Source organism: Lynx rufus, unplaced genomic scaffold, assembly GCF_022079265.1.
Source record: "Lynx rufus isolate CCGP_SWC_20201006 ecotype Redwood Valley unplaced genomic scaffold, mLynRuf1.p SCAF_16, whole genome shotgun sequence".
NCBI classification, from domain to species: Eukaryota; Metazoa; Chordata; class Mammalia; order Carnivora; family Felidae; genus Lynx; species Lynx rufus.
In genome coordinates, this window is record NW_025814830.1 from 22,917,834 (window position 1) to 22,989,922 (window position 72,089).

Here is a 72,089-nt window from a genome sequence, read left to right on the forward strand (position 1 = left end):
CCCTTTTCTCCTGGGCGACATTTGATAATATCGGGAGACACTTTTCAGTTGTCACACGATGTTGGGAGGGTTGTTACCAACATCTAGTGGTTAGAGACCAAGGATGCTGCTAAACATTCTACGATGTACAGGATAGCACCCTGGTTTTGCCCTTGACAGAGAATTTCTCAGCTTAAAATGTCAGCAGTGCCCAGGTTGAAAAACCCTGCCGTATACAAATGATCTACCTTAATCCTTACAACAACCCTGGTGAGAAAATTGAGGCTCACAGGGATGAACTCGTCTGCCCAAGTTCTCAACTGGTCAGGGGCAGGGCTGGGGTTTGAAGTTGTGTGTATCTAATTCCTAAGCCAGTGTTCTATGCCATACAGATAGATTGCTCCAAAGACATTGGCATACTACATTTCAGGGATGGAGAAGATACTTAGGCTTAGGAAGTCAGATGCTGGAGCACTGTTATCAAGATGTGGATATCACAATGGGTGAGTTGCAACTTGGAGTCTCACATGGGAGAACAATGCTGAGTGTGGGGAACTGTGCTCCTGCTTGACACCAAGGGGAGGGCCCGTCAGCACTAAACACCTTCTGACAGGGGGAGGACAGCCCATAAGGAAGTTGAAATGGATTTGATTGCAAATTCTTTCATTCATTCATCCATCCATCCTGTATTTTTATTGTTTTTTAATTTTTAATGTTTATTTATTTTTGAAAGAGAGATAGAGCATGAGTGGGGAGGAGCAGAGAGAGATGGAGACACAGAATCCAAAGCATGCTCCAGGCTCTGAGCTGTCAGCACAGAGCCTGATATGGGGCTCAGACCTACCAACGGTGAGATCATGACCTGAGATGAAGTCGGACGCTTAACCGACAGAGCCATCTAGGTGCTTCCATTCTGTGTTTTTCAAGCATTGACCCTGTGCTAGTGATATGGCAAAAGAGACAGGACAGTTTCCTGCCCTCATTGCATATATTTTCAAGTGAGGAGATTGACAATATTCTGACCAACAAACATATAGATTCAACAGATAGTAATTAGCACCTTGAAGAAGATACACAGGGTGCTGTGACAGAGGATAACAGGTTGGTGAATATTTTACAAGGGGAGTCAGGGAGGCCTTCCTGAGGTGGGGCCATGTAAACCACATGAAGGCTGGGAAGGAGTCAGGAGAAAATAACAGGCAGTGCAAATAGTGAGGATAGAGATCATATGGTAGGAATAAACCCAAGTATTCTAGCAACACACAAAGGATAATATACAAGGCTATTTAAAGTGCCAGATTGTGACTCTGTGTTGGGATATGGTGTGGTAGGGAGTTATACCAGAGTATGAGGTAATGTACTGCTTCATTCATTGAGAAAGTCTGACTATGAATAAAATGTCAGTAGAATCTAGCAGTATGTTTTAATGATGTAGTTGATTAACATTCTGGCCTAAGCTTCTCATCTCATCACAGACTGTTTACATTTTGTGGATGGTAGCTGGTCTGCAGACCACACACTGAATAGTTCTGAAGTACCAGATACTGGTAGTATTCCAATCAGATCCCCTTAGTCTACCCAGGCAGTCATGGCTTCCTGTGTCTTCCTGTCTAAGAGTAGTCTCCAGTCTTGGGTGAGCACCTGACAGAGAACTGGGAGGTTATGTCCCCAGAATGATACCCAACAGTAAGGGATGGACCATGGTTGATAAACTCTCCACCTTCCTCACTCTGAGCTGGGATGACCCTGAGGCATGTCCATGCAGAGGGCTCCTGGCAGAGCTGAGCCCCAGTTGTTCACAGAGGTAATCGACTCATTAATGTGCCCTATTATACTTTTCTACTCCTTCACCATGCTTCCTGGGATCTTCTCTCAAATTATCTACTTGAAACAGAATGCTTATTTCAAGGACTGCTTTTGGGAAAACCCGAGTAGAGAGCAAGGCTGAACTATAATGCACAAAAGGCAAATGATGGCATTGGAGGTCAGATAGCTGTGCAGGGAAGATCAGGCAGGACTTCGTTGACCATGGTAAGAAACTTGACTTTAGTCTAAGTCCAAGAGGACTTAAGGAGTTACTGAAGAGCTTAAGCAGGGAAGAGATATTACAGGATCCTTTTATAATTCAAAAAGTTCTTCAGGTTGCAAATTGTGTAATGGATCATATAGGAGCAGGTGTAGAAGCAGGGGACCAGTTATAAAGCTGTTTGCAGCATTCCAGGGAGGAGCTGGTGGTAGCTAAGGGGTGGTGGTACAAATGAAGGCACATGGATAGGTATGAGGTCTTAATGGTAGATGGACTATGGGGGGAGCAAAGGAGAATCAAGGGTGACACAGTGATTACTTGATTCCCAGTGTGGATTGAGGGAGCTGGGTTGTTTTGCCACAAAAGGCACTCAGGAAGCCAATGATTAGAAAGAGCTTTCCTGCCTTCATAGTTCCCCAAATTTAACTAAGTCATGCTAGCTGATCCAGGAATCTACAGCATGCGGTAAATAAATATAAAATGTATGTATCTGGGTAGAATCTCTGAGAGAAGATTAAAACCACCATTATAGCCACAAGGAGAAGCTGTTCCCAATACTTCACCAAGCACAGGGGCATTAAACTTAACAGGCTAAAAAATGAAGTGCAAGACCAGCCCAGTGACCGCAACAGCTGCTGACAAGCTCACACTGAGAGAATGCCCTCAAAGTGAAATGGGAGACACAGGTGAGGTAGAGAAGGGACCCGGGACAAGGCCTCAAGCTGAAATCACCAGGGGCTGCCAAACCACCATCCTCAAGGCCTTCTGAAAATGTACATGTATATTTTCCAAGATCTGACTGCAATGGGAGGGAATAGAGACCTGAGACCATACTCTATTCAGAGTGTGACCTCTGCTGAGCAGGACATCTGGAACAAACACAAACCAATGGTACCCTTGTTTCAAAAAACAAACCAAGACTTATGTTCCCCAAATGAGGATTTCTTTAAGAAGCAATCTCCTTGGGAGACCCCAAAATAATAGGTTTTCACAGTCAAGAGATGTCCAGAGTTAGCGTGGGCTGCCCCAAAGTGCAATGAGCATCTGGCCACTGGATGGGATAAGTATTTGGCAGCATTTTTAGAGGAGTTCTGTTGGGAATGTCTGATTACAGTTCTGAAATTCAAACTGCTTTCATATTCCCAGTTGATGAAACTCATGAAACAACCACTTTTCATATATCCCATGACACTTGGATTTCACCACAATTATAGTAACTGGATTTATACCTTGCTTTGTTCACCAGATTCATGTCTGTATATCTACCTATAATCCATCTATCACTAAATATATAACATAGCTTTTGAGTAATGCTTGATTCTTACCAAAAACAAAATCATTTTCATTATAAAACCTGACCATCAATGAACAGTATTCAAAGAAGAGCATAGACATTATGAACTCATGCTCTAGAGTTAGATTAGTGGAGTTCAAATGCCAGTTCTGTTGTATGTAAGCAATGAATCATGGGAATCTACCCCCAAAACCAAGAGCGCACTGTATACACTATATGGTAGCCAACTTGACAATAAGTTGTATTAAAAATAAGTAAATAAACAAAAACAAAAACAAAAACAAACAAACAAACAAACAAATGCCAGCTCTGTTCCTTTCTTGCTGTGCAGTCTCGGGCAAGTAAGTTAGCTACTCTGTATTTTAGTTTTTTCTCAATACTGTCTTTCAAATAATTCTGTAAAGAATAAAATTACAAATGAGTCATTTTTTACGTTTTGAAGACTGCACAGCATTCCTGCTGAGTTTCATGAGACAATTCCCTTAACCATTTCACTATGGATGGATGTTTAAGTTGCTTCTGGGCTTCCCTTTGATAAATAAGGTCTCTTTAATGGGGAGCAGCCTCTATTCAGATCCATCAACTATGTCTGTGCCAGAATGTGGGTTCTGAGTTACCAGATCTGTTTATTTTCAAAAGAATCTAAAACTCCAGATTTTATTTGGTGAAACAGACATTTAAAAATGTTGCCAATTAGTTACAAATTAAAGAAAACCACTGTCCAGGTAAAACAAAATATAGCTGGTGGTGTTTTAGGCCTGTAGCCTCAATTTAAAGACTTTGGGTGAACAGAATGAGCCTTGGAGCCAAGTGAAACTAAGTCCAAATCCCAGCTCCTTTTCTTACCCACTTGTGACATTGGGAAGAGAATCTGAGTTTTCTGATCCTCAATTTCCTCCTTTATTAATGGGGACAACGATAGAACACGCTACACAGGGTTGTAGTAAGGTGTCGTTAGGATATAGTAAACAATAAGTGGTAGATATCATTATCATTGCTGCTGCTGATTACGATTACCTCCTACCTGTCAGCTTGGAGCATGGATCTGTGCATAGAACTGGTCATGTGGAGCTCTGAGACTAGCAGCTGGTGGTTATGATCAAGTTGGTTTGAAAAGCTCTAAAGATTTTGCTGAGAGGATAAATGTCATCTGTTATGGACATCTTTGAGACCAACAGAGAATAAGAGAAGGACACCTGGGCAGGTGAATAAATTGACCTGCCTTATCTGGAAGATCCAGGCAGCTGCTGAACAGATGTTCGGGATATTCATTCATTCATTCATTCATTCAGTATTTCCCAAGTCCCTGCTGGACACCACCTTCTAAGGAATCTGGTGTGGTGCCAAAAGGAGTTTCTGCCCTGAATAGTTCACATATAGGCAAGAAGTAGATGAAGAGAATGGCAGAAAAAGAGATAATGTCAATAAATGGCTGGGCTACTCTTCAGTTGTGTGATGTTGGGCAAGGTACTCAACCATTTTTTATATCACGTTTCCTTATCTGCAGAAAGGGGATCATTGTTGCCGTGGGAATCAATGTGGGCACATTGTGAAGCATTGCTAGGTTAATACATGTAAAAGTGCTTAGAGGGCCAGGGACACTATCACAGAGGTCCTGAGGGTTGAGCTGATGTCTTGGTGGGGTTTTCCAGAAAAGACTCTGAGATGAGGACCTGTGTGCAAGGGATTTACCAAGGAAGTGCACTCAAGAAGAACAGGTAAATGTTGGGGGAGGTGAGTCTGGGTAGGAGAAGCTGCCAACAAGAGTGTGATTGTAGACAAAGTCTTACGATGTGTGGCTTCAGCCTGATCCCACAGGAGAGCCCAGGGTTTTAAGTTATATCTCAAAGTTGTCTTGCCACAGGGGAGTAGGACCCCAGAAACTCACACCTGCATGCCTGAGCACACAAAACGCCTCCAGTAGCCCAAGGACTCACCTTCAAAGAGAAGGTGCAGGTGAGGGCAATTAAAAGCAGAGAGGGGTATGCAGAAATGGCTTGAGGGGATTTGGACAGAGATGCAATACAGTTAGCCTCAGCTGAAGAGCACAAGAATGGCTCGGAAGAGTTTCAGAGTGTTTTCTGGAAGTTAGTCAGCAATCCAGAAAATTTTGTGGGGAGAATACTGACATGGCAGACTTAAGATGTCAGTTTGATCCCAGCACCAGGGCAATAATAATAAGTATTGTTATTGCAGCAACTAAAATTTATTGAGTACATACTGCTATGGACTGAATCGTGCCCTGTCCTTCCCCCTATGTTTATATGTTGAAACTCTAACCCCTGTTGAGACTACATCTGGACATAGGGTCTTTAGGAGGTAATTAAGGTGAACTGAATTCATTAGAGTGGGTCCCTGATCTTTACAGGTTAATATACTTAGAAGAAGAGACATCAGAGCGTTCAATCTCTCTCTCTTCATCAAGTGAGGAAATAGCAAGAAAGCAGTCACCTGCAAGCCAGGAGATGGGCTTTCACTAGGAATTAAACTACTGTAACCTCAATCTTGGACTTCCCAGCCTCGAGAACTGTGAGAAATACATTTCTGTACCAATCTCGGCATTTTGTGATGGTGACTTGAGCTAAGACACCTATCATGCCAGGCACTGTTTAAATCACCCTGTATATTATCTCATTTAAACCTTACAACAAACACCAAGTGGCAGATTCTATTAATACCCCATTTTACATATTAGGAATATAACAAAAGTAGCTACCATGTTTGAGCACTTATCATATTCCTGGCACTTCACTTAACACTTTAAGTTTCTTTTCTTCTATAATTAAAAAGACATTTAGTTTAGAAAGAGAGAGAGAGAGATCACAGGGTGAGTGGCAGAAGGAGAGAGAGAGAGAGAGAGAGAGAGAGAGAGAGAGAGAGAGAACCCCAAGCAGACTCCATGGTCAGTATGGAGTCTGATGCCTGGCTTGATCCCATGACCCTGGGATCATGACCTGAGCCAAAATCAGGAGTCAGATAGATGCTCAGCTCACTGAACCACACAGGTGCCCCTACATTTATTTTCTAACTGAATGCTCTGAACACACCCAAACAGTATTATTTTTTTAATATGAAATTTATTGTCAAATTGGTTTCATACAACACCCAGTGTTCATCCCAACAGGTGCCCTCCTCAATACCCATCACCCACCCTCCCTCCCACCCCCCATCGACCTTCAGATTGTTCTTAGTTTTTAAGAGTTTTTTATGGTTACCCAAACGGTATTATTATCATCATCTCCATTTTACAGATGAGGGCACTGAGGTTTACAGAATAGGGAAATTGTTCAAGGCTACAGAGCTGTAAGTGGTAGAGCCAGGATTCAAATCCAGGATGTTTCAAATCCCTGCTCCACATATTGGCAAGACGGGTCACACAGATAGGAAAGGGTGATTTCAGAGCCATTGCACTAGCATGTCTTTCCAAGACTTCTCACCTATAAAAAGGATGATTTTCCCTCCTTCCTTCCCTCCCAAGGGAATCGTGACAGTGACTCATAATTGAGAAGGGTTACAACCAGTGATTTACAATTGTCTTTCCAAGCCACATGCAGAGCCCTCTAAAACCTCCGTGGGAAGAGCATCATTACATCTGTCCTTCGTGCTTATAGAGTCTCAAGGAGAAAACCTGTTTCCTTATGTGCTCTTCCTTGCTGTGTGTCTCTCTCTCTTTCAAAGAAGAAAAGAATTTCCTCTCCAATAGTCAAACTAGATGAGCATGTTAAGCCCTGAATAGATTATTAACACAGTCCACAGTCAGCCTTCCAGCTCACAATCTAATTAGCTAGAAGAGGCCCCTTAGAGTCTGCATCAGAGAAATCTTCTAAGGCACCAGAATGTCATCTAATGAGAGAAGATGGAACCATAGAAGGAGAGGGAGAAGCTTGTGTTTCTGTGTCTGTGGGAGGGAGGAGAGGCTCCAGCTCCTGTGTATACCTCAATAATCACTTCCATGGGTACCTCCAGCAAGAAAACTAAAAAATGTAATCACACAGCTCTCAGCTAGCACAGCCTGGATGGTTGTCACCCCAGAGCCTGGTATAGAGGACACCCCCTAGGGTTTTCCAGAGAGAAGAAGATTGGTTTTCTTTAGAGCTAGTGCAAACTCCAGGTAGTCAGCCTTTTCTTACCACCATAATAACAGAGAGGAAGAAACTGACTAAAAATAGCCTGTGATTGTGTTAGGGAGGTCTCTCACATTTGGAGAGTCATAAGTGACCTGTGAGAGGGGAAAGGTGGATCAATCAAGTATTCTTTGAGTCACTGCTCTGTGCTCTGAGAACAGCAGGGAGCAGAGCCCTCCCTTGAGGACTTTACAACTATGTTCAGTTTAATCTCTCAACCATTCATTCAGCAATACTGAGTGAGCATCTTCTCTGAGACAGGCACTGTGTTAGGCACTGGGATATGGAATTGAATAAGCCCTTATATACTAGAACTAGGGACAGAAAACATATAAGAAATACTACCGAGATAATTGCAGAACACGGGAAGTGCACCATGTGGGAAAATGAAGCAGGGTTTTGTGGGACAGTGTGGTGGGGTTACTTGTGTGCTATCCAGATCATTCCTTTCAGGGCTAAGCATCTAGCACCTCTGGGCTCTGTGGTTCCCAGGTGGTTGGGGTGGTAGTGCTAACAGAGGGCCCCAGCAAGAGGCACATATACCTAAGCTATGGCACCACCTGGTCACTGCAGGCTCCTGGCAATTGCCTCTGATCATCAGCAGGAAGTAAGCTGCTATTGAACAATGGGAGCAGGGAAGAATATATTTGTCACCCAAATGATCCATAGAGGCATTTCTTGCCCAATTTGTCAGCAAATGGGTAAATGCAGCAGCTGTGGCCCGAGAAAAGCATGGTGACCATAGCTCGGGCCCCTCCTCCGGTAAGCCATGAACCAGCATGCTTATCTTGAGGGGTGGGGAATCCAGAATGGGTAGGAGAGGAGGGTGATCATGAGGGCAGCCCTGGTGGTGGGGGCTGGATTTATTCCACTAATTTTCTTCCTGTAAATTTGCCCAGAAAAAGATCTCAAGAATTCCCAAAGACATTTTCACAGAACTGAGCAAATGAGGAAGAAGGTCTCAGTAGCACAAGGGGCAGAATGTAGCACATGGCATGATGGTCCAGCAAAATATCCCTCTTTAGGATACTGGCACTCATATTTCCCATTACTTGGACTGTTGGTGGCTGACAGCTCTGAAGTAAATCACTCTCTGAAAACTTCACTCAATGAGCAGTTGTCTTTCCAAAGGCAGGGTCCTCTTCACATAAGCAGCCTATACTCAAAGAGTAGTCGGTACAGGGGTATAAGGCCCAGCCCCCTTGGCTCAAACTAGGGCAGATCTAAAGGGCCACCACCACTCAGGGCTCCCAGTGGGATCAATTCAGGTTTTAGTTGTGAACATATGTCAGCTTAACCCTTTCTTCTGCTTACTGTTGCTTCCTTCACCTCCTACTCCCCAAAGTGTGGGTCCTAAGTGCAGACCCTCTAAACTTTCCGCAAACGGGTCTCTTTCCTGGAGAATCCAACTCAAGACAGTAAGTGACTGATGGAAGAATTAATTTATGTAGTGTTGCCAAGAGAAGACCTCTCTAAAAGGGTAATGTTTGAGCTGAGTCCTGAATGAGGGGAGGACCCAGCTGTGAGAATACACTTGGGGAAAGTATCTCAGGACTAGGGGACGATTAACATAAAGTCTGTTGAGGTGGGAACAATCTTGGTGTATTAAAGACCTGTGGGGCTCAAGGGTAGTGATGGGGAAGGAAAGTGGAATAAATGGAGACAGACGATGACAGGGCCAGGCCTTATAGGCCACAGTTATGAGTTTGGGTTTTATTCTAAGGGTAATGAGAAGTCATTGGAGGGGGTCAAGCAGGAGAATTAAAGGATCCAATTTACATTTTAAAAAGATCACTCTGGCTACCGTGAATTCAATTTCATCAGGAAGACAAGACTAACTGACACGGAAAATTAGAGAATAACCTCAAAGCAATATGATTCTGTGCCAATAGAGAGCAGGCATCAGGCTCTTTGACATGAATGTATCTCATGTTCACTGAATACTCATTAACTACTAATAATAGTCAGTAGCACCTATCCTATGCCAGACATTGTACTAGGTTTTGGGACACAGCAAATTGAACAAGATAAATAATAGTCTGGACCTCATGGAGCTTATATTCATATTGGGCAAACTTTAATAAAGAGCCAATTGGTGGGCATTTGGGTGGCTCGGTTAAGTGTCCACCTTTTGATTTTGGCTCAGGTCATGATCTCATGGTTCCTGGGATCAAGCCCCATATGGGGCTCTGTGCTGACAGTGTGAAGTCTGCTTGGGATTCTCTCTCTCCCTCTCTATCTGCCCCTCTCCCACCCTCTCTCTGTCTCTCTCTCTTTCTCAAAATAAATAAATAAACATCAAAAAAGTGAAGTGTTTAATTGGCTGATATGGGTTTTAAGCAAGTCATTGGAAAGTACACAGAAGGGAAAGACTTCATAGAGAAAGTGGGACTTGGATTAGGTGGGGAAATAAGTAGGGAGAACCCATGACAGAGAGAAGAAATTGGAAAATAATATGGCAGTAGTGATGGGCATGGTAACAGTGTCAACAGTTACCATCAATTGAGTACTTACTGCATGCCAGGCATCCTGCTGAGAATTTTGCATTTTTTATGTTTTATAATCTTCAGGGATACCATATAAAATAAGCATTATTTTCCTTTCATTTTATAGGTGATAAAACTGAGGCTCACGGAAGCATCTTGTTCAAGGTCACATATCTTGAAGGAGTGGGATCTGGATTTAATCCCATGTCTGCCTAATTCTAAAACTGAGTCTTATGCATTGAAGAGCATCTTGGTTGGGCAGAAGTGGCCCTCTGGCTGTTTAACCCTGTCCCTCTTTCCCAGCACAAGTTCTCTGGAAAGACTTGCTAGTCTGCTGTTGTGTGGACACAGCTCTAGATTCAGTCTTTACTTGTCTGCCTATGACTCTTTCCTTACTATCTGTCCCATCTCTAATTCAGCAGAGATTGCTAAATGGTCACCAATATCCATTTCTGCTCTTGCACATAGTTTAAAGATTTCTAGCATCTTTTACATGGGCATATGACTGAATTCTAACCAATGTAGCATGAGTGGAAATGGTGTGTGCCACTTCCATGTCTGACCCCCAAATCTCACTCATAGTTTTCACTTATTTCTTTTTTTGAATGTCTTGGGATCCACTGTTGAAAATGTCAGGGACACTCTTAGCTTGTGTCTTTGAATACAAGAGCTCAATCCTTGACCTGAATCTACCTTGGACTGTTATATGGACAGTGATATTTTATTTATCAGAAAAAGAATATAGAGCCTATTTCTTTTATTCAGTAGGAATATAATTCTATTGTGCTGAATCATTACATGATTGAATCTATTTGTTCTTACAGCCAGATCCACAGTAGTTCATATACCTACTTTCTGTCTTGGCTCCTGAAGATCAAAATCTCCTCTCATATGACTTCATTCATATGAGGACTTTAAGAGACAAAACAGATGAACATAAGGGAAGGCGAAGAAAAATAATATAAAAAAAGGGAGGGGGACAAAACAGAACAGACTCATAAGTATGGAGAACAAACTGAGGGTTATGGGAGGGGTTGTGGGAGGGGGGTGGGCTAAATGGGTAAGGGGCACTAAGGAATCTACTCCTGAAATCATTGTTGCACTATATGCTAACTAATTTGGATGTAAATTTAAAAAAATAAAAAAATAAAACAAGTTAAAAAAATCTCCTCTCAAACATTATTCCAGCCTTTGTTCAAGGTTTCTGGCAAAGTCAATGGTATTTTGGACCCGTCTAATAAAAATGAGCTAAGTCAAGGAGTCTATGGATAAAAATCAAGTAGTGAGTGAATGAAAACTTTGTTCTGGTTATAGTAGTAACATGATAGTAGGAGATGGGGCATGAAAGAAGGGGGAAATAAAGACAGGGAAAGAAGACAGCTGGAGGAAGGAAGAAAAGAGGGAGCAAAGGGATGAGGGAGATAATAGGGAAGAAAGGAAAGGAGAGAGGAGAGGATACAGAGAAGAAAAGAGTAAATAAAAAAGCCTAAGGGGGTAAGATTAAAATCACTTTTCTCCTTAAGTTCTGAGAAGATAAGGCTTTCCTGGCGTGAATTCCCCAGGACCTCATTACACTTAACCTTGGTATTAAAAGGTGCTTCTTTTCTGGTCCGAGACTATATATCTGGTCCACTGCCTGTCACCCTCTCACACGGCACATATTCTGAATAGATATGGTATCGTGCTCAGCAACCTTTGGTTCTCTGTCAAACCTGGGATTAGATCCCAATCAAGCTCTTAAGGACACAAAATTTCCTTCTGGCATGTGAAACAGAAGAGGGATAAAGGTTACATCAACAAGAGACAACCTCCCCCTTCAAATTGGCTTTAGATTGCAGTGGCTGGGAGTTAATTAGGCTTGGTGGTTTTTCCACTCTCCATTGCCCCATCTTCTTTCTCTTGACTAATTAGTTTGAAAATGGGTTCTAAAGAAAATCAGAGTGATTCTCAGAACTGGTATATGGGGTAACGGGTGGTTAGGAGAAAAGCCCCCTTGAAGCACTTCTGCTCTCTCTGGGCTTTTGGAAGTCAGAATGTTTGTCAGAACTCTGGGCAGCTCCAGGCCAGCCTTGTGGGAAGGCCAAAGGTGAGGCCATGGAGGTGGCTTTAATAACACAAGGCCTAGAAACTCCTGGATAGCTGGCTCCTACAGCCTGCCACCTTATTTAATTATGCAATGATCAGCAACCTTTACATTTTAATTAGGGAGTCACTGTAATGAAGCCATCCTGCTTCTACTGGGGCAGACCTGTTCATTCTCTCATTGCTCTGGAAGGGTCTTTGGCACGAATTGGCTGTTTGGTAGCTAGATCTTGACAGTGTGAGGTAGGTAGTGATCCCCTTGCTTTCCTTCTAATGCATTCTCTGGTCTTGTTGCCTTCCTCCTCTTTGATTTGCCTAATTAGTGCTAATAATTTAAAAGCTGCATGGCCCTCTTTTGATCCTGCTGTCGACGGCAGACAGAGCCATTCCATTAGCAGGTATTAAATAGTGCTAATATGCGGTGACACACGGTAGGAGTTGGCCTGCATGCAGTTCCAGGCTGGGACCTCAGGGCTGACTTAGACACATGCGTGCGCGCACACACACACACACACACACACACACACATGCACACTCACCTCATCCACTTTATTCCTGGAGAAAAGTCATTCTAGGCAGAAACAGCTTAGAGTGCTGTGTCTTAATAACTGTTTGAGGCCCCCTTTATCGTGGGCTGGCATTGAAAACCACATGATTTATTCCACATTTCAGAATTTTAATGATTAATTCATGAATGTATCTGCAAGAATGCCAAGGTCTCCAAAATAATGAAAGCCTTTTTTTTTTTTCTAAAGTTGTTTGTTTTCATTTCAAATCAAAGCAATCTGTCTTGAGCATTCATTTCTCTCCCCCTTCACTCCCTTCACCCTGAAAAGGAAAAAAAAAAAAGCAGAGCTCATTTCATTGGGGTCTTGATAACATTTTGACAAGGAATAGAATTCATTTACATTTATCAAAATAAACAGATAAGTCTTCCATCTTCTCTCTGTTTAGCTGACACGGACAGGTCTCACCTCCAACAGGCATCAGTGAGCTCGAGGTCATGTGCAGTGATTCAGCCTGTGTGTTCCCAAATATTTGAGAACTTTTGTGGAAATGTTAAGGAGTTCTCATACTGAAGGGTCCCAGATGAGCTGTCAGCAGGACCTTCCACAGGCTCTCAGAAGGCAGATATTGCAGCTCTCAGTCTGGCCTAGGCTCATAAACCATAAACTATCCCTTACTTATTTAAAGGCAGGAGGATTCTATGGTTAAGAATATTGATTCTGGAATTGGATTGATTGGGTTCTGATTCTAGCTTCATCTACTTTCCCACAAGTGGTGTGACTGTAGGCTAGTTACTTAAAATAGTAGCACCTAGATTATAAAGCTGTTAGGAGGGTTAATTGAGATAATATAAGCAAAGTGCTTGACATTGCACCTGGCACACAGTAAGTGCTCCGAAATGTTAGGAATAATTATGTTGCTGATGACAATGACAATGATGATGGTGATTGAATAACATGAGGTTCTTTTATTGAACCTTTATGTTCTAGGCAAGACAAGATGGCAAGTTTATTGCTGTAAAATCCAGATAAACTCTGATGCTCTGGAGCATTGAAGTTAATTTTAATTTAAAAAAATGTGCTATTAGCACTCTCAACAATAGCCAAATTATGGAAAGAGCCTAAATGTCCATCAACTGATGAATGGATAAAGAAATTGTGGTTTATATACACAATGGAATACTACGTGGCAATGAGAAAAAATGAAATATGGCCTTTTGTAGCAACGTGGATGGAACTGGAGAGTGTGATGCTAAGTGAAATAAGCCATACAGAGAAAGACAGATACCATATGGTTTCACTCCTATGTGGATCCTGAGAAACTCAACAGGAACCCATGGGGGAGGGGAAGGGAGAAAAAAAAAAAGACGTTAGAGTGGGAGAGAGCCAAAGCATAAGAGACTGTTAAAAACTGAGAACAAACTGAGGGTTGATGGGGGGTGGGAGGGAGGGGCGGGTGGGTGATGGGTATTGAGGAGGGCACCTTTTGGGATGAGCACTGGGTGTTGTATGGAAACCAATTTGTCAATAAACTTCATAAAAAAAAAAATAAAAAAAATAAAAAAAATAAAAAAAAAAAATAAAAAAAAATGTGCTATTATGACCATTTCTGAGAGACTACCTCATTTTAAGGAGCTGTTATATTTTCCTAACATAGCCCCATTATCTTAATGCTTGTGTTTTATAGACTTAGACATAAGCAAAATGGTCTGGAAGTGTGCTAAATAGTGGGAAAACAGAACAAAAGGCCTGATGCCACATGAGGAACAAGCTCTGCTCAGTCATTGTATCCTGGGCCAAAGTAGATTGGCCCTTTTGGACCTGGGCCTCTGCACAAGGGTCTGGGTAGGTGGGGATCACAGTAAGGAGTGGCATTCAGGACCCCTAGCTACCAAAGCTGTTCTCTTTGTGTCCCTATTAGGTTTTTTAAGTTAACAAACTATTTTTTAGAGCAGTTTCAAATTCACAGCAAAATCAAGTGCAAACTACTAAGAGTTTCCATATACCTCCTATTCCTACAGAGTGGTACCTTGATAGAATTGAACCTGCATTGAGGATACAAAATCAATGTACAGAAATCAGTTGCATTCTTATACACTAACAATGAAGCAACAGAAAGACAAATAAAGAAACTGATCCCATTCACAATTGCACCAAGAAGCATAAAATACCTAGGAATAAATCTAACCAAAGATGTAAAGGATCTGTATGCTGAAAACTATAGAAAGCTTATGAAGATAATTGAAGAAGATTTAAAGAAATGGAAAGACATTCCCTGCTCATGGATTGGAAAAATAAATATTGTCAAAATGTCAATACTACCCAAAGCTATCTACACATTCAATGCAATCCCAATCAAAATTGCACCAGCATTCTTCTCGAACCTAGAACAAGCAATCCTAAAATTCATATGGAACCACAAAAGGCCCCGAATAGCCAAAGGAATTTTGAAGAAGAAGACCAAAGCAGGAGGCATCACAATCCCAGACTTCAGCCTCTACTACAAAGCTGTCATCATCAAGACAGCATGGTATTGGCACAAAAACAGACACACAGACCAATGGAATAGAATAGAAACCCCAGAACTAGACCCACAAACATATGGCCAACTCATCTTTGACAAAGCAGGAAAGAACATCCAATGGAAAAAAGACAGCCTCTTTAACAAATGGTGCTGGGAGAACTGGACAGCAACATGCAGAAGGTTGAAACTAGACCACTTTCTCACACCATTTACAAAAATAAACTCAAAATGGATAAAGGACCTAAATGTGAGACAGGAAACCATCAGAACCTTAGAGGAGAAAGCAGGAAAAGACCTCTCTGACCTCAGCCGTAGCAATCTCTTACTCGACACATCCCCAAAGGCAAGGGAATTAAAAGCAAAAGTGAATTACTGGGACCTTATGAAGATAAAAAGCTTCTGCACAGCAAAGGAAACAACCAACAAAACTAAAAGGCAGCCAACGGAATGGGAAAAGATATTTGCAAATGACATATCGGACAAAGGTCTAGTATCTAAAATCTATAAAGAGCTCACCAAACTCCACACCCGAAAAACAAATAACCCAGTGAAGAAATGGGCAGAAAACATGAATAGGCACTTCTCTAAAGAAGACATCCAGATGGCCAACAGGCACATGAAAAGATGTTCAGCGTCGCTCCTTATCAGGGAAATACAAATCAAAACCACACTCAGGTATCACCTCACGCCAGTCAGAGTGGCCAAAATGAACAAATCAGGAGACTATAGATGCTGGAGAGGATGTGGAGAAACGGGAACCCTCTTGCACTGTTGGTGGGAATGCAAATTGGTGCAGCCGCTCTGGAAAGCAGTGTGGAGGTTCCTCAGAAAATTAAAAATAGACCTACCCTATGACCCAGCAATAGCACTGCTAGGAATCTACCCAAGGGATACAGGAGTACTGATGCATAGGGGCACTTGTACCCCAATGTTCATAGCAGCACTCTCAACAATAGCCAAATTATGGAAAGAGCCTAAATGTCCATCAACTGATGAATGGATAAAGAAATTGTGGTTTATATACACAATGGAATACTACGTGGCAATGAGAAAAAATGAAATATGGCCTTTTGTAGCAACGTGGATGGAACTGGAGAGTGTGATGCTAAGTGAAATAAGCCATACAGAGAAAGACAGATACCATATGTTTTCACTCTTATGTGGATCCTGAGAAACTTAACAGGAACCCATGGGGGAGGGGAAGGAAAAAAAAAAAAAAAAAAAAAAAAAAGGACGTTAGAGTGGGAGAGAGCCAAAGCATAAGAGACTGTTAAAAACTGAGAACAAACTGAGGGTTGATGGGGGGTGGGAGGGAGGGGCGGGTGGGTGATGGGTATTGAGGAGGGCACCTTTTGGGATGAGCACTGGGTGTTGTATGGAAACCAATTTGTCAATAAACTTCATATAAAATAAATAAATAAATAAATAAATAAATAAATAAATAAATAAATAAAAAAAATTGAACCTGCATTGACACATCATTATCACCCCAAGTCTGCAGTTTATGTGAAGTTTCACTTTTGGTGGTGTACATTCTATGGATTTGGAAAAATGTATAATGACATGTGTCCACCATTGTCATATTGTACAAAATAGTTTCCCTGCCCTAAAAAACTTCTCTGCCCTGCCTATTCATTTCTTCCTCTCTCTCCTCAGCCTTTGGCAACTGTCTCCATAGTTTTGCCCTTTCCAGGATATCATGTAGTTGGAATCATACAGCATGTAACATTTTCAGATTGTATTCTTTCACTTAGTAATATGCATTTAAGTGTCTTCCATGTCTTTTCATGGCTTAATAGCTCATTTCTTTTCTAGCACTGAATAATATTCCATTGTCTGGGTGTACTGCAGTTTACTTAGACATTCACCTACTGAAGGACATCTTGGTTGCTTCCAAGTTTGGCAATTATGAATAATGTTGCTATACACTTCCATGTGCAGTTTTTTGTGTGGACATATTTTCAGCATATTTGGGTAAATGCCAAGGAGCATGATTGGTAGGTCTTATGGTAAGAGTATATTTAGTTTTGTAGGAAACTATCAAACTGCCTTCTAGAGTAGCTATATCATCTTGAATTTCCACCAGCAGTGAATGATAGTTCCCATTGCTTCACATCCATCTGGTGTTGCTAGTGTTTTGCATTTTGGTCATTCTAATAAGTGTGTAGTAATATCTCACTATTTTTGAAATTTTCTATTTTCTAATGACATGTGGTGTTGAACATCTCTACATATGCTTAATTTCTATCTGTATATCTTTGGTAAGATGTCTGCTAAGGCCTTTGGCTCATTTTTTTAAATGGGTTGTTCATTTTCTTATTATTGTGTTTTAAAAGATCTTTGTATATTGTGGATAACAGTCCACAATGACAGATGTGTCTTTGCAAATATTTTCTCCCAGACTATAGCTTGTCTTCTCTCATTTTTCTGACATGTCTTTCACAGAAAGTTTTTAATTTTAATGAGGTCTGGCTTTTCAGTTGTTTCTTTCATGGATCTTGCCTTTGGTTTTGTATCTAAAATGTCATTGCCATACTCAAGATCATTTAGGTTTTTTCTTATGTCACCTTTTAGGAGTTTTGGTCTATGTCAATATATTTATATCTATGATCCATTTTCAGTTAATTTTTTGAAGGGTGTAACGTCTGAGTCTGCATTAATTTTTATATATGTGGATACCCAGTTGTTTCAGCACCATTTTTTGGAAAGACTATTTTCTCCCCATTGTATTGCCTTTGCTCTTTTGTCAAAGATCAATTTAGGTGGGTCTACATCTGATATCTCAATTCTGTTCCATTGATCTATTTTTCTATTTTTTTTTTTTTTACCAACACCACAGTGTCTGATTATCATAGCTTTATACTAAGTCATTAAGTCAGATAGTGTCAGTCATTTGACTATGTTCTTCTTCAATAATGAGTTACTTCTCCATATAAACTTTAGAATCAGTTTGTAAATATACACAAAACAAGTTGCTGGAATACTGATTGGGATTGCGTTAAATATGTGGATAAAGGTGGGAATAACCAACATCTTGACAATATTGAGTCTTTCTATGAACATGGACTATTTCTCCATTTATTTAGTTTTTCCTCAATTTCACTCATCAGAGTTTTGTAGTTTTCCTCATATAGATCTTATGCATATTTTGTTAGATTTATACCTAAGTATTTTATTTTTGGGGGTGCTAATGTAAATGTCAATTTGTTTTTTTATTTCAAAGTCCATGTGTTCATTACTGATACATAGGAAAGTAATTGACTTTTCTGTGTTAACTTTGTGTCCTGAAACCTTGTTATAATTACTTGTTAGTTCCAGCAGTGTTTTTTTTTTTTTAATCAGCTCTTTTGGATTTTCTACATAGATGACTTTGTTATCCGCAAACAAAGGCAGTTGTAGTTCTTTCTTCCCATTCTGTATATATTCCATTTTCTTTTCTTGTCTTATTGCATTAGCTAGGAATTCCAGTACAGTGTTGAAAAGTGGTTATGAGAGGGGGACATCTTTGCCTTGTTCCTTATATTAGTGACGAAGTTTCAAATTTGTCACTATTTTTTTTTTAAAGTAAGCTCTATGTCTCACATAGAGCATGAACTCATGACACCAAGATCAAGAGTCATATGCTCTACTGACTAAGCTAGCCAGGGCCCTCAAGTTTCTCACTGTTAAGTATTATGTTAGTTATAGCTTTTTTGGTAAATATTCTTTATCAAGTTGGGGAAGTCCCCTTGTATTCCTAGTTTTATGAGAGTTTTTATGATTTTTTCAGATGAATTTCTATGGCTATTGATATGTTCATGTGATTTTTCTTTTTTAACCTATTGGTGTAATAGATTACATTAATTGACTTTCTGATGTTGAGCCATTCTTACATATCTGGGATAATGCCCACTTGGTTGTGGTATATACTTCTTTTTAAAAAATTTATTTATTTTGAGAAAGAGGGAGTGCGCACAAGTGCACAAGCAGGGGAGGGACAGAGAGAGTGAGGGAGAGAATCCCAAGCAGGCTCCACACTGTTAGTGCAGCACCCTACGTGAGGCTCAATCTCACATAGCATGAAATCATGACCTGAGCCAAGATCAAGAGTCAGATACTTAACTCACTGAGTCATCCAGGCACCTCTATACTGATTTCAATATATCGTTGGATTTAGTTTGCTAATATTTCATTGAGGATTTTTGCATCTATGTTCATGAAAGATATTGGTCTATAGTTTTTTTATGCTACTGTCTGGTTTTGGAATTAGGATAATGCTGGCCTTATGGGATGAGTTAGAAAGTATTCCCTCTGCCTCTATTTTCTGGAAGATAGGTAAAGAATGGTATAATTTCTTCCTAAATGTTTGGTAGAATTCACCAGTGAACCCATCTGGGTCTTGTGCTTCCTGTTTATTAATTAATTTAAGATTATTAATTATTAAAAAAATTTTTTTACATTTATTTATTTTTGATAGATTATTATTTTTGATAGGCAGAGACAGAGCACAAGTGGGGGAGGGGCAGAGAGAGAAGGGGACACAGAATCTGAAGCAGGCTTCAGGCTCCGAGCTGTCGGCACAGAGCCTGACGCGGGGCTTGAACTCACAAACCGTGAGATCATGACCTGAGCCAAAGCCGGAAGCTTAACCCACTGAGCCACCCAGGTGCCCCTTAAGGCTATTAATTATTAATTAAGTTTCTTTAATAGATATAGGTCTATTCAGATTTTCTATTTCTTCTCTCATAAGTTTTATCCAATCATATCTTTCAAGGAATTGGCCCATTTCATCTAGGATATCAAATTTGTGGACATAGAGTTATTAGTAATATTCCTTTATTATCCTTTAATGCCCATAGGATCTGTAGTGACTGATGTTCCCTCATTCATTTCTAATATTAGTAAGTTGTATCCTTTTCTTTTTTAAATTAGTTGGTCTGGTTAGAGGCTTATTGGTTTTACTGATTTTTTTCAAAGAAAACAGCTTTTAGTTTTGTTGATTCTTTCTACCGATTTCCTGTTTCTAATTTCATTGTTTTCTGCTTTAATTTTTATTATTTATTTTCTTCTGCTTATTTTGGATTCAATTTATTCTTTTTCCCTTAGTGTCCTAATGTGGAAGTTTAGATTATTGATTTAAATCTTTCTTCTTTTCTAATGTATGCATTCAATGCTATCAATTTCCCTCTAAGCTCTGCTTTTTCTGCATCTTACATTTTGATAAGTTGTATTTTCATTTTTATTTCGTTCAAACTACTTTTAAATTTCTTTTGAGATTTATCCTTTGATCTATGTGTTATTTAGGAAAGTTCTGTGTAATGTTTTTAAAAAGTTATTTATTTGGAAAAGTAACATGGAAAAAAGATCAAATGGTACAAAAAAGGGGAATATAGTGAAAAGCCAGTTCTTTCCAGTTTTGGTCTACGAGTTTCTCTGTTCTTTCCAGGAGGTGGCCCCTATTATCTGACTCTTATGTATTCTCCCAGAGATATTAAATACAACACAGAATGCAAGAAACAAGCTCTCCCTTTCTTTTTTCCTTCAAAAATGGTGGTATGTTCTTTACTTTGCTACTTGCATTGAACAATAAAGCTTAAGAACATTTCCAAGTCTCTGTGTTCATTTCTACCATTCCTCCATTGGTATACATTTAGGTTGTTTCTCGTATTTTTTCACTATAATGTGGCCTTGAAAAGGACAAAGAAATAGAAGTTCTTTGATTTGTTTTACAGGACACACATAAGTTGATTTGTTTTACAGGACACACAGGAGTGTATAGCAGACCCCTATGCTTGTCTCTACCTCCAGCATTAATTCTTTCTACTCTTTATGAACATAATCCTGATTTTCCTTTGAGTAACTACTCCTTACTTACCTTCTGGTCATTACATTTTTTGGGGACAACTCTACCCTTGATTTCCAGGATGGGCATGTAACAGAAACTCAACCAATCAGAAGCACTAAATCCCTTGGTCTCTGGTGAAGGAAGAGTCAACAGGAATTTATTTCAGAAGAAGAAATAATAGGATTTGGATACATTCTTCGGTGAAGGCAAGTAGAAGTAGGTAGAAAAGGTTGGTTATAACATTGAGCGTCCTAGTGAAAAGAAATGAAGCTACCTGACAGAATGTTGACATTGAGAGATGAAGCTTGTTGGGTGGGTGTAGTGGCTATTAGCCTGTCATTCTGTTAAGCTCTAAGTCACAGAGAGCTACAGTTCCCAGGCTCCTTTGATCTCTAATTCTGATGGAATTAGATACTGATGGAAGATTGGGGAATGAGAGGAGAGTTTTTCTTCTTCTCTGTTTCTAGCAGCATGTCTGGTAGTCTACATCTAACCCCTGATTCCAGCTGAAGTCAGACAGACTCTCTTTTCATGGGCTTAGCTCCAACAGATAGCTCTTTCCTGGAATGCTCTCACTTCTAGGCTCTTGATGACACCACTTCCTCCTACTGTTCCTCTAATTCTAGGTTTGGAAGCATGTTCCTGATGTGGTTAATTTCTGGGTTGTCTCAGTGTTTCATGTTTGACTTCTTGGCTTTTCCATCCCCCAAGTAACCAATTACTCTTATTAAATTCTCTCTGTTTGAAATGTGTAGAATGGTTTCTATTTTGCAAGGTGAATTCTAGCTGGTAGAGTGAAGAAAGAGGGAGACATGTGTGAAACAGGGTTTGATACACAGATGAAAGGGCTACACATAAAAAACACAGGACTTGGACTTAATCATAAGATGGAAGATGCTCAAGGAGATGAAATTTATCTTAATCATAAGATGAAGATCCTCAAGGAGGGGGAAGAGGGCAAGGACAGGATCTATGGACATTTTCAGATAATTGGTAAAGGATAACAAGGCATCAGTCAAGGTGGCTTAGAAATGCTAGCTTCCAGACATATAAGGGAAACACCCAAATGTAGTCTCACTGATCTCAAAAAGAATTTTAAGGAAGAAGAAATCAGAAGGATCAATTGATTGATATGTAGGAGTAAAAAAATCAGTACACTACATGTACTGATTGCAAATTAGCTGACCTAATCATAGTGCTATATCATTCAAAGCAAGAAGTTAAGAAGGGAGAAATTGGAAATTGGTGGCTGATATTGGGGAGATGACTAATATCTTTGTTATGGGATAACTACATTGTAAAAAGTTTTTATTGTATATATTTGGAAGTATGTGACTTGGCTCATGGTATTGCCAAATCTCAACTAGTTATGAGCCATGTCACTGTGGTTTTTACTCTGGTTTTGAAAAAATATGGGAGGTCTTCATGATCTCTGATACAGTGTCTATTATAAAAACCTAACTCTAGAGATTAACCCCAAAGGAAAGTTACCATCAATCATAGACCTATGAACTTCCAAAGTTATAAAGAGTTGTTTACAGAATGTCAAACTGAAGCCCAGAGAGGGTCAAGTGTTTGCTAATGCACTGGCTACACTAAAGAAAGCCATTTTTAACACTTGATACAATGTCAGGTACCCAGTACATCTCTCTTTTTTGCACACATTCTTGATTCCTTAAGAGCTGGGGTTGATTTTACTCATTAGGACAGAGCAAGTCCCAGGATAGGATTCAATAAATGTTGAGCTAACTAATATACAAATGATGAGGAATAGGTGATGAATCAGACAGTTCATGGAATCTAAATTTGGAGTATTCCATGGAAGGACATCTCACAGAGAAAAAAGTGGTACCATTTCCTGAATTAAGACCTTATACACAACTAAGTACAGATTGCCTGGGAAGCCACAGAATGAATGTTAGGAGCAAATAGTGATTGATGGATAGTGAGATTGGATGATGATCCAGAAATATTTTGGGTACAAGAAACAGAAAACCCAATTCTTTTTGTTTTAAAATTATCAAGATGTTTATTGATTTCTAAAACTGGAAGTTCAGGTGCAAGGTGTGCTTCACCATTAACAAAATTCTGTAGTTCTGTATTCATTTTCCTTGGTTCTGTCTGTGGAGTGGCTTTATATTCATGTGGATATGGAGATGCTGCAGCAATTACCCTTAACATCTACTCCTAATGACATCAAAGGACAAGAGAAGGAGCTTTAGGAAGCTCTTCCAGCAGATGGAGGAAGGACTCTTTCAGCTCTTGTCCTGGCTTTCTTTCAGTCTGTTTCCCAAACATCAACCAAAGTGATTCTGTAAATATCTCAAAATCCTCTGCTCAAAATCCTCTGGTGTTTCCCATCTCATTCTGTGTAAGAACCAAAGTCTTACCTAGACCCACAGACCCCAACGGGATCTGTTCCAGCAACACCTCTTTGCCTTCCTCTCCCACTCTTGTCTTCTTTGTCTACTTTACTCCAGTCACATGGGTGTCTTGGTGGCTCCTCAAGCACTCTAAGCCCATTTCCACCTCTGGACCATTTGCCTGCAGTGCTGTCCCTGAAGACATCATTAGGACTAATCTCCTACTTCCTTCAAGTGGGCTTCCCTGAGGACCTTATTTAAAAATGCAGTCCCTGGAGGCATCTGGGTCGCTCAGTTGGTTGAGCGTCTGACTCTTGATTTTGGCTGAGGTCATGATCCCATGGTTGTGGAATTGAGCCCCACATCAGGTTCTGTGCTGAGCCTGGAGTCTGCTTACGATTGTCTCTGTCCCTTCACCCCTCTCCCATTCTCTCTCTTTCTCAAATAAAAAAAAAGAGAGAAAGCCCCTGGACTCTTCCTCTCCTGTTTCCTGCTTTACTTCCCTTGTTTCACTGACCACTCTCAAGTATTCAATATATATCAAGTGTTACATGTATAAAATTCTATATATAATGATTTGTTTTGTTTTTTTGTATTGTCTGTTTCTCCTCACAAAGACAGTTTTTTAAATTGTAAGAGTTCTGTATTCCTGGCACCTGTAGCAATGTACAATAGTAGGTGTACAACAAATATTTGTTGAGTAAATGAACAAAATTATCTTCCAAGCTTCAACTTTCCTTTCATTTACAGTCAAAGTAAGAGAATCACATACAAACCCCAGATTACAAAATCAGAGGTGCTAATGGCAATCCTAAACAGCACTTTTCTTGAATGACATTCTAATTTTCCCATTATAGCAGAGACCGGATGAAACATAGGATGTCCTCTTCTATGTACTAAGGTTTGTGAGTGAGAAAGATGTGAGATGACCATTTCTACCTGGAAGCTGCCCAAGGTGCTCCTTGAAGATCCCCCTATGTGAAGCCCTGAGCCTGCCTCAGGGACCACCATCTAAGCTAGGACTCATTGGAACAGCTCAATCAGCATTAGCAGCTAAAATCTGTGAGAATATTTCACTTTTGCTCCATAGCAAATATAGAGAGAAGTTAGAAAATATTAAGCTCAGATCAGGAATGGCCTCATTTAGCACCTGAAAAAGTACAGGCATGTTTATTCTTTGGTTTGGTAATAGGTTATTCAATACCTGCTACCTGGTAGGCACGATTCTAGGTACTCAGGATACATGCTTACCTCTCTACAAAAGCAACCAGGGTGCTCTTTTGCAATTGAAAATCCAAATCCTATCACTCCCTTGCTTAAAGCTCTTCATCTTCACCACACTTAGAATAACCCCCCAATTCCGTACATTTCTCCTGCCCACCTTGCCGACCTGGTAATTACTGCACTCCAGTTACCCTGGCAACCTTGTTTCTGGTTGTCTCTTATGCCCAGCTTCTCTTCCTACTGCAGGTCTTTTGCACATGCTGGCCCTGTCTTCTGGAACCCTCCTCCCTTACATCTACTCATGGCCGACTTCTCATTATTCAGATCTTGTTCAATACGGTGCTCTTGAAGGTGCCCTCCTTGACAGTCTAATGATGCACCGCACACCAGTGGTGGCATTAAACATTTCTACCACCAGGGATGGCACCATTTCTGGTTAATACAAATAGATACTAGCCATACACAACTGGGAGAGCTGCGTCTGTGCCTCCTGGCTGAATGCCACCCTGACTGTGTGCCACATCCCCAGTCAATATATTAGCCATTTGTGTTTCCTTCATAGTATCTGTCACTCTGACATTTCTTGATTTTCTCTTCTGCTTAAAAAACTCTTTTTCTACTTTTCTCCTTCTTAACTGCATGTCTCAATCCATTAAAGAAGGAGTTAGTTTGCTTTGTTCTTTGTGCATTGTGGCATTGGCAGCACCTAGTTCAGAGTCTGGCATAAAGTAGGCTCTTCACAAATATCTGTGAAATGAAGGACCGAAACATCCCAGACCTTGGACAGTTTATATTCTGGGAGATGGGATTAGTGGTCGCATAGTTCAGAGGTGTGTGTGTGGACCACTGAATTCCCTTAGAATTCTAACTTCTGGAATCAGAAGTCTTTTAAAATTGGAAGTAACTCTAATTTGGGGGACAGAATGATCATGTCACTGTGGGTGCCTGGGAGGGGCATATCTGTGCAAGTTCTGGGGCAATGGCTAGAAGACACAGACATTGAGTACAATTGCCCCATTAGTTTCACTCTGAACTGTGATGGCATTCACTTTTGGCAATGGTGGCTCTTTTATAGAGCTTCGCACAAAATGGCATGGATTTGACTCTTGATAGGTCAAATGTCTCATTTGTTCATCTTAACTAGAATGTCTCATTTAATTCTTCATGATATCTTTGTGAGATAGGTATATGAAATCAACTTCATATTGTAGACTAAGAAACTGAAACTCAGTGAGATTAAATGACTTGTCCAAGGTTGCAGAGGCAAGACAAGCTTGGTGTCTCCACAGTGCCCAAATATGAGTGTTTTGATGGAAGGGGCCATGTGTCTCCTACCTTGTCTCCTCCAGAGTGTGCCCCCAACCCTGCTGTGGAGTAGACTCAAGTAGACTTCTTGTCTTCACAAACTCAGGAAAGAAAGTGGACAGAGCCATGGAACCCCCTCCTGGTGGGTCTGTGTCAAGGCAGCAGATCTGCCAGGCTTCCTCCAAGTGACCTTGGGCAGATCTGCTCTTCCCCAGCCTCAGCCTTCTTATCTGTAAAATGAAGGATAATGGCCTTAAGTACCTTTCCAGCTTTGATGCAGGATTCTGTAATGTCAAAAATAAGAGAGATTGTATTATTGTGGATTGAAAAATAATTATCTTTTATGCTTCACATGTAACTTTCTACTTCTCAGGCTACCTGTTATATAGTGTCAACGTCACCTCATATATCAGACACTGTTGTAATAAGTATGCAATTTGTGGCTGCAATTTCCATTTTATGGCAATATCTGATTTACACGAGGTGTTTTTAAAGCATGTCACTTGTAACGTACGCACCCGCCAAGAGCTTGCTCTTTCATAATGACTTTCCAGCGAGGTCAGAGAAAGTGCCCAAACTTAAGTAAACAAACAGCGGGCAAGTTTTCAACACTGAAGCCTCCTTCTTACACTGGGAAGGGATGGTGCATTTCTGTGGAGGATGGTGACAACTCTCCCATAGTCAGACACAAAGACCTTATGGCCAGGACAATTAAGGTCATGGAAACTTTTCTGACAAGTGCTCTCAAACTCTGGCTGTGGGAGGGAGGAGCTGTTTGGAAGCCATGGTATGCACTAGGTGAGGGGCTGTTATAGGCCAATGTGCAAAAGATTAGTAACAAATCAATTCACTGAATAAACAGTTCACTGAATGCCCAATTTGTTGATTGAAAACAATTTTATTTTTATTTATTTTTATTTTTGAGAGAAAGAGAGAGAGCACAAGTGAGGGAGGGGCAAAGAGAGAGGAGGACAGAGGATCTGAAACTGGCTCCATGCTGATAGCAGAAAGCCTGATGCCAGGCTCAAACTCATGAACCTCAAGATCATGAATGGAGCTAAAGTCGGATGCTTAACCAACTGGGCCATCCAGGTGCCCTGATTGAAAACAATCTTTAAGGTAAATATACCAAGGGCCAGGGCAAAGTGAGAGGCAGAGGCACCTAGGTAAAAAAAAATTCCTAGTTTGGTGAATTATTACTACTTATTAGTCTTTTGGAAAATTGGTTATTTTGCAAGTTAGCTTTTGACTAACTTATTTTTGGCAAGTTGGTCTGTTTCTGAGGGGTGATTCCAGTCGGTTGGAGGTCTGAAGCTCTGATCTTTTGAAGCTGCCAATTGCAGATTTTAAGCCCACAGAGTCTGTCCCTCTGCAGGCAGTCAGAATATCCTTGAGCCAACTCAACACCCACAAAAGAGAGTCATAGATAGTAAGATATGTTGTGCATGATGGAGTTAATCCTTGCCTTTCACACCCTGAGTGAAAAGGATTTTGAGGAATTTTTCTCCTTAATTCTGGTGGGAATTTAGTGGCCTTTGAAGTAGAGTCACACAGACATAAACTTCTGGGAAACCGGATCACTTTGTAAGCCTCCAAAGCCCTTTCAGCCAGCCCTCAAACACCACAGCTCCTGTAGTATGCTGCTGGGATTTTTATAAAATTTCCATGCTATTGCAGTCACAACAAAAGTAGCAAGAGACCAGGAAAGACAAGAAGTGAGGATGTCTTTGGATAAAACATCTATGGACCTAAGTTATCTTGGACCCTCTGAGGTCCAGTTAAGGTACTTGACATGGATGGCTGCCTCCTGGGACAAAGGCTGACTGAGAAGATGGTGTGCTTCTGTCCTAGGGATTTGGTCACTTGTTCAAAATCCTCCCAAAGGTCAGTCATTTGGCTAGGATTTCTTCTTGAGCTTTGCCTGGCTTCTGCAGATTATCCTAATGCAGACTGGCCTCTGAAGCCTACAGCTCAGGTCTGCAATGCTCAGCTACCCATGGCTGCACCTCCAGGGCCCGCATATTGCCAGGCTTGGTGGAGAGTCTCAGTAAACATTCATAGAGTGGATGGTGATGAAAATCATGCAGCTAGCAGGGTGCCTACTTTCCTTCTTTCACTATTGGCTACTGTGTCACAACTGAGGACTTTCTTAGACCAGTTATAGGGTTCAGGGAAGACAAAGGGGGATTTCTCATGCCTGTAATGTAGCCTGCTTCCTGGTGGTGGCACTGTCCATCATGCCCTTGAAAATGCCATTCTCTTAGCCTGGAATGCCCTCTCCCCCTTGTCTGTTAGCTTGTCTGAGCTTCTTCCATATTCAGCTCAAATGTCACTTTCTCCATAAAACCTTTACAGTTCCACCAGGCTCAGATTACTTGGAATTGGAATTGTTTATGCACATCAGTATACCCACTATGTTGTAAAACCTTTAAAGACAAATACTTCCTCTTTATTCTCCTTTATTCATTCACTTGTTTAGAGATGGCATAATATAATGGCTAACAGCACAAACCATGGATCAAGAGATGGTCTGGGTTTAGGGCTAGCTGTACAACTTATCGATTATGTAATTTTACAGTAAGTGACTTAATCACTTTAAACCCTGTGTTTCTTAGATGTAAGGATGAATGTAGGGGTAGTATTCATCTCTTAGGGTTGTTGTAAAAAGTCACTGCATATTTCATTTATTTGGCCCTTACTATATACCAAGAATTATGCTTATAATAATAATAATTTATTTATTCAACAAATATTTATTTCACAAGTGTTGGGTGCCTGGTACTGTCCGAGGTGCTGCCTCTAGGATCTAGCAAGATGTTTGACATGGAGTTATGGCTTGGTAAATGCTCACTGAGTGAATAGAGATTGAACACGTCACAAACTTAGTTTCTAAGTCTATGCATTAGTTAGGTAGGCTGGATTAAACTGTGTAACAAATACTCCTCCCCCTATTCCTACCAAATCTCAGTAACTTAACAAAAATGTACTTATTATTCTTATTATATGTTCATTGTAATCTGCCTGGGATGGTCTGCTTATCCGGAGTCAGAGAGCCAGGCTGACCATGGTGCCATCTCAACAGGTGCTATCATGGTCTCTATAGCAGAGAGAAGGGATTTGTGTGCTAGCTCCTAAACTTTCCTCTTGATGATGGAACACATAATCTCTGCCCGTGTTTTATTAGCTAGAACAAGTCACATGTCCCTGAATAACTTCAAGGAGAGGGAGAATGGCAGCTGCAATCTTACTGTGTGCCTAAAAGGAGGAGGACCAGAATATTTGTGAATATCCCCCATGACTATCACAGCCTGGAGGCTGATGATTCCGACTACTATACAGTCACCTTTGGCTTACAGAGAACTCCAAGTTCAGGGTCAGTATCAGCAGCTACCCTCAAGCTTCTGGTTTAGAATTAAAATTTCTGAATATATCTTTTATTCTCTTCTCACTTCCCCACTCAATTATAGTTTAAGCAGATGGGTGATCCTGTCAGCCTTAAGAAAACAACAGAAAGAAACAGATTTATGTAAAACATCCCACATTCTAATTAAATTTCTCTGCCACCCCAAGGTTTGGTGTTGGATGCTGATTTACACTTTTAAAAAAATCAAAACAGAAGCCTAAATTCAAGAAAACTTGCAAAATGCTTTCATGTTGTTCTCCATGGCTGACATGTAAATGGGAAGAAAGCTTTTATTTCTCCCCACAGCAAACACCTTTGTTTTTGTTGGTTGATGGCTTGGAACAGGATCCTGTTTCAAGACGATTAAAGGTAGCTTCTAAATGCAGACCCAGTGAAGCAGACCAAGGGGAAGATGTACATGGAGTGTTAAGTTGGACAAGTCTTAATCAAGCAGTTATGAGTCTCTGAAGAAACTTGGCTTGGCCTGCAATAACTCTGGGCTCAGCCCAAGGCTCCAAAAATCTCTCGCACAACCCTGTGGACCCTCCCGCCCCGCCACCCAAATCAAGTGAAGGTATATTAGCTATTTCTGTGTAACAAATAGCTCTAAAACTTAGCAGTTTAAGTCAACAACCATTTAGTGTTTCACATGGCTTCTGATAGAAATCTAAGAGTGACTTATTTGGGTGGTTCTGGCTCAGGGTCTCTCACGAGGTTGCAGTCATGCTGTCGGCTGGGGCTGCTGTCAACCGAATGCTGAACTGGGGCTGGAGGATTCCCTTCCAAGCTCACTCAAATGGTTGTTGGGGGGGCCTCCGTTCCTTCCTAGCTGTTAGCCAGAAGCTTCATTCCATGCCATGTACTCCTTTCGCTATAGCCATTCGTGACATCGCTGTTGGTGTCCCCAAATGATCCAATAGATTAAAACTAAAGATGATAAAGATGAAAGATAAATAGATGACAGACAGACCAAAAGGGAAGTCATAGTCTTTTATATTCTACTTTTGGAAATGATGTGTATCACTTCTGCTATACCCTGTTGGTCGCACAGACTGACTTTGGTACAGTTTTGGAAAATATACAAGGATATGATATCAGGAGGCAGGAAATCATTGGGGGTTATTTTGAAAATTGGTTACCTCATGAGGGTAAATAAGAGAACAAATTATCTACTATGGCCAAGAACTGCACTAGGTGATTTATATAGGTTATCTCAGTTCTTATATTAGTCCTGCAAGATTGGTATTGTTGTAATGCCCATTTCACAGATGAAAAAACTGAGCATCAAAGAGGTTAAGTTGCTAAACTCTGTCTGGGTACATAGAGATAGAGCCAAGGCACAAAACAAAATCTGACTCAAGCAAGACATGTCCTGGAGCCACATGGCTATGGAGTAAGAGAAGGATGGCAGAGTGTGGTCTTGAGGTGGCCTTTAAAGTCTGCCGTACCTGGCCTCAATTCTGGATAGTGCCACTCACCACTTGTGTCACCTTGAGCCAGTTACTGACCTCTCTCAGCCTGTAATTCCTGGTCTATAAGATGGGGATGAAATTAATAGTATCCTCTGCATGAGGCTATGTGGGAATTAGGTCAGGTATTGGATGCACACTGCTAGATCAGTGCCAGCCATGGGTGAGTGCTCAGTAAATGTTGATGTTATTGCTGTCAGCCCAAGGCTCTGCCTCTGACTAGAACAAATCTTTTCTCCTTGGTCTACCTCGGTTTTGCTTTCTGAGAAATGAAGGAGTTAGAGTATATGTCCCAGGTCACTCCCAATTTATAATCCATGAAAATTTTTTTAACTGAACATTTATCTGAATCTTGGAGTTGTGCTAAACAGTGTGAATCCACAGTATGCTCTAATTATGTCATACTGTAAAGTTAATATTTCCTTGACTTTAGCCAGAATTTAAGGAAAATGGGTTGCAGCTTTCTCTTTGATATTCTATATTCAATATCAAGAAGGTCTTGAGGTGAAGGGGAAAACAGGCTGGCCAGAGGATTTTTGGTCAACCCCAAACTTTGATTCTGATTTGCTGTGTGACTTCAGGGAAAATTATTGACCTCTCTTCTTATGCTTATTATTATTATTATTATTAGGGATGAGGATGAACTGGTTTGGTTCTTTAGAGGGGTGCTTTATAGCCAAATGAATTTGGGCCACACCATCCAAATGAAGCACATTTACAGAGGTGAAACGCTTAAGGAGGCACTGAATCCAAGAAGCTTTGGAAGATGGTTCCTTGTGCCCTTCCCTCCTAATAAATATTCCAGGGCCTTTGAGCACATGGGGGCAGGAGGGCTATGCCAATTAATTCCTAGAGAAAAATAGCAGTTTGAAAATTCTGAGGACCTTTTAACACACCTTTTTAAGATGGATTTCTCAGAGGAAAAGGCATAGAGGTGTCCAAGGCAGTGACAAAACAACCTTACATTGTCTTTAACCTCTGGGGGCAGCAATGCTAGTTGTCTTGGAGGGACTAAATTTTGTCGACTCAGTGAAGAACAGAAACTAGGGTCAAAACAAGAGGAAGAGGGAGCAGGAAAGACAGTAAAGTGTGTGTGTGTGTGTGTGCGCGCGCATGTATGTATGTGTGTTTCCCCTCCCCTGTGTTCATCCCTCCAGGCTGGGTAGTTCAGAACCAACTCTTATATTGGTCACTTTGACCTCTTATCTTGCAGAGATATTGCGGATGCCATTTTCAACCAGTGCCTATGGGTTGTCTCTGCTTCTCCAGCTACCCTGTTAGGATTTTGTTACCCATACTTGCACTGCGGGTGTTGAATTATGACCCATCATAGATGGGAGAAGCCTGCCCCAGCCCTCTTTACTCTGCCCTCACATGAAGCATTTGGTCCCTGTTACCATGTAGGGATTGACTTCTCAGCCACCTCTGCCCAACCCTAGTCCCAGAGTACAATATACCCATGGCTCCAACAAAGCCTTTACCTCATCCCCTTTGGCTGAGGGTTTCTGTTCCACTTCTGATCTTGTCTAGGGAGATGTTTGCTTTGGTTTTGAGTGAGATTATGGCACACTCATGTGCACACACACACAGAGGTATATGTTTAATACTTTTTTCTATTATTGTTTTATATTTTTCTATTTGGTTCAGAGGATGGTTTGATGGGCCAGATGTAGCAAGAGCTGTCTTGGCTGGATTTACAATTTTGTGCCATTTTGAAAATCGTCTCACAGTTTTTTAACTGAAAATTTTATTGAGATAATTGTAGATTTCCCCTGTGCACCCTTCATCTAGTTTCTCCCAATGTAATAAACATTTTGCAAAACTATAGTACAATATCACAACCAGAATACTGATTATCTCATAGTTTCTAAGAGAATTTTTTAAGTTTATTTATTTATTTTGAGAGAGAGAGACAGTGTAAGTGAGGGAGGAGCAGAGAGAGGGAGAAAGAGAATCCCAAGCAGGCTTTACACTGTCAGTGCAGAGCCTGATGTGGAGCTTGAACCCACAAACCATGAGATCATGACCTGAGCCCAAATCAAGAGTTGGATACTCAACTGATGGAGCCACCCAGTTGCCCCTCTAAGAGAATTAAAAAAATTGCTGTCAGGGAGGTTGGAGGGCAGAGCACATGTTCCCTGCCCTTGGGCTCTGCCAGCATTGTTCTTGCAGCCTTGGAGTCAGGAGACCAGGCAGGAGTCTGACCCAGCTCTGTTGCTGAAGCTCCTGGGTGGCCTTCCTGGGACTCAGCTTCCTCACCAGTAAAATGAGCAGGTGGGATAAGAAGGTCTCCAAGGTTTTTTCTATTTGTACCATTTTGTGATTTTATACATAGCTCATGACAGCTCCTGAGGACAGTTTGCCCTGGTCTTTTTATTAGCTAAATTTTGTCTCACTTTGAGGCTATGGAATCAAAGTTGGAAGGCTCTATTTTGGACATCTCTTTCTGTTGTCCGTCCTGCATCTATACTGCATTTTTGTCAATGGACACTTCCCCCACTCTGCTTGCCCCTGTGATTTAGTGGGACAGATACCCACTCTCTCCCCCCTGGGCTCTAGGGCTGGGGATATGACTGGTCTATGAGATCTAATGAAATCTTTCCATTCCTTTTGTGGGTTGGTTCAGGTGTGCATGACCTAACCCAGGCAGTGAGAAGCCATATATAAATGATATTTATTAAAATGACAGGGGATGCTAGGGTTTTAGGATTGTAGGCATGGTGCTTCAGGCAGTCACATTGCCACTCAGAACTGGGTTGAAGCCGAGGGATGTGGAGCTGACAGATGGAGAGAGGGAGGTGGACAGCCCAAGTCAAGATTGTCAACTGATCCACCCAAGGTCCCATAGCTATTCCTGGTGGCCCTTGAAGTACATTGAGTACATCAACAAGTTATTAAACTTGGGTGAGTAATGTTTATTTTGGACAAGAACCATGACCCACTGGCTTCATGCATTTAGTTCCATGAGTGACTCCGAAGGAAGGCTTAGGGTTGAAGGAAAAAGAGCTTGTATCTACCTGCAAGCTTGGAATTCATCATGAACTGGAAGGGTGTTTCACACTTTTGAGGATCCCAAAGATCTTCACAGGAGTTTGCACACATGATCTCATTTGTTTGCAGCTGTAATCAAGTGAAGTCACCTTGATGCAGAGGTGCTTCCCTTATCCCCTATGGCCCCAGCCTCCTTCCACCCCTCCACGGCACACTCAGATGTGTGTGGGCTCACCCCACTCCACTGAACCCTGTTTGGTGGCCTTGCTTCCTCTTCAAGCACTGCACACAGTGACTTACAGATCTCTTCCTGAGCCGTGTGTCACGGAGACAGAGACCATACTGTGCCCACTCCAGCAGCTGGTCCAGGCCTCAATAGCACCCAGGTCCTTGGAGGGCAGGTCTGATCAGAGTGGGGAAAGGCCGTGGCCAAGAGGCTCTCCTACCTCCTGCTCTCTCCTCTGGGGTCTTCTGGGAAGGCTTGGCACTTACCGAGGTGGGAACAGTAACCTTAGAGCACAGGGTTTCAACTGGGCATGTGAAATGGGTTCACTTGGAGAACTTAAATCTGTCCAGCTGTCCATTCCTCCATCTGCCCTATTTAAATAAGGAATGTAAGCCTAAGGTAAAAAATTGAAACAAAATTTCCTCACCTAAAATAAACATAATAATAGCAACTACCACAGAGCGTTGCTTTGATAATTAAATGAACTACTATATATTAAGTGCTCACAAGAAGTGCAAAACATATGTTAGCTATCCTTAGTAATATAAATCTTGCACCCCATCCTCCAACCACCCAGTTCCCTTCTCACTGCAGATTTCAGAGATCTTCTACATACATGGATATGAATATGTGTAAACACACACACACACACACACACACACACCACACCAAGGCAATATCGTTCTAGCAACTTCTCTATTCCAGGCCCCACTTCTGGCCAGGCTGTAGGGCATTTCTTGTGCCAGTCAGGGTTGGGAACCTCAGGCTTGGAAGCTAAGAAAGACTGAGAGTCTGGGAAATTAGAGTGTGGGGCCACTAAGGCAAGGAGGAAGTGACCATGTTTCTATAGATGCCTCACTGGGAGGACTCCCTGGAAGAGGAGCACTGATTTAAACATGGTCAGTGTGGCTGAGAAAGTTACAGTAACACTCACAATAATGGAGGTGAGGAACACTGCTTGGGGCGACCTCAAGCACTCCTATTGCCTCAGAACACTGGTTAGATTCCCAAGCTCAGGACAGTTGGCACTAAGAACTTCACAGCCCCAGAGCAGCAAAGTATCCTGAAGACCCCTTCCTTCCCAGGACCTACTATGAGCTGACAAGAATGCTCCCACCACCTTCACCACTTCACTTCCCTCCCTAGGTGGAGGGATAGATCTGAAAAATTTGTAGGAGCCATGAGTCATCAGTCCTGTGTGGGTGATGTGTCATTTCCTTTTCCCTCTTGAGTGGTGGGGGGGGCTTCACCCCCAAACTAAGTGGGGTAACACCAAGCAAACTCTGTATATAGAAAGGGAGGTAAGCATCTCACTCTTTGCAGGACACAGAGTTGATGAAAGCCTGGGGCCCTTCTAGGGCTGCCACTGGAAGGGGAATTCCTGGGCAGCCTGGCAAGCATCCTCAGGGATCTGGGAATATACAGTAATGTGGACACTGGAGCCAGCTCCTTGCCTAGAGATCCTTAAGGTGAGAGGCCCATGGGAGCAGCCTGTACTAACAGAGTGCAGGGCAAGAGGGCAGGAGCATTATAGGCGCCTTGCACCATTTGATGTGGTGATGTCTGTGCTTCCTTTGGGCTCAGAGGGTGCTGGGGAAGGTAGGCAGGCTTGGGTTTCTTCAGCAGTACTCATCCAAGGGGACTGCCTGTAGTGAGGTCACTGGCAGCAAGGGACTGTGCAGAGGAAGCTCAAGGGTGGGACTCTGTGGGGATGTTGGAAGAGGTGAGCTGGGGAGCATCTCCCATGTCAGGGAACGGTGCATAGGCTTTCTGACGTCCTCCCCATGAACCTTGAATACTCAGATGCCCCCATTGGTGTTTGAGGGGACAGGAGGACTTCAGCAGCCTCAATGAGGGGGAAGGACTCTGCCTCCCTTTCCCTGTTCATCCACAGGGAAAGCAGCAGCATGGAACAAGGACATGGGAGAAATTAGAGTTGGCTGTTCGCACCCAGTGCTGGTAGCTCTGCCATTGCAGAGGCTAAGACCAGGCAGAGGTGCTGACCTCAGATGAGATTTCAGTATGAGTAGTTTCTTTGCAGGTGGTCCCAGGAAGCACTGGTAACGAAGTGGGAACAAAGATAATCAAAGGAAGGAAGCAACTAAAAGGTGCCAAGTTTAGCAGGTTACCACACAGTTCAATCCCACCTCTGAGCTGTCTCCTCTGTCACTGACAGAGGGCTGCTCCCCGGGGGTGCCACCTCTCCTCCCTACATCTAGTGGCTTCATGTGTGTGGTGCAAAGGTCCTCAGGCCACACGTGCTTGTGGGAGGCCCCTTGGCATATGCTAGAATGATGAGTCCCAAGTGGGCTCTGATGGCTCTTGCCACAAGGGAGGAGGCTCACATGGGATTTGAGATTAAAGTCTTGAACAGAATTGCATTGAACTGAGCAAGATGGATTGTTTCATATCTGAGAGTGACTGGGAAGCTGTGGGATCAGCAGGCAGGTGGATAAGGGAGATTCTGGAGAATGTGTGCCAAGGCAGTAAAAGGAGAAAAAGTAAAGCTATTTCAGGTCACCTGTGAAAGGTTCCAACTCCCTGGCATTAAGTGCATGCCCAGTGCTGTGAGAGCCACCCTAAGTGCTCATCTCTTTTAATCCACACAGGGACCTCATGAAGCAGCTTTGCTATTATTATCCCTGACTCACAGATAGAGGGACTGCACTCTGGGAGGCTAAGTGACTTGCCCATAGCCATTCAGCTACTTGGTGGCAGAGTCAGTTTGCCTCCAGAGCCCATGTCTTTGCCACTGTGGCAGAGACTCCTATTCCTGGTTGCCCGTCTACTGCCCATTTCCACTTTCTTCCTTAGTCACAGAACCTTGGTTTTATTTCAACTGTCAATGTGTGTAGCTAAACAACCGTATTTTTCAGCCTCCTTTGCAGCCAGGGGTGGCCGCTGAGATATAAGCTTTAAGGTTGGGCTTCCATGGGAGTCCTTAAAAAGCAAGCTGACAGATAGTGCATGCCTCTTGTGTCCTTTGCTACATTTCTTATTACTTCTTCCCTGGATCATGGATGTGATAGAATTCTAATGGCCATCTCAGATGATAAGATAACTTTGAGAATGGCACTACATACAAAGGAGAAGAAAGTAGGCGGGGACCTGGGTCTCTGATGACTTTGTCCTAGATTGCCCACCTCATCAGCCTTCTGCAAGCCATTCTTCTTTCTAGTTTCTGTCACCAGCAGGGAAATGCGGATTTTAATGGATACAATCACTGAGCACTTGACACCTTCAGTACCTATGGGAAATATTTACTGAGGAACTTCTTTGGGACCAGCCCCAAATGGAAGGCCCTGGGGATAGGTCCTTGAAGCAGGTCTTCTTCATAATGACCCTAGCTTATAATCATCCTCCCCCCATCCCCACCTCCAAACTGTCAAAGCCCTGGCCCTCTTGACCATGAATCTGATAATGGCTCCCACACTACCTGGTGGTGATGTCTTGTGTTCCAGTGTTTGACTTCTTAAGGACTAAAACTGCTCAGGAACATTCCTCAAGCATCATATCTTATAAATCCTATGCTCTAATCTGTGTGTTCACTTCAGGAATTCTGAGCTAGGCAGGTGAGCCATCAGAAAATCTGTTGGTGTGAGAATGTGAGGGTCTCCTGGAGGAAGTGGTAAACAGGTCTTTGGGACTAATGGTAAGAGCACTGGGATTCTAATAAGGAGACTCTTGAACTAGCAAGAGGGTCAAAAGCTCTGGTGGGAGCCTCCAAAATGAGGAAACCAACCTGAATGAAAAAAAAAAAACAGGCCATGTGGGGAAATTGATGGCTGTTAACAAGAAATATTTTTGAGTAACCGAAGGTTCATTCATATAATGCTGCCATCCCTCTCTCAGTATATATTAGGTTTTAAGAATTTTTTAAAATTTTCTAATAGATATCTTTATTTTATTTTATTTTATTTTTATTGTATTTATATATAATTTATTGTCAAATTGGTTTCCATACAACACCCAGTGTTCATCCCAACAGGTACCCTCCTCAATGCCCATCTTAAGAATTTTAAATGAGAAGTTGGTGTGTCAGTCAGAACTCCATGGGCTGTGAATATAAGATCCACATGTGTTCCTTTCATTGGCAAACTTAGTTGGAACCATATTGTAAAGGGGATTCCGGAAAATGCTGCTCGCAGCTCAGGAGGGAGTAATGGCAGTGCCAAATTTACTGGCAGGCCAGCACAGACATGGCAGACTTTTTGGATTGCCCATCTTTTACCATTTTGTATTGTCTTTTATAGAATTGTACAAGAACTTCATTCTTGGTTCCAGGGACTCTGAAATAATGCAAACCAAATTCAGGTGTATAAGCCTAACAGTGCTTTGAAAAAGTTCAATGGTGAATCTTCCCAGGTGTGTTATGTGTTTTGGACAAAAAAAAACCCCACTAATGACACAGGCAGTCTTGCTGTCATACAGATCTGCAATTAGAAAACTTGAGAAATTAAATTTGAAAATAGCTTGAAAGAAACTTTAATGTTTCTGCAGAGCAAGTGCAGGTTTATTTTTGGGGTCAGTTTTGATTCTTTGGCCAGCTAATTTTAAATGGCTGCATTTTGGAAGAAGTCATGGTGACATTTTAGGACTCCTATTGAATTTTTAGATTAGTCACTGAATACAACTGTAACTTCTGGTTTATTAGAAGGCTTTTTAAGGACAGAATAAAATAACAAAGCCCAATAATCTTAGTCTGAATTCTCCAGAAATCAGAGCTTGGGACAAAGGCTTACCTTTTAAAAAAATGTTTATTTATTTTTGAGAGAGAGAGGGAGAGAGAGAGTGTGCATGAGTGGGGGAGGGACAGAGGATCTGAAGTGGGCTCTGTGCTAATAGCAGAGAGCTCAATGCGGGGCTCAAACTCAGGAACCATGAAATCATGACCTGAGCTGAAGTTGGAAGCTTAAACGAATGAGCCACCCAGGTGCCCCAAAGGCTTACCCTTTTAAGTTAACTCATTTGGGAATGTTATCTTAGGAAACAGAAGTACAGGGCAGGGAAATGAACAGGAAATAAGGGAAAGCCAACATAAAGATGGATTACTGAGTTGGCTACCAGTATGGGTTTGATTCTGCTAGGACATTCTGAAGAGGTTTATGGAAAGCACCCGAGGAACTATCTGCTCAAAGGACCAAAGGGGTAAGTATTTACCCATTGGATCCAGGTCTCTATTGACCAAAGATGATCCCTTGGGGATTAGCTGCCTTGCATTTCCAGGTCCTAGGTGTTAAGAACAAAGTAAGTTTAAAGTAGGTGCTTCAAGCAAGAGTTGAGGTGATGGTCTTCTGCTTATACCAGGACAGAGTTGATAACAGCCTTGATAAAGCCGGTTTCTGCAGCAGTGACTGTATATAGAGGTGGGATGAGAGGGTTCTTAAGAGAGGCACAAGAGGTATCCAAAACATCTACCAAACAATGAGCACACATTGACTCTGTTCTGGGTGTCAGGTGCAGGGATGATACAGATGATATAAAAATATCTTAAGTTTATAAATACATTTTGTTTGTTTTGTTAATTTAAAAATCTTTTATGTTTATTTATTTTTGAGAGAGAGAGAGAGAGAGAGAGAGAGAGCAGGGGAGGGGTAGAGAGAGAGGGAGACACAGAATCCAAAGCAGGCTCTAGTCTCTGAGCTGTCAGCACAGAGCCCAACACAAAGCTTGAACTCACGAACCATGAGTTGGATGTTTAACTGACTGAACCACCCAGGTGCCCTTAAATACATTTTGTTTATTATGCAATTTAAACTGCAGTTACTTCTGAGAGGGTTGTATGTTCAAATGTAAATTCACACTGAGATATAAATGATAGCTATAATATATGTGTGATTATTAATTTTATGTGTCAACCTTACTGGGTCTTAGGGGGTGCCCAGATATTGGTTAAATATTATTTCAGGGTGTATCTATCTGTGAGGTTGTTTCCAGATGAGAGTAACACTTGAATTGATAGACTGAGTAAAGCAGATTGCCCTCCCCAATGTGGGTGGCCTCCTCCTACCTTTGGAAGCCTCACTAGAACAAAAAGGTAGACTAAGGAAGAATTCTCTCTCCTCTCTTTCTCCCTGATTGTCTTTGTATTGGGACAGGTTTTGTCCTGCCTCTGGACTCAAACAGACTATAATTAACACCATCAGCTCTTCTGAGTCTCCAGCTTTCCAATTGCAGATCTTGAGACCTCAGCTTCCATAATTACATGAGCCAATTCCTTATAATAATTCTCTGTAAATATATACATACTTTTCCTCTGAGGATATAAACAGTAAGATCTATAGATATACTAAGATGAGATCTGTATATAGATCTTATATATAGATACAGATATACTTATTAGTTACCTATTATCTATCTATTTATCTATTTATCTATCATATATCATCCATTTATCTAATATACTAGTAGTTCTGTTTCTCTAGACAACTCTAGTGCAATATGTATTTTATCCCAAATAATGTTGTCATAGGGAAGAAGGATGTGCCACAATTATTCTTGGTGTCTGATGTTTTCATGAGTCAAAATTTCCAAACCTTATATTTTTTCATTATTAGCTTTGCTTTGCCTAGTGTCTATAACCTTGGAAGAGCTGTCTTGTACCACCCTTCCTCACCAGTCATGGCTTTTCCCCCAGTCATTCTTCTTTGGTTTTTGCCATGAGGAACTTGATATGAGGAGAGGACTCAGCAAATATTTAAGTAAATATTTATGGAATGACATAAACGAATACAGAGTTAAAAATAGAACATTTTCTTATTCTACTCCTGGACTAGATGTACGACCAAACAAACCTGAATAGATTTTGCATAGATTAAATGTCACCTTCCTGGCCTCCCCAAATGAGTTCAGCTACAGCTTCTCTGTTTTTTTTCCAGACTACCATGTATATTCAGCTGCTATAGCCCTTATTCTATGTTTTAGTTATTTAAAGCTTGCTAGAATGTGAGCTCCTCAAGGGCAGGGACCATTTCTTGTTTGTCTTTCTGTTGTTAGCATTGAACAAAGTCTCTGGTCTAGATCTTTAGAATTAATTAGAATCTGACTTTAGCCTAGATAAATCATAACATTAATACTGGAATAAAAATGATGAGAACTTTCTGTAGGATAAAAGGACTAAACAGACCTCCCAGCTGAGTGACTTTGGGCAAGTCACTGAACTTCCTTGGCTTATTTAAGTGAAAAATGAGAGACCACATATGGCTAGGAGATATATGGTATGTATGCTGCCTCTCTGCTTCCTATGCTCTAGCTGCCATTCTGTTCATGAGTCTCCCACTGTGCCCACACATGGACTGATTACTCTAAATCTAGTACTCTGAGCAGCTCCTACTAATTGATCAGAATGATCTTTGAAAATATAAATTAAATTATATAGGTCTTCTGCCTAAAACCTTCCAAATATTTGATTTCAACCTGATGGCAAACTAAGATCATAAAAGAAACCTACAGCTATATATCTTCTCAGAAACTATAGCAGCAAAGACAAAATACATGGTTGATCCTGTAGGGAAAAAGGGAAAAAAGGAAAATCACCTGGTACCAGGAACATAAAGAAACTGAAGAAAAGAGAAAAGCATGTGAACTCATGGCATGGCTGCCCTAGTAGTGGGGTGAATGAGGGGTTGAGTGTGTTATTTGGTCCAGTAATTAAATTTTTAAACAAATTCATGGATAGGTGGTGCAGTCTTGGGTCTGAGTGAGACAGAGAGTTGGAATGGAAAACCACATGAACCAGAATGCTTGAAGGGTTGATCTGTAGAGACAAGATTCTCTGGAAAAGATTTCCACCTATCAGAATGAAGAGACAAGGCTGTGCTTTGGCTCTGAGTGAAATACATTATCTTTGAGCAATTAAAATCTCTATTTTGTGTTTTATGTAAATTTAGGACACAAATCTACTCTTCACATGTTCTTCATGAAACTCAAACTGAAAAATTAATATATAAATTGATTGTAAGTCAGTGTTACTCCTTGAATACCTGGCAGATATAAACACAAAACACCTGCAGAGGAACACTTCCCAAGTCTTAGGAATTCCAAAGAGTAAATGAGACAGAAGATGAACACACAATCTACAATTACAAAACACACAAGGAAACAAAACAACATTCATTAGAAATCCAAGAAACAAAACAATATTAAATAACTTAATATTTGTAAATGTCTGAGACATAGTGTTACATAAATGTTTAGATAGATAAATGGGTAGATAGATAAATAAATAAATAACAAAAGGAGGATTACAAGCCCAAGAGCTTTCATTATCAATTTATAGAGTATTTTAAAGTGGTATACTTAAAATTATTAAAGATGTAAAAGTAATTCATGCATAGGCACAAAAAATTTAGAAGAAATTCATAGAAGCATCATTTATTATTGCAAAAAAAAATTGTAACTTAACCAAAATATTCCCCAGTGGGAACATGGACAAACTGTTCACATTCAAATAATGAATGAGAATACTATATTTCAATTAAATGAACAAACTAAAATCAGGGGTGCCTGGGTGGCTCAGTCGGTTAAGCCTTCAACTTCAGGTCATGATCTTGCAGTTCATGAGTTTGAGCCCCACATCAGGCTCTGTGGTGACAGCCCAGAGCCTGGAGGCTGCTTCAAATTCTGTGTCTTCCTCTCACTGTCTTGGCTCCTCCCCCACTTGTACTCTGTCTCTGTCTCTCAAAAATAAATAAACATTAAAAAATTATTTAAAAAATGAACAAACAAAATCAAATTTATTTAGTTAAATCTCAACCATGTACTGTTGAGCAAAAAGGAGCAAATTTTATTTTATTAATTTTAAAATCTAACTGAAGTACACTTGGAATACTATATTAAACAAGTTTCAAGCGTACAACACAGTGATTGGACAATTCTACATATTACTCAATACTCACCAAAATAAGTGTATCACCATACAAAGCTATTACAATATTGTTTGCTATATTCTCTCTGCTGTACTTTACATCCCTGTGACTTATTTATTTTATACCTGGATGTTTGTACCTCTTAATCTTCTTCACCTGTTTTGCCCATCCTCCCACCCCCTCTCCTCTGGAAGTCATCAATTTGTTCTCTGTATTTATGAATCTGTTTCTGGGTTTTTGTTCATTTGTTTTGTTTTTATTTTTTTAATTTTATTTAAATCCAAGTTAATTAATAGGAGTAGAATTTAGTGATTCATTATCTATATATAACACTCAGTGCTCAACCCAACAAGTTCCCTCCTTAATGCTCATGACCCATATAGCCCACTCCCCATCCAACACCCCTCCAGCAACCCTCAGTTTGTTCTCTGTGTTTAAGAGTCTCTTATAGTTTGCCTTTCTCTCTGTATCTTATATTTCCTTCCCATAACCTATGTTCATCTGTTTTTTGTTGTTGTTGTTGTTGCTTCAAGATGTTATTTAATATACTTTGGTCATGAAGTAAGTGACAGGGGGATCAGATTAAATCTAAAAGCCTATCAGTATTCCGACATTTCAGGCCCTGTACTACATCTTGATTTCTCTTCATCTTTATCAACTATGGTGGAAGCAGATTTCCACCTATTCTGTCTGACATGTCTGCTTAGGAAAGTCAAGATTTAGAGATCTAGAATCCTGGCTCTTAGAGACTTTGGCCCATTCTTCCTCTAACTGATGCAGAAATAGAGTTCCAAAGAGAGTGACTTGTCCAGGCTTTCATAGGAAGTTAGTTTAGAGCAGAGCTGGAATTCCATCTTAGGGTCTTCTCATTCCCTGTGTAGTTTTCTTTTCCTGTGACAAACCTTGCTTTCTTTCCGAGGAGTAATTTTTCAGACTTTGGTGCATGCAGACCCAGTTTGTATATTATCTGGAGTGTCTTCTGGAACTGGATGCTGGGCTTTTGACCTTGAAAATCCTTTGAAAATTGGGCAGATAGGAATGTATTTCAGAAAGGCAATCCTCTTTACCATGCTCATCCCAATGGGGAAGTCATAGCTGTTGAAGCTGGTAGACATCTCACTGTTGGCATGGGCCCCAGCTTTCCACTGTATTAGACCTCGTGCCTCTGGGCTCCCTGTGTTGATGATGCCGGGGTTGGACTCCAGGTAATTGGGCAGCGTTAGCCCGAAGAACATGGAAAATCCAAACGCGAACAGATTGCGAGAGGAGTTCATGTCCACGAACTGCAAATTGGATAGCCCACATCTGTAATCATGCCTGAGGGCACAGGAGAACTGCTGAAGGCGCCACACAGGCCAGATGGGCTCCACCACTCTGTGACCACGCAGAGACTCATGGCACACACGAGACACTCACTGAAAAGGGTGCAGAACATGCCTCCAGGATGGGGTCAGGGAGCAAAGCAAAAAGGGCGGTGAATTTGCCAACAGTGCCCAGGACTAGCATGATGCCCACACCATATTGCACCATGTGCCGGCTGCCCACCTCTGTTCATCTGTTTTGTTTCTTAAATTCCACACTTGAGTGAAATCATATGATGCTTATCATCCTCTGATGACTTATTTTGCTCAGCATAATACAGTCTAGTTCCATCCATATTCTTGCAAATGGCAAGATTTCATTCTTTTTGATCACTGAGTCATATTCCATTGAACATATATACCACATCTTCTTTATCTATTCACCAGTCAATGGGCATTTGTTTTTTTTCCCATAATTTGGCTATTGTTGATAGTGCTGCTATAAACATTGGGGTGCATATGCCCTTTTGAATCAGCACTTTTGTATCCTTTGCATAAATACCTAGTAGTGCAATTGCTGGGTCAAAGTGTAGCTCTATTTTTAATTTTTTGAGGAAACTTTATACTGTTTTCCAGAGTGGTTGCAGCAGTTTTCATTCCCACCAACAGTGCAAGAGGGTAACCCTTTCTCTGCATCCTCACCAACATCTGTTATTTCCTAAGTTGTTCATTTGAGCCATTCTGACAGGTGTGAGGTGGTATCTCATTGTGGTTTGGATTTGTATTTCCCTGATGATGAGTGATTTGAACATTTTTTCACATGTCTGTTAGCCATCTGGATGTATTCTTTGGAAAATTTCTTCACTGGATTATTTGTTTTTTGGGTGCTGAGTTTGGCAAGTTCTTTATAGATTTTGGATACTAACCCTTTTTCTGTATGTCATTTGGAAATATCTTCTCCCATTCTGTTGGTTGCCTTTTATATTTGTTGATTGCTTCCTTTGCTGTGCAAAAGCTTTTTATCTTGATGAGGCACCAATAGTTCATTTTTGCTTTTGTTTCCCTTGCCTCTGGAGACATGTCTAGTAAGAAGTGGCTGTGGGCCAAGGTCAGAGAGGTTGTTGCCTGCTTTCTCCTCTAGGATTTTGATGGCTTCCTGTCTTACATTTAGATCTTTCATCCACTTTGAGTTTATTTTTGTGTACCATGTAAGACAGTGGTCCAAGTTCATTTTTCTGCATGTTGCTGTCCAGTTTTCTCAGCACCATTTGGTGAAGAGACTGTCTTTATTCAATTGGATATTCTTTCCAGCTTTGTTGAAGATTAGTTTGCCACATATTTGTGTGTCCATTTCTGGGTTCTCTATTCTGTTCCATTGATCTATGTGTCTGTTTTTGTGCCAATATCGTACTGTCTTGATGATTACAGCTTTGTAATACAGCTTGAGTTCTGGAATTGTGATGCCTCCAGCTTTTTCTTTTTCAACATGACTTTGGTTATTCAGGGTCTTTTGTGGTTCCAGACAAAGTTTAGAATTGTTTGTTCCAAGAATTCTTTATCCAGCGAGGCTGTCATTCAAAATAGAAGGAGAGATAAAGAGTTTCCCAGACAAACAAAAACTAAAGGAGTTTGTGACCACTAAACCAGCCTTGCAAGAAATTTTAAGGGGGACTCTTTGGGTGGAGAAAAAACAAGAGAAAACAAAAAGAACCAAAAGTGACAAAGACTAGAAAGGACCAGAGAACATCACCAGAAACTTTGACTCTACAGGCAATACAATGGCACTAAATTCATATCTTTCAATAATCACTTTAAATGTAAATGGACAAAATGCTCCAATCAAAAGACATAAGGAATCAGAATGGGATAAAAAATAAGACCCATCTATATGCTGTCTATAATAGACCCATTTTAGAGCTAAAGACACCTGCAGATTGAAAGTAAGGGGATAGAGAACCATCTATCATGCTAACGGATGTCAAAAGAAAGCTAGAGTAGCCATACTTGTATCAAACGAACTAGATTTTACAACAAAGATTGTAACAAGAGTTTTATATAAAAGTTTTATATACAAAGACTGTAACAAGAGCATTATATAATAATTAAGGGGTTTATCCAGCAAGAAGATCTAATAATTGTAAATATTTATGCCCCCAATTTGGAAGTACCCAAATATAAAATCAATTAATCACAAAAATAAAGAAACTCATTGATAACAATACCATTATAGTAGGGGAATTTAACACCACACTTACAGCAATGGACAGATAGTCTAAAGCAGAAAACTATCAAGGAAGCAATAACTTTGAATGACACACTGGACCAGATGGACTTAACAGATATATTCAGAACATTTCACCCTAAAGCTGCAGAATACACATTCTTCTCAAATCAGCCCTCAACTAGTACAAAAAGATTGATATCATAATGCATATATTTAGACCACAATGCTATGAAACTTGAAATCAACCACAAGAAAAAATTTGAAAGACCACAAATACTTGGAGATTAAAGAACATCCTACTATAGAATAAGTGGGTGAACCAAGAAATTAAAGAAGAAATTAAAAAGTTCGTGTAAGCCAAAGAAAAATGAAAACATGACAGTCCAAAACCTCTGGGGACAGCAAAGGCTGTCATAAGAGGGAAGTAAATAGCAATGCAGGCCTTCCTAAAGAAAGAAGAAATGTCTCAAATACACAATGTAACCTTACACCTAAAGGAGCTGGAAAAAGAACAGCAAATAAAGCCCTGAAAATCAAATCAAAGGAAATAATAAAGATTAGGGTGTTTTGTTTTCAGGTTCTACATGTGAGTGAAATCATACTATTTGTCTGCCTCTGTCTGGCTTATTTCATTTAGCGTAATACCCTCTAGGTCCAGCCATGTTATTGTGAATATCAAGATCTCATTCTTTCTTATGGCTTAGTAATAGTAAAAAAGCACATTTTAGAAGGATATATGCAGCATGATTCCATTTACAGTTAGTTAAAAACTACACAGAATAATACTATATATTGTTTATGGATATATACAGACAAAATAAAAATATAAAGACATATACATGTGTGATAACCTTTAAAACCAGGATAACGGTTACTTCTGAGTATGATGGGAGTGGAGGGAAGTAGAATTGTCTCCATACTGTCTTATTTTTTAAGTTAGGTGGTAGAAACTTAGTGCTTGTTAAATTGTTCTTTATACATATTTCTAGTATGAGGTAAATAATCATAAGTATAATCATAAGGGAAAATATTGAATGATTGATATTATTTATCTAGGAAAGAAACTGCAGAACACAGAACAAGCCCAATAAAGTAATGGAAATAAGTGGGAGAGACAAGAGCAAAAATTCACTAAGCAGAACATAAAGAAACAATATAAGAGAATGAAATAAAACTAAAAGTCAATCTTTTGAGAAGCTTAATAAGTAGAAAAGCCTCTGGTCAATTCAATCGAGATAAAAATAGAGTACACAAGAAATATTAGGCCTGAAAAAGGAGGCATAATTACTGATTCAGTAGAAATGAAAAAAAAATCAGAAGAGAACACTATGATGCCAATACCATCTGAAAATGTATACAAGAAATGCACATCTTTTTAGAAACTGACTCAAGATAAAATAGAAAACCCAAATAGACTTCTAACCATTAAAGAAATTGAAATAAAAGTACAAAATCTGTTCAAGAAATTCTCCAAGTTAGACTTATATGTGAGTTTTGTCAAATTTTAAGGAACACATGATTTAAGTTTTATATAAATTGTCCCACATGATAGAATGAAAAGATTCCTGACTTCTATAATCTTGATAACATACCCAAAAAGAGTACAAAAAAAGAAACTATGGTTTGACAGCAAATATAAACACAACTGCAAAAATTCTAAATAAATTTGAATCAACAATTTGAAAACAATTTGAATCAACAATAACTATGTATTTTTTAATTTTCCTCTTTAATTTCTCAGTTGACCCTTTCATTGTTAGTAGCATGTTATTTAACCTTCATGTATTTGTGCTCTTTCCAGATTTTTTTCTTGTGGTTGATTTATAGTTTCACAGTGTTGTGGTCAAAAAAGATGCACCGTGTGACTTTGATCTTTTTGAATTTGTGAATCAACAATAACTATGTTAGATGATAAATCATGACCAAGAAGACTTTATTTCAGGAATATAAGGAAGCTTTTATGTCAGAAAATCTTTTGTGTAGTTTATCACACTAATATAATAAAAGAGACAAATCTCATGACCATCTAAATAGACAGAGATAAAAGATTTAATATGCATAATATAAATATAAGTTCCTAGCACACTAGGAATATAAGAAAACACCTGAACTTGATAGTGTATTCTAAAAATTTATGAAAAAAAATCATAATTAATAGTAAAAATGTTAGAAACATTCCTCTTTAGGTCAGAGATAACATTTTATTGGAGGGCTTAGCCATCATAATTTAAAAAGAACAAGTAAAAATGTGAGGAATTAAAAGGAAGTAACACTACTCTTATAATTTGCAAGTTATATAATTGTCTACATAAGAACTCCAAAAGCATCTAGATTAAAACCATTAACATCGATAGAAAAGTTCAGCAAGTTTGCTGGATCTAAGATAAATATGTAAAAATCAATTATATTTCTAGGTACTAGCAAAAATTAGAAATGTATTTTTTTTTTTTAATTTTTTTTTCAACGTTTATTTATTTTTGGGACAGGGAAAGACAGAGCATGAACAGGGGAGGGGCAGAGAGAGAGGGAGACACAGAATCGGAAACAGGCTCCAGGCTCTGAGCCATCAGCCCAGAGCCTGACGCGGGGCTCGAACTCACGGACCGCGAGATCGTGACCTGGCTGAAGTCGGACGCTTAACCGACTGCGCCACCCAGGCGCCCCTAGAAATGTATATTTTAAAGAAGATACCATTTTTACAAATGAATATAGTTGTATAACCACCACCATCACCCCCATATTTCTCTCGTAACCCTCTCAATCGCTGACCTTCACCCCCAATCTCTAACATCACTGATCTGATTTCTGTCTCTATAGCTTTTTCTGCCTCCCCCAGAAATTGAAGTAAATGGAATCATACAGTTTGTAGTCTCTGCTATGTGATTTTTTTTTCATTTTGCACATGTTTTTTTGCATTTATTTGTTGTTACTTTTTATTTCTGGGTACATTTCCTCTGTATGGATGTACCCTGGGTTTTTATCCAATTACCAGCTGATGTACACTTAATTGTGGTTGTTATTAATAAAGCTGCTCTAAAGATTTGTGTACAGGTATTATACATGTGAATGTGCATGTATTGTGATGGTGTGTGAACATGATTGATTTCTTTTGGGCAAATATCTAGGAGTGGGGATTGCAGGATCATAGAGAGTTTATGTATATTTAACTTTATAAAAGGCAAACTATTTTCCAAAGTGACCATGTCATCTCCCACCAGCAATGTGTGAGAGTTCCAGTTGCTCCTCATCCTTGCCTACACTTTGCGCTCAGTTCATTTTTTAGCCATTCTAATGAGTGTGTAGTTCTATTTAATTGTGATTTTAATTGCATTCTTCCAATGACTAATGATGTTGCACATCTTTTCACATGCTTATTTTCTTTTTGCATATCTTGTTTATTGAAGTGTCTTATTCAAATTCTTTCCCATTTAAAAAAACTTCTATTGTAAGTGTTCTTTTTATATTTTGGATAGAAGTTGTGTGTGGCTTTTCTTTTCATTTTCTCATCTGTCTTTTGAAGAGCAGATATTTTAATTTTGATGTTTGATTTTTAAAATTGATTATGGATTACTGTGTTATATATCTATGAACTCTTTGCCCGACTCAAGACTGCAAAGATTTTCTTTTATATTTTCTTCTAGAAATTTTAGAGTTTTAGGTTTTTTATTTAGATCTATGATCCATTTCAGGTTTTTCAACTATGGTGCAGGTATGTATGGATTGAGGTTTACGTTTTTGTGTTTGGGTTATTCCAGTACTCTTTGTTGCAAAGACTATCTTTTCTCTATTCAATTGTTTTGGCACACTTGTCTTTTTCTGGAATTTCTACTCTGTTCTATTGATCTTTATGTCTGTCCTAACATCAGTACCACAGTGTCTTGATACGGTAGCTTTATAGTAAGTCTTAAAATCAGGTAGTGTGAGTCTCCAACTTTGTTCTTCCTTTCCAAGATTGTTTTGGTTACCTTACAGTCTTTACTTTTTCACTAAATTTAGAATCAACCTGTCAATTTCTATAAAAACACCTTTTGGGATTTTAATTGGGATTGAACTTAATCTATAGATCAATTTGAGGAGAACTGACATCTTAACAATAATTTAACTAAGTCTTTTAGTCCATGAGCACATATTTTCATTTATTTAAGTCTTCTTTAATTTTTCTTCATCAAGCTGATAAGTTTTGGGAGGTTTGTTAAATAGAAGCAAATAACCACAAACATCTGCTCTGTCTACTATTTTATTCTGAGAAATTAGAATAGTTTCTAGAACATTTTTTGGCATATAGTTAATGCTCAGTGAATATTATTGGAATACAGAAAAAGTTGATACACAAGATAAAACTTATTTGGTATTCTGAGAATATGCTAATATCTACTCCACAGGATTGTTAAACGAAAGACATGAATGAAAAAAGTGAGAAACTCTTTGAGTTCTTGACAGTATTGGCACTAAGTAGATATTAATTATGTGAAAAGAAGAGAAAGGGCAGAAAAATAGTTTCATATTGGCTAAGTGATTCTGCATTTTCCAAAGTGAAGAATAAAGATTAACAAGCATTTTGAGATAAGATGAATGATAAAATCTGGGTAAGAAAAGTACCTTGATCCAAATTGGATAAACTAGATATTTGCATATGTCTCCTTGTTGATATCTGGGGAGCCCTTGTCATTGGGTAGATGTTTACACTTTAGACCAAAGCAATTCATCTCTTTTGGTCCAATGGTGGGCAGCTCTGTGAACCTTCTGTGAGGAATGAGTGTTGCATTAAGTCAGGATTCACCTTATGGGAACTACTTGTCACAGCAGGGCACTTCAGTCCTTCGGGGCCCTCCCACAATGCTCCATTAAAACATTCCAGAGGCTCCTGGGTGGCTCAGTTGCTTAAGTGTCTGACTCTTGATTTTGGCTCAGGTAGTGACCTTACGGTGTGTGAGATCAAGCCCTGCGCTGGGTTCTATGCTGACAACATGAAACCTGCTTCTCTCTCTCTTTCCCTCTCTCTCTGCCTCTCCCCCCCCCCACCCAGGGTGCAAGCTCTCTCTCTCAAAATAAACAAACATTTAAAAAAGTAAAACATTCCAGAAAGCTCAGTCAAAGCAGTGCAGTTGGAAAGCAGTAAACAGAGAGTGCAGGCTCTGAAGTTACACATATCTACATCTGAATCCTGGCTCTACCACTTACTAGGGCTAGTTATTTTCTCTGAACCTCAACTTCCTTACCTGTAAAGTGGGGAAAATGATAACTGCCTTGACCTAAAGGAAGTAATATATGAAAAATGCTTGCAACAGTGTAGCCACTAAATAAATGATAATTATTCCATAAAACTCACTACAGCATTCTATGAAATTCATGCTCAAAGCCCCAAGAATGCCCTGTTCATACAGGCAATCTTTACATTATTAAGATTTGCTAGGTTGTTGATAAATACCTGGTTAAATTATGTCTGCTGAAAACAAATTTTGGTTTGAGCGAAACTTAAAACAACAAGAAGCTTCTATTCAACCCAGAAACTACAGCACAGGCATCACCCCACCCCTCAAAAAGTCCCAAGCAGCAGCTACATGGGTCTCTAGACTTGATATAGTGACTTTTTTTAGTGAGGTCCATAAACAAATTCTACTCCCAAGTTTTAGTGGCTTTGTTTTTCTGCAGTTTCATGTGGTACCTTTTGCTTCATTCTTGGAAGCATTGTTATTAAATGCCGGAGATGGATAGTTGCTGTGGATGTGCACTTCTGTCCACTTGGCTAAGAATGCTGAGCTGTAAGCACTTCCGTCTTTGGGGCTAGAGACTGGTGAGGGAGGATGGGAAGGTGGGCAGGTCTAGTGATGAATTAGTGAGCACTTTCTGAGTGAATCCTTTCCACTAGAAGGGAAAGCTGGCACATTTCAGTGTTTTCTGAATTGCTCTTAACAGTCCTGGGAGTAGATTTACAAAGAGACATATGTTCTCAGTATTTGACTAAATACAGACAGGCACTAAAATATGGTATGCTCACAAGCTGTTTACAGGTATTGGATTTTAAATAAGTGACACTCTTGGGCGTCTATTCAAAGAAGACTCCAAGCTTTCAAAACTGTAATCTTGTAACACAGGCATGAAAGACCCTCCGTAAATGCTTGTGGAAGGAACAGGGAAGGGGCAGGCAGAGAGGAAGGGATGGAAGACAAGAAAGAAAGAAAGAAACAAAGGGGAAAAGAAAAATTATTAAATTGCACAGTGAAAACTCTATATCTGTTACCCTTAAAAGAACATGTTACAATCATGTACGTGTTCCCAGGATCAACACCCAAAGCCACCACTCGTATCCAGAGTGCTTCTGCAGAACTAATCTGGACCTTCCTTTGCCAGATCCATATTCCCCATCTCTCTCTTATGGTGACTTGACCTTAAGTTTGGCTCTGTCCTTTGTCTTTCATTGCTGTTCACCACTCTGACCTCTGAACTTATGGTCTTAGAGACTTATGCTTAGGAAACTCCTCTGGTACTTGGTGGCTGGTCTCTTCCCTGTGGCTTCACATGTGCCTGGCAGGGGAGCTCAGGTCCTGCTGCAGGTTGGCTTCTTCCACAGGGATATTCCCTCATGTTGATTTACTCATGGCCTCATGGGAGATGCTACACCGAGGACCAGCCGGACATCACTCAAGGGCCCACAGGCCCAACAGCTCCTTTTTGATGAGAGAAACTTTCTGGGAGAGGGGCCGGCCATCTGAGAGAGCAGCTAAATGGTCTTCGGTGTGGGTCCATGGAAACGAGTGATGAAGACACATACGAGAATACTTACACTAAAGAACTATCCCCTGGACTTCCACCCCAGACAGCAATCTCTATCACTTTGCAATTTTAGTTCTTTTCCCTTTAAAACACATTTGTGGCAGTTTCAACTACCAGGCATAACAGGCTCAAGGGATGACCCTAATTAGTTAATTGATTTCAAAGTGGTGAATGGCATAACAGCTAAGATTAAATTGGCCTCACTTGTACCAGTTATGAACTCCTGATGGTTCAGAATTGACCATGACCCCCAAGAGCATGAATGGTGACTTTATCACAATTCCCCACCCCCCACTGCAGACAATGCTTTTTCCTCTTCTCTATCTGGGAGCAAACCTTACACATTGGCATAGTCCACCAAGGCCTGTTGATTAAAGCTGTAGCTGAGCATCCAGTGAGAGTTGAATCTGCATAGGGTCCTCAGGCAATGAGGATGGAAAAGGCTCTTGAAAGAGCTGTCCATGAAGCCCTGGTGCTCTGGGAAGGAAGTGGCCATCCATATCCCTCTTATGATACTAGTACCTCCTCTTTTTCAGGCAACTGCTTTACTTCCCTGACTCCCACTTTTAACCAAGAGGTTCTGATAGAACTGTACGTTATAGCTTCCCTCCCCAGGCATTCCAAGCAGAGCACTTTTGTGGGAGAATTTGAATTTGAAGTGAGAGACAGACATCATCACCTTTCTGGCAGCAGCACTGGGGAGATGTCAGCTCAGGGATAACCTCAGATTTTGTTCTAGTCTGGCAGAGAAAGCCATGTGGTGAAACAAGGTAGAGGAATCCAAGGCAGAAAGAGAGTCCTTGTTAATTGATTAGAAAATAATTATGCATCAATGCAGAAACCAGTTGTATTAGTTTCCTATTGCTGCTGTAACAAACTCAGACAACTCAGTGGCTTAAAACAACACGAATTTATTATCCACATTGCTGAAGGTCAGAAGTCTGAGATGGGTCTTATGGGCTAAAATTAAGGTGTTGGCAGAGCTGTGCTCCTTCTGAAGGCTCTAGGGGAGAATTTATTTCCTTGTGTTTTCCAGCTTCTAGAAGTTGCCCGCATTTCTTGGCTGGTGGTCCCTTGCTCCATCTTCAAAGTGCATCTCTCCCATCTCTACTTCTGCCATCACATTTCCTCTCTGAAATTTGTGCCTTCCACTTATAAGGACCCTTGTGATTACATTGGGCCAGGTAATCCAGGATAATCTTCCCATCTTAAGGTCATCTGAAGGTTGATTGGCAATCTCAATCCTTCTACAACCTTAATTCCCTCTTGCCACCTCACATCCTATTCACAGATTCTGGAGATCAGGATGGGGACATCTTTGTGGGGTCGTTATTTTGCCTATCACATTAATAGATAACAATAGAGGCTAAGTTAATATACCTCAGGTTGCAGAGATACAGAGGAAGGGGTGTGGAAGTTACAATGGGCTTAACCAAATAGGGCTTCCAGGGCTGAAAGTATCCTTATTCACAGGTGAATCCATGCTTCAACTGATCACATTTCTTCCCCCACCACACACATGTGCACATTCTGAAATGTGCAGGCTTGTCATCCAGTTCCCCAGGCTGTAGAATCTTTCACAGTCATACTCATCAAAGATCAGGACACTTTTCTCTGTCTTATTTATCAGCACCTCAAAATGTCATAATTCCTCCATCTACTGTCAAGTTTTTCAGCCAATTCTGAAATTCCCTTGTGACCCTGAGATGTCCTTGCTCCAGGCCTAGTGATTGCTTACAACTTCCTTAGCTATTTAGGCTTCATTTCCTTCCAGACTGTGGGTGTTCTGACTGTTCTAAGTGGAACCATGTGGAAGCAAACCTGGGTCCTGTAAAATTAAGGTTGAGTGTGTCCCCTTTCCTTCTGTTTCTTGTTGTATCATCAGCCCCCTGTTTGTTCCTTACAGGTTCATCTTGCTCTAAATATGGTTTTCAAAATCTTCTGTTCTCTAATTCTTCATGTGCAAGTTTTGTTCATGAGAAGAACTCTTCCTGATACTATTTGGTAAGGTTTTTTCCATTCTTTTGTATTTCTTCTTGATTGTATGTTCTTCCTCTTACATTGTGTGTGTGAACCTCTTACAGGTTTCTTTTTCTTTTTCTTTCTTTTTCTTTTTTTTTTGCCTCCTGAGTAGCTGGATGAATTGATGGTGGAGGAAGCGGCTTGCCCAGCCCTCCCCAGCCCCCACCCCCCATTAGCTAGTAGGCACTTGACATGAAGCATTAAAAGAAAGCAGGGACTTACTTACTGAATGCAGAGGATGCTTGATACACATCATAGTTAATATTCTTTGAGTACTTACACCAGGCACCATGCTAAGTGCTTTATGTGTATTATTTCTTTTAAAGTTTCAACAACATTCAGCAGTATTAACCTCATTCTATTGACAAGGAAACTGAGGCACAAAGAAATTACTTTGCTGAATGTCACAGAGTTTTAAAGTGACATGGTTCAGGCAGCCTTCCCTGTGCTTAACTGTCCTCTCTCCCCTCAATAAAAAAGAATGTGGGAGAGACACCCATCATCCATGCCACATATATCCTGTTCTTAGTAGGATGCCCTGAGGTCCAGATGCTCTTCCTGGGGGTGGGTGAGTTTGAGATGCTTGCAGCATTAGTGATTCTTCTCGGTCCATGGCTTGCCTTGAGCTGGGTTCCTGCTAGGGCTGCTTGTTTTGGAGAAAGTCAGGAGGTTGATTTGGTCTCCCAGAATCACCTGCCCAAGCAGGGGGGTGGTGTCAAGGAATCCATAGCTAGGCTGATCTTTTTTTTTTTTTTTTTTAATTTTTTTTTTCAACGTTTATTTATTTTTGGGACAGAGAGAGACAGAGCATGAACGGGGGAGGGGCAGAGAGAGAGGGAGACACAGAATCAGAAACAGGCTCCAGGCTCTGAGCCATCAGCCCAGAGCCCGACGCGGGGCTCGAACTCACGGACCGGACCGCGAGATCGTGACCTGGCTGAAGTCGGACGCTCAACCGACTGCGCCACCCAGGCGCCCCTAGGCTGATCTTCTTAAAGAATTTCCCCAATCCATCAGAAATAGGGTCAGCTTGGGGTGCCTGGGTGGCTCAGTTCGTTAAGCATCTGATTCTTGATTTCTGTTCAGTCATGATCTCAGAGTTGTGAGATTGAGCCCTGCATTGAGCTTCATGCTGAGTGTGGAGCCTGCTTGGGATTCTTCTCTCCCTCTCTCTCTGTACCTCCCCTGTTCATTCTCTCTCCCTCTCAAAATAAATAAATAAAAATTAAAAAAAAGAAAATTAAAAAAAAGAAATAGGGTCAGCTATTTGCTGATGTATCTTTCCCATCAGAGGTAGGAGCTTGGCTCTTATGGCTTATTTACTTTAAAAATCAACTCATCATTTGTGGGGGCCAAATAATTATTGACTCGACATTTTTATCTTGCTTAGGGGGAAAATTCATTAACATCTGTATTAGTTCCTGCAGATGCTGCAGCAAATAACCACAAACTGGGTGGCTTAAAACAACAGAAATTTATTCTCAGTGTTTTGGAGGCTAAAAACCCAAATTAAAGTGTCAGCAAGGTTGTTTCCTTCTGGAGGCTCTGAGAACCTCTTCCATGCCTTCTCCTCACTGCTTGGGTTTTCTGGCACTCTGGTGTTCCTTGGCTTATAGACATATCACTCCAGTCTCTGCCATCACTGTCCCATGACCCTCTTTCCTCTATGGCTGTTTCTTCATAGCACCTTCTTATATTTTTTAACGTTTATTTATTTATTTTGAGAGAGGGTGTGGTAGGGGCAGAGACAGAGGGAAAAAGAGAGAGTCCCAAACAGGCTCCATGTTGGTAGCACACAGCCCAAACCATGAGATCATGACCTGAGCCGAAATCAAGAGTCAGATACTTAATCATCTGAGCTACCCAGGCACCCCCATAGGGCCTTCTTATAAGGGTACTGGTCACTGGATTTAGAGTCCATTGTGATATAGTATGACCACATCTAAACTAATTATATCTGTGAAGACCTTATGTCCAAATAAGGTCACTAAAGGAAAAACTTTCTCTACTCACAACACTTCTGACACCAAATGTTTCCACACCAAGCAATTTTCCAATTCTTTGTGGACACCAACTGAATGTCCTACAATTTAGTTCAGTTTGATGCTAACTACCTGGAATTAGTGTGGACCCTATAGATTGAGGGCTCAGTCTCATAAGACTCCCCTCTCCCCCACTTCAGAAGCCATTTGTAATTCTGTGTCTCCCATATCTGACCAACTGGCTATACATCAGGGGTTCCCACAATGCCCTGCTTGGGTTCAATTATCAGAGGACATAATCAAGAGGATATGACCACTGGTTGACCCTCAGGCTGGACTTGTGCTATCAGAGGCCCCTTACCCCCTCCCCTGTCCTTGGAGTGTATATTCTGCCTACTGTTCCCACAGTGGAAGCTGTTCCAAGGACATAGCCTTGAGAAAGCAAGGTGTTGTTGAGACTCTCTAGACTGAGTACGTGACTAAATCCAGGCAAGGCCTCTACATAAACATTTAAGATTTTTTTTCTCTTTAGATGATTTTTATTTATTTTTTTAAAAACATTTAAGATTCTTATAGGTAGGTGTGGAGACCTACTCCTCTTGCAGATGAACAAAATAAACCTTGTAAGTAAGTTTCCTTGCTTTTTAAAACCTACCAATCTGGATTGGCCTGCCTCTTTCTTTGGTCTTTCCCTACCCTCCAGGTAGCTGGCCTAGTTTTCTAACTAGCATGAATAATTTGCTGGAATGGCTCCAGAACTCAGAAAAACACTTTATTTGCTATTACTGTTTTATTATAAAGGCTACAATTCAGGAACAGCTAAATGCAAGAGTTGCAGAGGGCGGAGTATGGGAAAGGGGTGTAGAACTAACATGCTGTCTCTACTCACTCCATCCCTAGCACCTCTATGTGTTCACCAACCCAGAAATTCCCAAGCCCCTTTGTCTATGTTTTTTTAAAGAGGCTCCATTACATAGGCATAATTGATTAAATTATTGGTCATTGGCGACTGAACTCAGTCTCAGCCCCTTTTCCCTTCCTGGAGGTCTGGGGTGTGGGCTTGAAGTTCCAGCTCCATAATCACATGGTTGGTTCCTCTGGCAAGCAGTCCCCATTTTGAAGCTATCTAGGGACCCACTGAGTCACCTTATCAGCATAAGCTCAGGTATGGTCGAATGATGTTTATTGTAAATAACAAGAGATGCTCCTCTCACCCTATCACTCAGAAAATACCAAGGGTTTTAGGAGCTCTGTGGCAAGAACAAGGAACAAAGACCAAATATATACTTCTTATTATATCACAACATCATTGTATGCTCTAATGTGTGTGTGTGTGTGTGTGTGTGTGTGTGTGTGTGTGTGTGTTTTTGAGAGACAGAGAGAGACAGATCATGAATGGGATAGGGGCAGAGAGAGAGAGAGAGAGAGAGAGAGAGAGAAGCAAACAGAATGTGAAGCAGGCTTCAGGATCTGTGCTGTGTCAGCACAGAACCTGAAGTGGGGCTTGAACCCACGAACCATGAGATCATGACCTGAGCTGAAGCCAGATGCTTAACTGACTGAGCCATCCAGGTGCTTCAACATCATTGTTCTGAGGTTTCAGGGGGATATGAATTTGGCGGGGGAGGGCACACTATTTAACCCAGTACAACATCAAGACTAAACCATTATTTAGGCAATGATTAACAAAAATTGTTACTCATATTTTTCTACAACACTCCTTGATTTGCATGAATAAGCTTTCTCTTTTCCTCATCTCTTAGAATGAAATAATCAAATGAACTTTAAAAATTCCCTAAACATTCCTCTTAAAAGTCCTTATAAGAAGTTTCCTGGACAGGTTTACCATCTGTTTTCTGCTACAACGCTATTCTCTTGGGGTTATTTGTAAGTAGACAATCACTTTAAAAAAATCATTTAATAAAGTATACAACCTCTCACAATCTTTATCCAAGGGACTATAATTATAAATTATTCTATAAAATATACACTTTCTCACATCTCCATCCAAGGAAATGTAATTTTCCCACATTCTCTTTTCCTTCTGCCTTTCTGAAGTCTAATGCAGACAGCTGACTACATGTATGACCCTTCCTCTAAGCTGTCCTATTGCTAACATGATCTGGCCCTTTATCCTAAGATTCTATTACTTCTCTATCACTAACTAGTGTTTCCTTACTGTTAAGAATCAGAATCAGAAAATTTTTTCTTCTCTTTCTATTTACCTTTTTAGATAGAAAATTATTAGCAAGGAGAGTCAAGAATTAGCCAAAGAAATTTGTATCAAAGTGTTCATGTCCTTTGAATTAAAAGTGTTCATGTCCTTTGACTTGGAAATCCCATTTTAGGAATGCCCCCCCAAGAAAACAATTTAGGCCATATACAGAGAATTAGCCATGACAATGCTCATCAGTGCATTGTTTGAAAGGGAAAAATATTGGAAACTAGACATAAATAATAATAGGAGTTTCATTAACCATATTTCTTTCTTCTTTCTTTAAATGGCTGTTATGCAGATATTAAAATGTTGAAGGAGAGTATTTATTAAAGTGATGCCCATAAAGTTGCTTAAGATTAAAAAGTAGATAAAAAAAAGATATGACAGTGTGATCCTATTTTTAAATAAAACTGAAGAAAGAATATATTTGTGTAGATAAAGCATGAGAGGATGAGGGCACAAGCTTAGAGTGATTATCTCTGGGTAGTGTGATCAAGTATAATTTTTGTTTTCATCCTTTTGACTTTCTCTGACGAACTGTTATTACTGAGTGATAAATTTAAAAAGCACATTAAAAAAGAATGAATACAAAATTTCTAAAACCCCAAGTCTGTATGACTAAAATTGCATATCAGGAAACTATGACTTTAAGCTAAAACAAAAGACGACGCCAGCAGCCCCTTTCTTCTCTGACTTTTTGCCTGAAGCCGCCTCTCTTTCTCACCTTGGAGCAGTCCAAATACAGACTCAGTGCTTGCCCTCAGAAAGCAATCTTCACTTTGCTGAAGTCCTCACAGGGGCAAGAGAAGAGGGGATTTACACTACACATGTGTAAATTCAACTAAATTTCCTTCTTAGAAATTTCTCCTCACCATAGTTCCTGGCTTCATTGGCACTTTCTCCCCCTTTCCCTCCCCACTCCAGATTTCTCTCTCTTCTAATACACAGAACAATTCAGCCTGGGATCATACCCACAGATTCCAACTACAGAGTGGACTGTTTTAATTTGAATCAAAACCCTGCCATTTACTATGTGACCCTGAGCAAATTACTTAATCTCTCTTGGCCTTAATTCCTTCATCTGTAAAATCGGGATGATAGTATCTTGGTGTGAGGATTAACTGAAGTAAGTCATATGAAGAGCTTAGTATAATGGTTTCCATACAATAAGCACTCATAAACATCAGTTTTCACAGAACTTTGTTCTTCCCTCTCTTAGGCCACCAGAGCCAGTCCTGCTTCTGTAACCATTCTTTTTTGTCTATGAATCCAGCAGAGACTCCAAAGGTTGAGAATTGAACAGCTGGTGCCAGGAGTCTTATAGCCTAAGTGGGGGAACCAAGCCATTGTGTAAGATAGGACAACAGATTGTGAAACTGGCTTTGTCAGCAGAGATCTCTACCACCTCTGGGCTACATAAGGAAAGGTTAGGAAGTGGGAAAGGTGGGAGAGGGAATATTTGGAGAATGTACCTCAGCTAAGAGGTTTCTGTTGACTACTCAGAGTGGGGGAGGAGATGCTTCCTCCTCACCTCAGACCATGTAAGAGGAAATTTGAGTGCACCATTTAGCAGCATGGCATGTGTCTACTAAAACTGGGGAAATAGGATCTATATTTTGACTTGTATTTGAAGAATCTAAAGGTGAGAGGCTGTGTCATGGATTGAAAGAGCCAATATTGTTCAAATGTCCATACTACCCAAAGCAATCTACAAATGTAATGCAATCCTTATCAAAATACCAACAACATATTTCACAGAACTAGAACAAATAATCCTAAAATTTGTGTGGAAGCACATAAGACCCCAAATAGCCAAAACAATCTTGAAAAAGAACCAAGATGGGAGTTTCCCAATCCCAGATTTCAAGATATACTACAAAGCTGTAATAATCAAAGAAGTATGGTACTGGTACAAAAATAGACACATAGATCAATGGAACAGAATAGAGAGTCCAGAAATAAACTCATGCTTATATGGCCAACCAACCTACAAAAAGAATGCAAGAATATACAATGGGGGGAAAGATAGTCTCTTCAACAAATGGTGTTGGGAAAACTGGACAGCTACATGGAAAAGAATGAAACTGGACCACTTTCTAACACCATACACAAAAATAAACTCAAAATATGAGACCTGAAACCATAAAATTCCTAGAAGTAAACATAGGCAGTAATTTCTTTGACATTAGCTGTAGAAACATTTTTCTAGCTATGTCTCCTCAGGCAAGGGAAACAAAAGCAAAATTAAACTATTGGGACTACACCAAAATGAAAAACTTTTACACTGTGAAAGAAACCACCAACAAAACAAAAAGGCAATGTACTTAATGGGAGAATATATTTGCAAACGATATATCTGATAAGGGGTTAATACCCAAAATCTGTAAAGAACTTATGCAGGTCACATCCCAACCAAAAAACAAATGATCCAATTTAAAAATGGGCAGAGGACCTGAATAAACATTTTTCCAAAGAAGACATACAGATTGCCTAAAGACACATGAAAAGATGCTCAACATCATTAATTATCAGGGAAACAGAAATTAAAACAACAATGAGATATTACCTTACACCTGTCAGAATGGCTAAAATAAAAAACACAAGAATTAACAAGTGTTGGTGAGGATGTGAAGAAAAGGAACCCTCATGCATTGTTGGTGGGAATGCAAACAGGTGCAGCCACTGTGGAAAATAGTATGGAGGTTCCTCCAAATGTTAAACATAGAATTACCATATGATTCAGTAACTACTGGGTATTTACTCAAAGATGATGAAAACACAAATTTGAAAAGATATCTGTACCCGTATGTTTATTGCAATGTTATTTATAATAGCTGAGATATGGAAGCAGCACAAGTGTCCATCCATAGATGAATGGATAGAAAAGATGTGGTATACACACACACACACACACACACACACACACACACACACACACACATACTGGAATAGTACCCAACCATAAAAAAACAAAATTTTGCCATTTGCAATATGGATGGACCTAGAGGGAATAATGTTAAGTGAAATAAGTCAGTAAGAGGAAGACAAATACTGTATGATTTCATTCACATTTGAAGTTTAAGGAACAAAACAAATGAACAAAGGAAAAAAGAGATAAGCAAACAAAAAATACAGACTCTTAAATACAGAGAACAAATTGGTGGTTGCCAGAGGGGAGATCGGTGGGGGGATGGGTGAAATAAAGGAAATTAAAAGTACACTTTTCTTGATGAGCACTGAGAAATTTATAGAATTATTGAATCATTTTGTATACCTGAAACTATTATAACACTATATGCTAATTACATACATACTTGAATAATAATAATAATAATAAAGACTTTTTCAACAAATGAATAAATGAATGAAACTTGCCTGGGAAAAATCAGAAAAAAAAATCTAGTCTTAAGTGAAATCAAGTAGAGCAAAGTTGAGATTAGCAGCTATTATCTATAGGAGGAAATGAGATTTTTTTTTTTTTGCTTCAATTTTAGACTTGGAAATTTATCAAGGTGAGGTCATCTTATCCACCAACATGCTACCCATCAGGGCCATCCATCAAAGGGAACTGCCAGTCTTCCTCTTAAAATTCCCTGGAGCCTCCCACCTTCATCCCTCATCTCCATGGCTTCATAACCACAGGCCCACAGATCCTACTCACCATGACCCAGATGTCACCAGGTCTCAGCAGCCTGCAAAGCAACATTCATGTTAGCCCACCATTGCTATTCTTTCCTTCATTTACTCACACAGAATCTCTATCTATTCTGTAAAATCTTCTTGCTCTAATACCTGGGAGTTCCTGAAGAGGAGACTCAAACCTGCCTGTGGCGACAGTCATCACTCATTGCCAGCCATGTTTACTTTGCTCTGGGTGCCCCTGGGGACCTGTGCAATGTCTGATGCCTGTAAACTACTAGTAGGAGCCTCATGAAAGCCAATGTTAATAATTTAGATACCTGGCCTGGCATGAGATCTCTGGATGGTCCCCCAATTTCCATTTCAGTGTTCTACACAGAGATGGCCTACTCTGAATAAAGATGAATTGAATACAATCAGGATAATCTTGTTCCCTTTTGGCAGATACTCAGTTGTCCATCATCATTTGCAGTAAAAGTGAACATGTAGTGCAGTTCAGGACAATGAAACTTTGTTGGAAGAGGTCAAGGTCATCAAAAGGGCAAGGGTGTGACCACAGGTTGGCCCTAGAGCTGGACCCAGGCAATTGGAAGCTCTTCATCCCCTCCCCTGTCCTTGGAATTTACATTCCACCCACCATTCCTACTCTAGGAGCTGTTCCAAGGACATAGCCTTGGGAGAGTAAGGTATTGAGACCATCTGGACTAAATATGTGACTTTATAAACTTTTAAGATCTTGGTGGGCGGGAATTTACTTGTCCTTGTGACTGCCCAAGGCAAACCCTCATATATAAGTATCCTTGCTTATTAAATCTGCCTTCTACCAAAGAAAGAAAAAAAAAAGTGGAAAAAAAAAGTGAGAGGCTGTGGTGGCTCATGCTGCCCCCTGTGGCAGAGAGGAGAGAGTGGTCCACACTGGTTGCAAGCTATACTTTCAGCAGGTTGGGGTCAAAGAGTGAGTGTAGTAGAAACCAAATGTGGACTCTTTGGAGACAGACTCTTAAAAGAAGTCTGTCAAGGGGGATTCCTGGAAGGGTTAAGGGATCCTAGCAGAAGAGCAATGTGTTTTTCCTACTGCTTCTGTAACAAATGACTACAAACTTAGTGGCTTAAAACAACATACAAATTTTTTTTTTCTTATAGTTCTAGAGGTCAGAAGTGTCAAATGGGTCCTCAGGACTGAGTTCCTTCTACAAGATCTGGGGGAGAATTCATTTTCTTGTTTGTTTCATTTTCTAGGGGCCACCTCCATCCATGGCTCGTGGCCCCTTTCCTCCACCTTCAAAGCCAATAACAGCATTTTTCTCCTCTCTGACCTCTGCTTTTGTCCCCACATCTTTTCTCCAGCTGTGACCTTCATGTATCCTTTTTATAATGACTCTTACAATAATACTGGGCCCACTCAAATAGTCTGAGATAATCTCTCCATCTCAAGGTCCTTACCTTAATCACGCTATGTAAGGGAACATGTTCACAGGTTGCAGGGCAACCTGCAAAAATGTGAACATCTTTGGGGAGCTATCAGTCAGCCTGCTATACGCAGACTATTGCAAACCAGTCTGGGGTTGAGGTTCAGTTAGCTGTCTGGAGGAGAGGCACTGCCTAAGCCAAAGGAGGCATCTACAGAAGTGCCCCAGAAAGAGAGGGTGGGGGAGGAGGGAAGGCACTTGTTGATAACTGTACTTTGGTCACTCTAAGGGCACGGAACTCAAGTGACAACAGTAAGACATACAAAGTGCCCCTTTTCCATAACCTTCTGTCTCCTTGAACACATATCTGGAAGGGCCAAAATTTCATCTGGCAAGTCGGGGAAGAGGTGTACTAGATGCTAATTTTAAATTATGGAAACAAAATGATGTTGTGATTGAAAAAGCCCCAAAAACCATGAGTCCTGTTTGAGATTTTATTGTGATGTAGAAGAGAATGAATCAGAGCACAAAGAGAGATCCTGAAGTGACTGAGATAAAATGAGGTTGGTTCCTGCTTATACCCTTTCAACTTCCTGGTTTAATAAACAGGCTATGTCTGTATACAATTCTGAATTCCATCATTAGCCCAGAAACCACTTGAAGGCAAGAACTGGCTCCTTTATCCTTCTTCCCTCCAAGCCTGTATGCTAGATCCACCTGACATAAAGCATGGCTCTTGAGAGATGGTCAGGAACCATATGCTACTGGGAGATAGGATCCAAGTCCATTTGCAAATGTTCCACTTCTCTCTCCCAGTGATGTCAAGACCGCTCAGTTCCATGAACAATTTATGCCTTCAGAAGCCACTAAGTGAAGTGATATAGACATTTACCCACAGCACACGCAGGTGATAGAAGGGGCCTCAGAATCCAGAATAAACATGACCACGGTTGCTGACATCAGCTCCCACTTGGTCTGACTCTGTCAGAAATAGTCTGCATCGTGGGTGGTTAGTGAGCCATTCCAGCTTGTCACCAGTGGACAGAATAATGACACCTTGAATTAATTTATATGATGATCCAAGAGGTGCATATATTCACACCTCTGCAGTTCATCTGTACTTGTCCCCACTGAGGAAGTTGCTGTTAGGAACCTTGGGAGGCTGGACAGGTTAATGGTGAAGAGTGCAGAGCCCGTAGCCACACTCACCTGGATGGGAATTCTGGTTTGCCCCACTTATTACCTGTGCAACCTTGGACAAGTTAACACAAGTTAACACACTGAAGCTGGAGCCTCAGTTCCCTCTTCGGTTAAATGGGGAAATAAGAAAATTCATATAAAATACTTATTACAGTGTCTGGCACACAGTCAATACTCAAAATATATGTCATTCTTGCTACTATTTATTGTGTGGCACAGAGTATTCACTTAATAAATAATGATTTGATGAATTAGCAGGTAAAGATGGCTTTCTAACCACACTCCTCTCTCCCTGTTTAAAATCCTTCCAGGGCATCTTACTTTACAGGCTATCATGGGATAGATAGAGCAGCTATTTGTGGGTTCCATGGTCATCTCTGGATGCCACAGCCATCCATCTGCTTCCAGGAGTATGATTGGAGGACAGGGGGGAGATGAACAGGGGGATATTAAGTAAATCAGGAGGGAGGTGTGATGTAGAGAAAGGGAATGTGAAGGGAAAAAGAAGGAGAGGGAAGCTCCCAGGCCTAGCTCAGTCTTTTCCCTCAGGGCCAGATTCCTCCCCCTCCCTGCTCCTCCCTACTTACAGCAGGCTCCATACTCAGGATCCAGCCCACCAACCCTCCTTCCTCAGTCACCCTCCCTGGAGAAACCCAACACAGTGGATGGAGGAGCCTCAACTCTCAGAGGTATAGCAGTTGATGTCCAATGGTACAAGAAGATGGTGGCCATCTGTCATTCTGTTCCAGTATTACAATCTTGATTTCCTGTCCCTAGGCCTCAGTTCTCCCATCTGACAAATGGGACAGTGGGATTATATTGTCTCTTCTAACTTTACCCTGCTATGCTATGATTCTAGGATTTCGCTTCAAAGCTCTCATTGCAGGAAGTCCATTCCTCCCTTCTCTGGCTTCCATAGTGCTTTGCTGGTCATCTGTGCTAGCATTTATTAAAGGCATGAGCTCTAATTGTCCCTCTGTCTCTCCCTGCCCTACTGTTATAGACTGAGTTGTGTCCCCCCACCCAAATTCCTATGTTGAAGCCGTATGCCCTAAAGTGACTGACTGTGTTTAGAGGTAGGGCCTTTAGGGAGGTAATTAAGGTTCAATGAAGTCATAGGGTGGGACCCTAGTTCCATAGATTTGTTTTTATAAGAAGAGGAAGAGACAGCAGATCTCTCCCTCTGTCTCTCTGTCTCTCTCTCTGTCTCTGTCTCTCTCTCTGCATGCACAGAGAAAGCAACCATCCAGAACCTAAGGAAAGGGCTGTCATCAGAAACCTACCCTGAATGGCCCTTTCCGGTCTCCAGAACTGTAAGAAAATAAATTTTTATTGTTTAAGCCCCCTAGTATATGGGATTCTGTCATGGCAGCCAGAACAGACTATACCTGCTTTCCCAGTCTGCCTGCTTCCAGAAGCCTGTGGGCACTACATTCAGTCTATTTAGGGTGTCCCCAGGTGCATGCATGCACCTACACACACCACACATATTCCTCCTTATAGGTTATGGTGGCATGAATGAAAGAAAATACAGCCAGAAGACTGATGTCGGTAAAATAAACGAATAAGCAGGCTTTAGCCAAGACACTTAATAGGCTAAAGGGTAACTCGCAGTTGGGTGTGTAAACCCAGCTGTGAGCTTGGTGGCTGGAATAGGGGAATTGGGAGTGCAGCCAGAGGGCCTGTGTTCAAGCCCTGATTCTTCCCTTACTAGCTGGAGACCTTGGAGCAAGGTCCTTAACTGCCTGGATCTCAATCTTCTCAGTTGTGAAAGAGGCAGACCACCACCTGTCCCCAAGTAGGTATTAAATATTGTGTGGCACTACCATGTGCTCGCACACAGGACTGCTCCACTAATGAGAGCTATCTTATATTAGCATTATTAGTGGTTCCTGTTCCTTCACGTATAGCACCTACTAACTCTCTGAGTCTACGTGACACCGGCATTCAGCGGTGAACTTCACCACCTACGTCCTGCCTTCAGGGAGAGCACAGGGCTGATGACCCAAGCGCTAAGATCCCATTCAATCCTTCAACAACCGATGGGCCCAGCCGGGATCGCTGTCCCGGAGGTGCAGAGAAACAGGCTCTCGCCTGCGCAGCTCCCACTCGGGGTCACAGAGCCAGTGGAAGGATCCTTGAACAGTTCAGGTGCTGGGGCCCAGGAAGGGCTGGCGCGGGCAAAGGCGTGCGTACTGAGCTGTCGCCTCTCCTCCCCGCGGACCTGGGCTGGGGATAGCGCCCCGCGCCTCGAAGCCCCCTGTGCGCGCCCCGAGGCCCAGCGCCAGCCGGCACAGCGCCTCCAAGGCTGCTGCGGGGAGCCGGCGGAGCACGTCTCTGCGGTAAACGAGGCGCCGGACATGCTCGGCGGTGAACTTGGCCGATTTAGACACTCAGTCCTAATTGCGGCGAGCTCCGGCCACCGCATCCACGCGGGGCAGATGTGCCTCGGCGCCGCCCGGTCCAATTGCTCCCACTTATCCCGGCGTCGCCGGCCGGGTGGGGAGCGCGCCTCCAGGAAGCGCCTCTGTCAGCCGGCGGAGCCGCGGGGTGGCCGGATCGATGGAGCCCCCGCGACTCGCCCCCGCCCGCGATCAATTGGCACCCACCCCCGCCATTGCCTCCTAGCCGCAGCTGTGCACACCGGACGGGTCAATGCGTCTCGAGCGCCGGGAACCCGGTCCTCGCGGGTCCCCGCGGCCTCCCTGGGCGCTCCCGTGGGGCAGAGGCCGAGCGGTGCCCCTCCTCCCAGGCCAGCTCCGCGGGACTCGGCGGCAGCCCTCGGGCTGCGGGGGGCTGTGGATGGGGCGAAGGACAGGGCTCCCACTGCTTCGAGAGCTGCCCTCACGGTCTCTGCCCTGTCCCCTCCCTTTCCTGCTCTTCGCGCCCTGGGTGCCCGGCCACTCCTGTCCCTCACTTCTCCCAGTCTTCCTCTTCCCCACATTTCTTCTCACCTCTCTGGCCACCTCACTATGCGCCCTCCCCTCTTCTCATTCCATCTTAATAGCACTCCTCTTGTTTGTTTCTCTACCACCTGCCCTCACTTTCTTCCCCGCCCCTTCCCCTTCCTCTGCTTTCTATTTGCTTGTGGTCCCTTCCACAACCCATGGCGGTCTCTCTGTCACCGGCTCCCCTGCAAATACATTTCTTTATTCCCCCTGTCCCCATCTTCCTCCCCTCCCCCCGTCTCATTTTAATGCAGACAGATAGATTTGAAGGCCTTAGCCGGCCCCCAGGCAGGTGCGGGTCCCAGGCACTGGGTAATTGCTTACTAGAGGGCGGGAAGACCCTCTCAACCCTTCAAGTAGAATCAGGATGTTAGCAGAATTAAACTCGGGCCCTCTAATTACCCCCTCGGCTCACTATTAATGTTTTCATTTGAGCTCATCATGGTGAATGAGTCTTTGTCAGAGAAAATCAGCAACACCCATCTGCAGGCAGCCACAGAAATACAAAGAAACCACAGGACAGCAGAGAGATTTTTGGTTTAGAGCCCCCAAACCTTTGACAAATTACCCCATGGCTGTCTTCCCCCACTCCTCAATTCTCTTTCTTCTTAAGTTCATAAAATGAGGTCTTCCAATGCGTAGAAGGGGCACCAGAATAGGCCAGCTCACTCTCCTACCTGAGAAGCAATACCTGATTCTCAGCATTATCTTCCAAAGGGTTCTGTCTGCTCCCATCAGAAAGATACTGTCTGTTACAATGGGGTTTTCTGCTCACATTCATTCAGACAATTAAATCCTCAGCTCCTAAGATGCCCCCTTATAAAACCTTAAAGCAGTAGCTAAAGCTGCCTTTCTCTTAGTCCTGGAGAGGAGTGGCTACAAGGCGTCCTCAGCCTCACAGCAAGCTGCTCCATTACCTTCAAACCTTTCAGATTCAGAGAAGCAGGAAGGACACTTCAGATTAGAGTCCTCTACTGTGTTCAGAACCACCTGTGCCTGCTGCTTCCTTACCCGCCCTGGGTTATTTCTGATACGTTGAAAAATTAGCAAAAAAAAAAAAAAAAAAAGAACCACAATTTTTGTGGTTAAAAGAACGTAGTTAAAGGGGTGACTGGGTGGCTCAGTTGGTTGAGCGGGTGACTTCGGCTCAGGTCGTGACCTTGCGGTTTGTGAGTTCCAGCCGCATCTGGCTCTGTGCTGACAGTCTGCTTCAGATTCTGTATCTCCCTCTCTCTCTCTGCCCCTCCCCCACTCACATTCTCTCTATCTCTCAAAAATTAAATAAACATTAAACAAAAAGTAGTTAAAAATAAGAACTGCAATAGGTGAACTTCCCAGACATCGCCCTCTTCTTCCCCCCGTTTCCTCCCTGAGTTCTATCTAGTTGGACTTGAGTTTGTGTAAGGATGGGAGCAGTGAGCCATTAGCCTTCTGCCTCACTTTTACAAAAAAGCCACAATTAGACTTTTGATGTCATCTACTGATGGAGTCTGTTGTAAATTCACATAGTAACTTAGTGTCAATTGCAGAAAGGCCTGTGTTCCACATGGCACTTGACTGCCAGCTGCCCGCAAATTGTCATGAAAACCATACAAGTCCACAGTAGCTGTGAGGAGAAGGGTGCCCCCCGGAGGCCGGCCAGCTTACAGTCAGAGGCCCACCCAGAGCACTGTGAAAACACACTCATCCCTCAGGAGGAAATGTGTGCACCGTTCTTGGAGCGCACAGCTGGCAGTGCTGTATGAATTAATGTTTTAAATCAAGTCTGTATTTATCTTGTGATTAACATCATTATACTGTATTAGGTTCCTTTGTGTGAAAACATTTGCTTCTTGAAAATATACATGGAGAATATCTCATTATTTTTATAATTGTCTTTTGGCATTTATTCATTTAGTTCAATATACCAGAACTCTCACATATGGACTTAACCTGACCTCTTCTGGTCTCTCATGGTTCCTTATTTTAGAGAAGCCTAGCATCCATCTCCCCTCCAGTATTTTTGTTGGGAAGCCACTTTTCCCCAAATCTTAGCCCAGGAAGTTCTGCCTGGAGTGCGTGTGGACTAGTTAGCCAATCAGAATATCAGATTCCCCTTGGGAGAACATGTGACAGAATTTTCTCATCGAGATAGAATTTCGGAGCTTTGTTTCAGACTGCTATAGGAGACTCTCTACTGTGTTCTTCTGGGCTGTGGGCTGTTAAGGCCTTGGGTTCCTGGCAGCCATTTTGTCACCATGAAGCAAAAGCCAGGCTGAGAATAGATCCAACACAGAAGATCAAGGGGTGGAGAGGGAGAAGTATCAGTCATTCCTGATAGGGTTTAGGAGTGATGGTGGGAGGTTTGGAGCCGAAGGCCAAGAAAGAATTATTGCACCAAGTCTTTGGTGCAAAAAGGTGATTTTATTCAAGCACGGGGACAGGACCTGTGGTCAGAGAGGGCTCTACTGGGGCTGTGATGGGTAACTGATTATATACCCTCAGGTTGGGAGGGGATTAGGGGCAGCGCAAGTTTCTAAGGAATTTTGGAAGCAAGGTTTTCAGGACTTTGATGGGCTAGCTCTTGTCAGGAAAATGCCATTTACTACCATTTAGTAAAACCTCAGTCATGAGACCCTTCAGATATACATCAGGGGGCCATAAGTTTAGAGTATGACTACCAGCATGTATCTTGGAGGAATTGAGATAAAGGAAGTTTCCAAAGGAATTTTTATATGTTAAAGTAGACTTACAGGATCCTGGGGGTGGGGTGTCAGGATAATGTTAGGCCAAGATTCCTTTTGCCCCTAGCAAAGTGTCATCATCAAGGCAGCCAAGCTCCTAGAGGGAGGTAACTCTGCCTGTTTCAAGGATGTAGGCAGTAAAGGAATTTAATTTTTCATTTGCCTTTGTTTCCCACATCACCATGGCAAGCACTTAAAACCCCTTACATCTTGATGAGGGTGATATTAGGGCTCCAGGAAATGGAGTCTATAGGTGCCAGGCACTGGAGATTAGGCTATGGATAAGATTGCCTTTTTCTTGCAGTTTACTAAGTTATCTGTAAACTGAAGGAGACTCCTGTCCTGCATGACTGTGATGTCTATCAGTCAGCCATTTGCTTTCTTTCCTTTCCCTGTTCTTGGGCAGCTAGGAGTGTCTGAGGAATATCACACATATCCCACCTGGCTGGGGTGGGGGGTGCTGTTAATATGTACTTTGCCCTCAGCTTGCCCCCTGCTCCCTCATCAATTCCTGCTGTGGATTTAAGCTGGGGAACTGCCCTTCTAGCTTGAATGGGAGTGCTGGAAGGGGATTTAGAAGTCAGAGTTCAATAGTCTCATCTTACAGAAGGGGGAACCAAGGCCTAAAGACCAGGAAGCTGGAATGAGTCAGAGCCAGCCTGAGAATCCAGTGCTCCTGTTCCTTTGTACACAGGAAGTCTGACCTGATGGACATGGTGGAGAAAAAGCAGAGTGTGGTAAAAACTGAAATTCAGACTTTTAATTAAACTAAACCCATCAGACATTTTGTTTTGTTTTGTTTTGAGCAGCTCTTATGTTCATACAGTGCCAGGCACTGTGCTAGGCATTGTGAGTGTCCAAATAGACTTAGGTACAGGGGCTCCTGGGCTGCTGGAAAGGGCTGTGCAGGTAATACACTGCCTAACACGAGGAACATCAATAGACACCCTATAGAC